The 72089-nt window shown below is 42.3% G+C and overlaps 1 long non-coding RNA gene across 1 annotated transcript; it reads right to left on the reverse strand.

The window, feature by feature from the left end:
* Positions 1-14432: 14432 nt before the first annotated feature.
* On the reverse strand, positions 14433-44181 carry LOC117088639. Its single transcript, XR_004439256.1, has 2 exons — positions 44018-44181; positions 14433-15202 (listed from the first exon to the last, which is right to left on the reverse strand). It is a non-coding gene; the product is annotated as an uncharacterized LOC117088639 (long non-coding RNA).
* Between the last annotated feature and the right edge of the window lie 27908 nt (positions 44182-72089).

A 72089-nucleotide genomic window follows, 5' to 3' on the forward strand; every position in this document is an offset into this window, starting at 1 on the left:
TTTTGGAAAAGGACAAACATAAAGAAAGACTGCATGAAAGAAAAACCTGTGTATGTGTGCATGTCCAGGGAGGAAAACACCTGAACATATGTAAACAAACATTAACCACAAGTGTCTCTGGTGAGTGAGATTACAGGTCATTTTCATTTTCTGATGTGTATTTTTCCATATGGACTTATTTTTTATAATGATGTATTATGTTTCTATTCAGAAAAACAAAACTATTTCCATTTGAAAAATTGGCCAGGCATGGTGGCTCACACCTGTAATCCCAGCACTTTAGGAGGACCACAGGGTGGATCACTTGAGGTCAGGAGTTTGAGACCAGCCTGGCCAACATGGCAAAACCCTGTCTCTACTGAAAATACAAAAATTAGCCAGGCATGGTGGTGCATGAGTGTAATTCCAGCTACTTGGTAGGCTGAGGCACAAGCAATCACTTGAACTTGGGAGGTCGAGGCTGCAGTGAGCCGAGATTGTGCCACTCCACTCCAGCCTGGGTGACAGAGAAAGACCCTTTCTCAAAATAAATAAATAAATAAATAAATAAATAAATAAATAAATAATCAATAAAAGGAAGGCAGCAGAGCACAATTTTTCAGCCTGGGCAGTGTGGACATCTGGGGAAGCCTTTCTTCTAGGAGGCTGTTCTGTACTTTGCAGGGTATGCATCCCTGGTCTCCACCCAATACAAGCCAATAGCACCCTCCACCCCAAGTTCTGACAACCAAAAATGTCTCCAGACATTGCTGAATGACCCCTGAGGGGCTGAATTGCCCTGTTTGAGAACCACTGTTGCAGAGGATCAAAAACCCAGGTTTGGACATCCCACTGCCTGGGTTCTAATCCCAGCTGCACCACTCTTAACCTGTGCAAGTAACTGAATAACTGCCTCAGATGTCTTGTCCATATAGTAGACGGTTGTACCTCCTAGGGTTGCTTGAAATTAGAAAATGTACATTTAAATGATTAGCAAGGTTCTTGGCATGTAGTAAAATGTATAATGAATGCAGGCTTCAATTATCAAAAAGAAAAATGTCTCTCCCTAAATTGGGAAAGAAACCCTTATAAATAGATAAATGCTCCCAGTATAGGAAGACGCTGTCCTCTGTCCTCAGGGAACCGGACCCTGTTCCCCCTGGGTCCTGCCAGTCCTGTCTGGGTTAGTTCTTTCCTGGGACCTGGATAAACTCTGTGTGTCTCAAGCCTTTTCTGGCTCTCTAGCCACAGGAATAGTCTCATTTCATAAAACAAAATGTTCAGTCTAATGTATATTACTCCGAACTTAATTTGAAGTGAATGTTACCCCAGCTCCCAAGTCTGCATGAAGACGGAAGATGGGGGATTCCTCCCTCCCTCACCTTGCCCCCAGAGACTACACAAGTAGCAATCCAGGTTCTAGCCCTTGTCGGGAGGGACAGAGTCTTCCAGGCCTGGGCTGCGTGTTCTGCTTTGATGTCCTCTGGGCTTGGCAGCTGTTCAAAGTTGCTCACTCAGGGATCAGGGGCGGGATTGTTTCTCAGTGATTCTTGTATGGCCAGCTGCTGCCCTTCACAAGACTTGAGCAACACGACCCCTCCTTCTGGGGCCCACTTCTGAGATGCCTTTAGACCCCAGCCTTGGGATCCACCCTCTGCAGGTTGCCCCACCTCTGCAGGCAGCCTCTGGGGCCACATCCTGTGGTAGGTGAGACAGGTCCTCCGCTCTGGCCCTTCAGGCTGGTGGGCACCAACACACAGACCATCTCTCTGCATCCTAACACCCGCGGATGCATCCAAAGCCAGCCCTGCCGCCTTGCTACTTAGCCCAGTGCAAAGAGTAGCAGCACAGTCCTTCTCACATACAGCAGTGAGGGCCAGGGGTAGGGGGACTGCCGCACCCCATCATTTCTTCTGGAAGGAATTATTTGCTCTAGGCTGCCCTCTCCTTGCCCTCACGCCCTCACCCCTTCTGCAAGGCATGGCTGATGCTGGTCCAATCTGGCTTACCTCCAGTGGGTGTCGCTCAGCCAACTTACATCACTTAGGGTGTCAGGGGATGTGGTCTTGGAGGGTTCCCACAAAACAGAGAAAGGGAATTTATTTGAGCACCCAAGTGGCCTCACCTCCTGCACCAGCCATATTACAAACGGCCTTCTTCACAGTCCCAGAGGGTCTGGGCCATATTCTTGGACTTCTTCTCAGGTTCCAGCTAACATTCAGGCTCCTGGGGAAGTTTGCATTTTACGGTGATGGGCTCCTTAAATGAGAGGGAGGGTTTCTCTAGAAATTAGGCTGCCTGACCCTGCACCAAATGCTGACAGTGCTGACTCCATGGCTACAAGGCTTCTTAGGAAGCAGCACGCAGTCTCCAAGGCCACAGGCTATACTTACGGGTGAGCTGGGGCTTTCAGTGCCCTGCCAGCCTTGGACTTGTAAATGTATAAAATAAAGGACGCATTCAAGCTGATGAATCAGATCCTGCGGGCCTGAAAGGGTCACTTCAGCTTCCAAGCCACTTAGCTGATAGCCGGGAAAAGCAGAGTAGAGGGTAAGGCATTCAAATGCTCCGAAATAGGATAAATGATTTATAAATGTAGTAGAGTGAACTTGGTGGAGACAGAGCTTGGACTTCAACACAGGGCTTTTGGGGTCAAGTGAGAGCAGGGGTTCTCAAAGTGGGGTTCCTGGACTAGCAGCATCAGCTTTGCACTGCCTGGAAACAGGATAGAAAGGCAAATCCACCAGCCTCACCCCAATCCTGCTGAACCAGAAACTCTGGGGTAAAGCCTCACAATTCGTGTTGTAACAAACCCTCCAGGTGAGGCTGATGCCACTGGAGTCTGAGAGTCTTGCTTCAGAGATACAATCAGCCCTACGTACTCATGGATTTTGCATCCATGGATTCAATCAACCATGGCTCAAAAATATTGGGAAAAAAAAATGAAAGACCAAAGCAACTATAAAAAATAATACAGATAAAAATGACACAATATAGCAACTCTTTACATAGCATTTACATTGTATTAGTACTATAGTAATCTACAGATGATTTAAAGTATATGGAAGGATATACATGGGTTATGTGCAAATACTATGGCATTTTATATCAAGGGCTTGAGTATCTGTGGATTCTGGTATCAGAGGGGGCTCCTAGAATCAATCCTTCCCATTTTCGTCCCTGCCCCCACTGCCCTGACTCTCTCCCCATTTGCCTCCGAAGAAGCCATCATTGTATCTGGCAATTCAGTGCACTTCTCTGGATAAGAACTGTGACCCATCAATGAAAGGCTTAATTACATCCATGCTATTTTATTAATAAGATGGGAAAACATGAAATAAAGCTGAGGTAAATTTACATTTGAAATGGTGAAAGCAGGGGTCTAAGCACGCCCTGTGATTTGCCTTGGGCCCAGGAGCCCTGAGGATGGAAATCTGAGCTTGGTTCATAAGTGGGTGTTAGCAGCCAGGTGTGTAGTGGTATAGCGAGAAACACTGTTTAATTCATGACAACCACCATCCCCTAGAGTCCCTAGAATGCTCAGAGCCTGGGGAAGCAAAGGAGTACGTGACAAAAACGGAAGAAGTACATCATCCTGGAGCCCAAGCAACGCAACTGGAGTGATGTGTGGAACACAGCCCGGAAGCAGCAGTTAGACAGTGAGGGCAATGGCAGCACAGTTGGTCAGGTCCTGACCTGGATGATGCAGCCTGCTCTGGGGGCTCCCATCATTCTATGTTCATTCAACAAATATGAACTAACTACTGATTATAGATCCTGCATAGTGTGCTCAACCTGCGGATACAGTGGTAAATGTCATTCCAGCCCTCCTGGGGCCTACAGTTTAGCTGAGGAGATGGCTTTTAAACAAATTATTACAGACAGTCACAGCTGGAAGAGTCTATGAAGGAGAAGTACACAGGTTCCTGTTAGAGAAACTGGAGGAAGGGCTGCATGGGGAAAGGGGAGACAGTGATAAAGGTCCACACTTGTACCAATAGCTATCTACACCTGGGGCAGACAGGTGATATAGAAATGAGACCTTTGAGTGGCTGGTTTTATTGACATGTGGAAAGCATATGGTGTGCCACACAATCACTATTTGTTGCTTGCCAGTAATTTATGTTTAAGGATAGTCTAAAGATGTAAGAATAAAACAAATGAGGCAGAAATTCAGTAAGGAATGCTCTTTCCCCTATGTGGGAACTCTTCTACTGGGCACTTTTTGAGCTCAGCGTTTGCATTTAGGAGCAAATGCACCACACAGAGTAAGAAGAGAGAATGAGGTCTAGACCCATGCTTAGCTCAAACTGGGAAAATGTAAAATGCAAGCAGCTCTCAGAGCACAGCAGCTCTCAGGCAGGAGAGGGCTCCTCCCAACACACGCACACCAGGAATGTCAAGCGGCCATCTGGTGGTGGTCAGGCGGTTGTTAACTGGCTCTTGAATAATAATTGGTTGCAGCTGGTAGCAGGGAACGGCGGGCTCCCAGTAGATAGAAAACACCTGAAACTGGTGATGGGCCGCTTCCCTGCAAGATCTCCGGAGCTGGGCAAATGGGCTCAAGCAAGAGCACTAAGAGGCAATGGTGGAGTTTAACTAGTACATGACCTTCCTCTAGAAATGCTGGACTGGTAAGCGCAGAATGCCTCGGGCGAGCACACGCACAACTCCAGTAAACACACTGCGCATGCTCCCTCCCGACGCCAGCAGGCCACTGCGCATGCAGAGAGCCCACCCCAAGGAAGGAATCGGGGAGAAGTAACCGGAGACTCCAGTCGTAGGCCAACATACAAAACCTCAAGTCAAAAGGTCAGACCACACACTTGATCTCTCAAGTCACCTGGTTGGCCCTCTTGCAAGTGTATTTTACTTCCTTTCATTCCTGCTCTAAAGCTTTTTAATACATGTTCACTCTTGTTCTAAAACTTGCCTTGTTCTCTCCTTCTACCTTAGGCCCCTTGGCTGAATTCTTTCTTCTGGGGAGGCAAGAACTGAGGTTGCTGCAGATCTGTATGGATTCGCCGCTGGTAACCTACTCTGGTGTCGTGTGACTCAGGTATGTTCCACCGCTAACCAGTACACTTCTCTGGATAAGAACTCTGACCCGTCAACTACAGGCCAAATTATACCCGTGCTATTGTATTAATAAGATGAGAAAATGTGAAATAAAACTGAGGGAAATTCACATTAAAAATGATGAGAGCCATGTATTTGGGACCCTATTCTCCCCTTCTATTTTGAGCCTTCTAATCTCAGATAGTAGTTTATTTATTTATTTTTTTTAACTTGACTGTGAGAAGCTAGAACTAAACAAAAATGGAATGTCTTGATTCAGGTGTCACTGTTTGCATTGTAGCTGCTGTTTTTTTCTCCAAGGGGAAAAATAATTAGACCCCTCTCAATGGTCCCATTTATGCTTAGGTTATAACAGCTCCAGAAATAAAAGAGCATATCAGTGTGTTCCGTCATTATTTTTCCTGCCTCATAATTTCTAGGTCACTTCAAATATCCATTTCACCATCACTACCTTCAATTAAAAAAAATTGTCAAGAGTTTAATAGGGCCTTTAAAATCCATTTAGCGGCCGGGCGCGGTGGCTCAAGCCTGTAATCCCAGCACTTTGGGAGGCCGAGACGGGCGGATCACGAGGTCAGGAGATCGAAACCATCCTGGCTAACACGGTGAAACCCCGTCTCTACTAAAAAAATACAAAAAACTAGCCGGGCGAGGTGGCGGGCGCCTGTAGTCCCAGCTACTCCGGAGGCTGAGGCAAGAGAATGGCGGGAACCCAGGAGGCGGAGCTTACAGTGAGCTGAGATCCGGCCACTGCACTCCAGCCCGGGTAACAGAGCCAGACTCCGTCTCAAAAAAAAAAAAAAAAAAAAAAAAAAAATCCATTTAGCTTAAATAATGCATTATTGAAGGGCCATCCCTCAACCACTAAAGTGGACTCGTAAGACAGTTTCACTGAGTGGCCCCAGGGTAAATGCGTTTCATTTAAGCAGCATTGTGTTTGCCATAGGATTATCATAAATAGTAGGGTATTCCTTGAAATAAGGCTTATTCAGGATTCAAGAGATTCAGGATTCAATCTGTTTTCCATTTCTGTGTTAAAAAAAGTGGGGGCACTATTTGTCAGATAAACTGCTTCTCTTTGCGGATATGGTTTCCTTGATTAGCGATTATTGGTGAGGTCTTGAATATATGTCAGACTTGAGCCCTGGAGGAATGAGGCAGACTTTTGATGTTCAGAACTGCATTGTCCTAGAAATCCCCAGATCCTTGGGCCTGAAGAACAATAGAAATTTAGGGTGAAAAATTTCTATTTATCTTCTCGCCCCACTGCACTGTCCCAGGGCAGGCACCCAAACTGCTCCTCTACACAAATGCTCGTCCTCTTTTTCAAAGTATGAGATTTGGCCCAGCTCTTTGGACCTACTTAATTTTAAAAACTCAGTCTTTCTGTCAGCAAGGGCCTTGGAAGGAAAAGATCCGGATTCGAGTCCTGATTCTGCTACTTACCGTGTAACCATACTGTAGAGCATTTAAATGATACTAAACTCAACAGAAAAATACGAAAGCCCTTTTATATGTGTACTGTTATGCAATAGAAAGAGCAAGAGCATTCTTCCTTGTTACATTTGAGGCTTGCATTCAAGGCCATTCACACACCACCTAAAGATGAAGAAGGAGTCATTTTCTGTTCTTCCTAAACTCTGGATGTCCATCGATTGTGGTTAATTTTAGGTGTTGACTGAACTGAAGAATGCCTGGATGGCTGGTGAAGCATTGTTTCTGTGTGTGTTTGCAAGGGTATTTCCAGAGGAGATTGATGCGTGAGTTAGTGACCGAGAGAGGAAGACCTGCCCTCATTGTGGACGGGCACCATGCAATCTGCTGGCAAACACTTCTTGAACAAAGCAACCAGGAGAAAGGGAAATTCAGCTTGCTTGGTTTTCTTTTTAATGCTCTCTCTCTTTTCCAGAGCAGTAGGTATATTTTCTCCTGCCCTCCTTGGGCATCTGAACCCCAGGTTCTTTGGCCTTTGGACTGTGAGACTTGCACCAGTAGCCTCCTGGGGGGTGTTGAGTCTTTAGCCTTGGACTGGAGGTTGCACTGTCAGCTTCTCTGGCATTGAGGCTTTCCAACTTGGACTGTGGCACACTACTGGCCTCTCTTTCTCTCCTGCTTGCAGATGGCCTACCTGGTGGTGGGACTTCCTTTTTGTGATCATGTGAGCCAATTCTCCCTAGTAAATTCCCTTTCATATATGTGTCTTATTGACTCTGTCCTTCTGAAGAATCCTGACTAACACACTATCTTAACCTGATCTCCCAGGGATAAAGACGTTGGGAGAGGACAGAGGAGGTTGGGTCCTTGGGCTGATTTGCACAGGGCCTTGCACCCAAAAAGGATAGCTTCATGCGCTTAGTAGGATCTAGCTCATTCCCCTTTTGAAAACTACAGGCAGAGTTCTGGAACCAGGATGGGCTCCAGCATGAGCTGTAGTGACAGGGGACTGCAGAAGCAGGGAATCTAAGCTTCTAAGCAATGGTCACATCCCACCAGAGCATGTCCTCATCTAGCTGGAGTCGACACTACAGTGACAGATGTTTGCACTTTCCCGTCCTGGGATTTTAACAAACTAGAATGTGTCAACAGGTTTGGACAGATATTGAAGCCAGGTTATGTAGGATACTTTGGAGAAAACTTGGCCTGGGGTAGAGATGACTTCCCCAACAAACTGTAGGGAACCTCAGTGAATAGAACCTAATACACAGTCGTTGAATTGGTTGAGAAGAATGGAGAGGCAGAAACTCCCTCTGACCACAGGCAGTCACTGTGCTGATCACAGGAGCCCAGGAAGGCCTAGGCCAGACTATGGTGGGGTGTTTGCAGGCCCAAGGAGGCAAACCCAGCCCAGCCTGTCTTCACCATAGCCTTTTGAGGCGTCAGGGCATCCAAAGCCCTTCTTGGGAGGGTTATAACTGTTACCAGCAAGCTGCCAGGAAGAATAACCAACCGTCGCCCACACTCATCAGAAGAGGTGCAATTTTGTGAGCTCTATGCTTCAGTGGTGGTGGAACCCTTTGAATGATCATTTCCTCTGTATTTTTTTTCCAGGCCACTGCATTTTCTTAAACAGAGCTACTCCACGCATTGCCCTTTGTCCTAGAACATCTTGCCTTAATTGCATTAATCATCTGATCTCTTCACTTTTAACATGACTTCTTGGGCTCCCATGATAACACTGATACCGTGTCTGATAAGGTTCAAATTCCACCACAGCCTGTGGCTGGAGGGTCTCGTGAGGGAAACTGCTCACAAGAATAAGGTAGGAGAGGAGATCCAAGAATATTCCTCTTCCAAACAGGGAAGGCTGCATGACTCAATGACACCTCTCATCTCTCCTCGTCATAATGTCCCCCTAGTCCATGTCACGCCTCATGGGTCATTATGGTGTTGGGATGGGGTTAGAACTGGTAAGCACTATTAAAAGGGAACATTTTGGGGGTTTTTCCTCCTGTGACCCTGGTTCAGAAAGCATGTTTTAGAGCAAGTTGGGAGGCACTCTCGTTTAAACAGGTGTCACGGTATCAATGAAGTCTACCAAGATGTTGTCAACCTTTGTCTTTTTTAAAAGTCACTCTGGGATCTTAATAAGTGTTTTTAACACAAAAATAAAATTTTTAAAAATTGAGGTCCTGGAACTGGAAATGTGGGCAAAGGGACACAATGCGGGTGCCCGGAGTGTTTTGCTTTGGGAGGTAGTGCAGACAAGGTGCCAGGGAGAGGCGTGCATTGACCAAGGTGAGAATACTAATCCCACAACTTTGGCTCAAGTGCCCCCTGCCCACTAGCCTCCAGGTCCAGTCACCTGGCCGAGAGGGACAAGGGCTGTATCTGACCCAGGAATCCTCCATTCTCAGAAAGAAAGTGAGCAATGCTTGGCCTGGATGTGACATTGAGCTGTTCAGAGTTTGCCCTGGACAGAGTAGCCCCTGCCCACATTCGCCCATATGGGCTTACTCACTGGTTTCCAGAAGGCCTTTAGCCCACTTGTAACCTTATCTCAACTGAAATAAATCAGCCCCAACCCAGGGACTGGCTTGCTGTACCAAGTCCACTGGTGATGAAGAGGAGGGGGGATCACAGGGACCTTTGCAGGGCGCGTACTGTGCTTCCAAGAGTTATGAATAGCTCAGCTCCCAGAGGAGAGAGTTCTCAAGTTCATTCTTTACAGTTAAGCTCTTGTTTAAGACGGGAAAGTTATTCTGAGTAATAACTATTTCCTTCTCCGTGAGCCCCACAGTGAAAAAGTGTTACTTCCTACTTAGGACTTCATGTTCAGTGAACACAGCTCTCAGTGCCGGAGAGAAAAATAAATTGCTTTCCAAAGGGCAATGAGATTTCTACTGCCTGTATCGATCGTGCAGCTTTTCATTCCTGGGTGGTTTTCCTTGACCTCTGTGAGGACTGTATGTTCCGAAGACATAGCAGGGCCTGAACTTCAAAAACACTAGTGACATTCCAGGCTGGCTGTGAAATGTTGCAGTAAATCTGAAAAAACATTCTCCACTCATATGGTGAGGTGGAGGTCATTTTGAACACATGGGGAAATTGCTACCCAAAGGCTATTGTGTCCACAGTCTTCTCGCAGTCCTAGTGCTTCAAGCTCCATTGAAGTGAGATGCCCCTCTGCCACTGTGTCCCCCCACTGCACCCCCACCTGGGGTGTTCTGGGCCATAAAAGCTTGAGCAGGAACACTTCCTAGGAGCACCTTTTCAAAGCCCACCAATCACCTCTGGCTGGAGACCTGCTGCAACCCCAGCCTTTGGTATTGTAGCCAGCTCCGACAGTCAAGACATTTAATCCCACGGACTGCAGAATGGTGTGGGCAGCAAGCAGCTCTACTGCAGGTCTGTAGGAAGTGTGTCTTTATTTTTATCCTAGCAGACCTCACTGAAAGCTCTGGGTCTGACGGCGATCGCAGAGAAAGGTCCCGGTCAGAGTCAGGCTGTTCCCTGCTTCTCACCAGCTGTGTCATCCCGAGATGTGCCTAATCTTCCCCATCTGTAAGACACAAGGGCCAGGTGAGGCCAGTGGTTCTCAAACCAGAGAGTTTCCCTCTCCCTCTCCCTCTCCCTCTCCCTCTCCCTCTCCCTCTCCCTCTCCCTCTCCCTCTCCCTCCTTTTTAGATAGAGTCTCACTCTGTTGCCCAGGCTGGAGTGCAGTGGTGCAATCTCGGCTCACTGCAAACTCCGCCTCCCAGGTTTAAGCAATTCTCTGCCTCAGCCTCCCGAGTAGCTGGGATTACAGGTTCATGCCACCAAACCTGGCTAGTTTTTGTGTTTTTAGTAGAGATGGGCTTTCACCATTTTGGCCAGGCTGGTCTTGAACTCCTGACCTCATGATCCATCCACCTTGGCCTCCCATAGTGCTGGGATTACAGCCGTGAGCCACTGCTCCTGGCCCAACCCAGAGAGTTTCTAAGAATTATCTGGGCAATGTGTAATCCCCAATGGCAATTTCCAGAAATTCTCATTTTAAAAGCTCCTCGTTGATGTTGACACTGATGTTCTATGGACCACAGTTGGGAAACTACTGGGAGCAGATAGAAAACTTCCAGCCCCAAGCGTCTCTGCTGGACCCTGGCTGTGATGTTAAATTTTATTACCTCTGGTTGGCTTTAGAGTTCTCTTTATTATCATACACATAAACCTTTTTTTAATTATTGGGGAATTTATAATAATTTATCACAATAAGATTTGGAAGCATTTGAGAGCAATAGTTGTAAGTTGAATTTCTTTGGGCAGAGGTAAATATACAAAGAAAACAGGTGAGAAGTTGGCTGTGTATCAGATAGTCTAAAGAAAATATTTTAGAGAAGAACTACATTCCGTTATATTACTCCTTTTGAAATATTTTCTTTTTCCCCTCATTTCCCTCTTATCCTATCTCCTTCATCTCTTCTTTATGTTTAGATTCCCTTGATTAGAAATGGCAAAATCAGTAAGTGAAACATCTGACAAATGTAGAAGTAAATGGGAACCAGGCCGTCAGGGCCACCCCACAGTTGACCTCAAAGCTTGGCCTGGTTGATGTCCACATGCCATGAATTGGGAGCCCCCTCTCTTTGGCTTTTGGGAATTTTTATCAGAAAGGGAGGAGCCATCCCAAGGCAGCTTTTACCTGTCACTGATAGCATCAAACCTTGACTCCAAAAACTTGAGGAAAACCAAAAGCATGTGGTCATCAGGAAAAAAACTGAAGATCCCATCTTTAATCACAATAAAGCTAGAATTCCCAGATAGTACATTTTTGAATCTTTGCATCCATCCGCTAGTTCAAGTACTTCAACAGCAATTGCCCTCATGGTGATTTCACAAATTCCTCACATCCTTCATTCATTTGACAAATATTCATTGAGCATCTACTTGGTGCCATGAACTAGAGATCAGTGTGAACAGATGCCATGAACTCTGCCTTGCAAATGCCACTTGCATCAAGCCCCACAAGCAGAGGGGCTCTGGCACTGTGGTCTGAGAGGTCAGGAGGAGTCCTTTCTGAGGAGATGACAGTGAGCTGAGATTGGAAGAGCAGTAGGAGAGAACTAGATGAACCGAATGAAAAGGTGCTCCACGTATAGAGGTGGGTGCAAGCTACTGAAAGATAGCCCTTCATGGGGGAAATAGCACATCATGTTCCGCTTTGGCCCAAGTCATGACTTGTCTGCATGTCTGCCTCACATGAGGTAGGGGGACTGAAGGATGTTTTTGGAGATGTCTTCTGAACCCTGATCCTTGATATACACTCTGATTCCATACTTGTTATTGAATTTTGCAATAGGAAATTTAAACCACATGCTGTTTATTTAAAAATTTCTATTAAATTTTCATTTGACTTGCACTTCCAAATAATAAACTGAATGTTGCTTAGTTTAATTTTCAAGTTGATGAATCTTTATTTCCTGTTGCTAATTCAAGTCACTTAAAGTGAATTTTGATTAATCTGCGATAGGAAGTTTTGTCTTTCTTAATTGAAAACACTTTTGAACCAATAGCATATTGCACTAAATTACTCAGGAAATGGCAATGCTAGGGCTAAGAAAATCTTTATTTTTGTATTTTTATAAAAAATTATCACAGATTTCAAAGGATTAATTTCTCCAAACTCTTACTGAAAAGAGCTATTGAACTCTCAGTTGACTACAAATGATTTATCTCTGCTAATTAGAAATAAAAATCTTCCTGGCTTCTTGGTGTCAATGTGTGCAATTCCAGTGATGATCATGCTCTATATTTATACAAGGGCTAATATATCACTTGCACATATTTTTATCTTTTTAAGCTTCCCAGCATCACTTAACTGGTGGTTGATGTGGAGGGGATGATCTGGAAGGATGATAAATTAAGACTGTCTCTCATTTTAAACCATAAAATAGGTATGTAATGAATCAGAGCTGAAATGCAATCATCTTGAAAGAAAAGATTGCTGGGTTGAATGTTAGTTCTGCTTTTAGCTCTTTGAGGAAATGTAACACTGCTTTCCACAATAGTTGCACTAATTTACACTCCTACCAACAGTGTGTAAGTATTCCCTTTTCTCTGCAACCTTGCCAGCCTCTGTTGTTTGTTTGTTTTCCACTTTCTAATAGTAGCCATTCTGACTGGTGTAACATGGTATCTCATTGTAGTTTTGATTTGCATTTCTCTAATGATCAGCAATATTGAAGTTTTTCTTCCAGAGGAATATGAATCACTCTACTATAAAGATACGTGCACAAGAATGTTCATTGCAACACCATTTACAATAACAAAGACAGGGAATCAACCTAAATGCCTATCAGTGACGAAATGGATAAAGAAAACGTGGTAATATAAACCATGGACAACTATGCAGTCATAAAAAGAACAGGATCATGTCTTTTGCAGGAACACGGATGGAGCTGGAGGCCACTATCCTTAGCACATTAATTCAGGAGCAGAAAATCAAATACCACATGTTCTCCCTTATAAGTGGGAGCTAAATGATGAGAACTCATGAACACAAAGAAGGGAGCAACAGACAGTGGGGTCCGTTTGAGGAGGAGAGAGAGGAATAGAAGCAGTAACTATTGAGTACTAGGCTTAATACCCGGGTGATAAAATAATCTGTACAACAAACCACCATGACACAAGTTTCCCTGTGTGGCAAACCTGCACATGTACCCCAAACCTAAAACAAAAGTTTTTAAAAAAAGAAAGAAAAGATTGCGCTTTTCTTTCTTAAGGTGTTAAGAAAGAATGTCTGTGCCAATCAGGTGAAGAATGAAATCTAGAGTCCTCACTAATGCCTGCATTTTCACTCCTGAGTGGTCTGGCTCCCACTTACTCCTCCAGTTGATTTTCTGCTACTCTTTCTCTCATGTGCTTGGCCCCAGCTGCACAGACCTTCTTGCTGTTCCTGCAACACACACAAGGCTTGCTCTTGCCTCGAGGTCTTTGCAAGTGCTGTTCCTTCTGCCTGAAGGCTCTTCCCTTGATACTCTCATCATAGCTTATTCGCTGGCTTCCTTTAGCTTTGCTCAAATGCACTTCTTGAGAGAGGGCTTCTGGACCAGCTCAAAAAGCATTCCCAGCACTCGTTATCACTTTCCATGTATAATTTGTTTTCATAACACTGATCATCAACTGATGAATTTTATACATATACAATTATATATATGTTATATATAGTTTACTGTATGTTTTAGATCCATTTTGGGTTCACAGAAAAATTAAGAGGAAGGTACAGAGATTTCCTATATGCCTCCTTCCCTGACACATGCACAGCCTCCTCCATATCAACATCCTCCACCAGAGTGGCACATTTGTTACCATTGATGACCCTACGTTGGCATACCCTCATCACACAAAGTTTTTAGTTTATCTCAGGCTTCATTCTTGGTATTCATTCTATGGGTGTGGATAAATATATAATGACAAGTGTCCATCATTTTGGTATCATACAGAGTGTTTGCACTGCCCTATAAACACTCTGTGCTCTACCTATGCTTCCCTTCTTCCTCCAACCCTTGGCAACCGCAACCACGCATCTTTCTACTGTCTCTATAGCTTTGCCTTTTTGAGTGTCGTGAAGTTGAAATCATCAGGTATGCAGTCTTTTCAGATTGGCTTCATTCACTTAGCAGTACACATTTGAGTTTCCTCAGTGTCTTCACAGCTTTATGAGTCATGTCATTACTTTTCAGTGCTGAATAATATTCCATTGTCTGGACGTACCAGAGTTTATTTGTCCATTCACCTACTGAAGGACATCTTGGTTGCTTCACAAGTTTTGGAGCATAAATGTATTTTTCTCTTTATTTGTTTATTTGGTCTCTCTTTTCCCATCCCTCCAGCATAGTGACTATGCCTATTCGTATACTCTTATATCCCAATGACTAGTATACTGATTGTACATAATATGTGCTCAAAAATATTTTATTGAATAAAGAATTGAGGAAGGAAAGTAAAAAATACAGAAAAGAGATCAAATGAATGAGCACTAGAAGTAACTATAATACACTGTATAGGAAGAGGTATTCCCAGATCAAATAACTCAATCTGTCCAGTCTTGGCAGCAAGGACAGTGAGTGCCTAAAGACATTGCTTCATTAGTGACTAAGTGTGTGGACAGAATTTCTATTTAAAGAAGGATATCATGATCAAAGAAGATGACAGCAGGAGAGAAGATATTTGCAGTTTCTAAAATGAGGAATCAGTGTCTGGAATCACTAGTGCCTTTGAGTCAACAAGTAGAAGATGACAATCGCAAAAAGGAAAGACAGACAAAGGACACAAACAGGCAATTTACACAACAGGAATCCCAAGGGCTAGCAAGTCTAAAACATGTTTAAAACTGTGACTAATCAGAGAAATGCAAATAAATCTTCAATGAGTTGTCAGTTTATAAGAGTAGACTTGAAAAAATTAAGAGGTAGGATGATGGGGCTGTGAAGGCAAAGGGACCTTTGTCTGGTGCCGGTGGCAAGATAGACAGATGTGGCCGTGGGTTTAGGTGTATATCATATCCCAGCAGCGGCAAAGAAAGGAGAATTTATCCTGGTGGAGAGGAGCTGAAACGAGCCGGCCGCCATTGGTAGAAGTGTGAGTAGGGAAAGTGTGGGGGAAGCTCACCACTCACGGTCAGATGTACACATATGGCCCCAGATCAATCTGAAAATCAGTGCTTCCCCTACAAAAAAAGTAGAAAAAAGACTGAGGTCTATATCGCAATACGAGTTTAATAAGAAATAGCATAGCTGGCCCATTTAATACCCAAAGCAGATAATTTTTAACACCTCTTTCTCCAATACAACTAAAATAATTTTCATTAATAATCAAGAAATGAAATGAATAATAATGGCCAGAAAAGAAACATAGACAGTAAAGGTTTTCTTCTACTGAATTTTGTATAATTATGCTGATTAAAAATTAAAATAAAACAAATATTATAGTACAAACAGGAACTAAAAGTAGATTAGCATGTTTAAATTATTTAAACAAAAAAACCCATATACTTGCATATTAGTCTATTACAGTAATAGATAATCACATTACAGTTTCTGTTTCAGAGCCTTAGTTTCTACAAATTTGTCATTAACTTCATCAAAATAGCAGTACCAGAAAAAGTCATCAATCCACCTTCACTCATGAAGGAATAATGTTTATCCACTTTATTTTTGAAAAGTTTATTTCACATGAAACAGCAGGTATATGCATAGATAGAAAAGATTTTAAGCGTGAGAATAAATTTGGCAATGAATCATGAACATTCCATTCCACAATAAATTCCAGAAATTTCAGAGGCAAATGGAAACTCCAAGTGGTTTTATATAATGACAGAATAGAAGTAACCCAATTTGTTTCTCCATTTTTGCAATTACTGTGCTATTCTTGGTTAATTTGAATCTAGTGTCCATACCTTAATGAATTTACTTTCAAGAGGAATGTGTGTAGCTAAATCTGTGTCTGCTGGGGGCTGATTATAATAATCAAGAATCCTCCAAATCGACTTCAATGTGCAATAAAATGTCTATTCAAGGATAAGTAATAGAAATGTGCTAATTTAAAGCTCATATGTACATTACTAAACTCAACAGAAGTGATTAGAACTTAGACTCCCATAAAAAGATATTCTTGAGAGAGGTGTATATCATCAGTGGCATTGCTTAGAGTTGCTGTGACAGTGATTTAAAAAGCATATTATCTCTTAATGTCATTATTATTTTTAAATTCTGCAGACAAGGTACTCCCTTATTGGCTGCTTATGAGGCAGGTTGCTACCATTGCTCCTCTCTAGGGACATGCTGTTTATAAGCAAAAAACAATTTATGTGGGACCTGCAAAGAGGCTTGAGGGAGAGGTGTGGTAAGAAAAAAAGGGATTTCCAAAAAAAGTGGATGTTCAATTGTTTCAAACACATTTGTGGAGAAACTATCCTTCCTCCATTTCTTTGCCTTTGGACCTTTGTCAAAATCAGTGGACCACTGTGCCCCTGGCTAGAGAAACAGCCAAATTGACCTGCCCCTTGAGAAAATGTCCCCAAGTCATGGAACCACCACATGTCCATCCCTGCAGCTGGAGACATAGCCTGGTGGCCCTGCCCCCAGGGAGCCAGTTCTCAAGTCAGCCAACACACCATGCACTGCACCCCTAGCCAGAAAAACAACCCAGCAGTCCTGCCACCATGTACACATGCATGCCCCTTGCCTATGAACCAATTTAGTAAGCCTACCACTGGCTAAGCCACAACACTGCCACCACAGACTCCTATAGCCTAGGTTACTGAGGCACTCGCAAGCATCACTAACATAAATTATAGCTGAAGAAACTGCATGAACATTGCACTGCCCTGTCTTTCCAGAACCAAAACCAGTGTACCTTACCCAGCCAATACCCTAGGACCCATCTACAGGAATAAGTCTTTACGAAAGCTCTTTTATAAAACTGAAAGACGTAACTATTCCATTAGATGAGTGGATATCAACATAGGGATACAATAAACACGAAAAAGCGAAGAAACAGGATACCTCAAAGAAGCATAATTATTATTTAGGAACAGAGGCCTAAAGAAATGAAAATGTAGAAAATGCCAGGGAAGTATTAATAATCGAAAATAATAATCTTAAGAGAACTCAGTGAGATACAGGAAAATACAGATAGACAATTCAAGGAAATCAGGAAAAGTAATGAAATAAGAAATTCAACAAAGGTAGATATAAAATACCGAACAGAAATCTTGGAGCTGAAGAATTTCATGAAGGAAATAAACAATGAAATTAAGAGCTAAGACTAGATAAAGCAGAAAAAAAGAATTTCTAAATGTGAAGACAGATCTTTTGAAGTAACCAAGGCAGACAAAGAAGAAAAAAAAAGTCTACAGGACTTATGGGACACCATAAATTAAACAAATATTCACATTTTGATAGTTTAAGAAGGAGAAGAGATAAGAAAGGACATAGAAAGCCTATTTGATAAAACAATATCTGAAAAGAATCTCAAATCTTGGGAGTTAAATGAGCATCCAGGTTCATGAAGTTTAAAAGTTTCTAAATATATTCAATTCAAAAACTTGCACCCTGGGGCACATTATAGTAAAACTGTCAAAAGTTAAAGACAAAGAAAAATTCTAAAAACAGAAAGAGAAATGCATCAAGTCACATATAAAGAAATACCCATTAAACTAACAGATTTCTCAGCAGAAACGTTACAGGCAGAGAGAGAATGGCATGATATAGTCAAAGTGCTGAAAGAGAAAAAGACTTACAACCAATAATTCCACACCCAGAAAAACTATCCTCCAAAAATGAAGGGAGAAATAAAGGCTTTTCCAGGAAACAAAAATGGAATTCATTACCACTATACTGGCCTTACAAGAAACACTAGGGAGACCTACATCTGGAAGCAAAAGAATGGTATCTACCATCATGAAAACACACGAGTGTGTAAAACTCACTAGCAGAACAGACACATAAAGAAGAAAGAAAAAGTAGTTAAAATGCATCACTACAGAAAACCACCAAACCGCAAAAATAAACAATAACAGAGGAAGAAAGAAACAAAAAATATGCAAAGGCATCAAAATACAAATAACAAACAGAGTAAGTTCTCACCTATCAGTAATAACCTTTAATCTAAATAGAACACATTCTTCAATTAAAATATATAGACTGGCTAAAGAAATTTTTAGAAAATCAAGACCCACCTCTCTGCTGCAAATCAGTAGTGATTCTATACATCAACAGTGAACTAGCTGAAAAAGAAATCAAGAAAGCAATCCAATTTACAATAGCAAAGAAAAAAATACTGAGAAATAAATGTAACCACAGTAGTGAAAGATCTCCATAAGAGAAACAATAAAATATTGATGAGCAAATTGAACACAATAAAACAAAACAGAAGGACATTCCATGTTCATGGATTGAAATAATTAATATTGCTATAATGACCAGGCTACCCAAAACAATGTACAGATTCAATTCAATCCCTATCAAAATGCCAATGACATTCATCACAGAAACAGAAAAAACAACCCTAAAATTTGTTTGGAATCACAAAATACTCCAGGTAACCAAAGCAATCTGAGCAAAAAGAGCAAAGCTGGAGGTATCACACTACCTGACTTCAAAATACACTACAAAGTTATACTGAAACAGCACAGTAATGAAATAAAAACAGACATGTAGACCAATGGTAAAGAATAGAGGACCCAGAAATAAATGCAAAACAATTGTTTGGTAGTCTTTTGGTTTATCTAAGTATAAGATCATATTATCTGTGAATGGGATGATTTTACTTCTTTTTTCTCCAACTTGAATGCACTTTACTTTTTTCCTCTTGCGTAATTGCACTGGTCAAGACTTTTAGTATTGTGTTTAATAAAAGTGGTGAAAGTGGGCTTTCTTATCTTTTTCCAGATCTTTAAGAAAAGTCTTTTGATGTTTTCCCCATTCAGTACAATGTTGGCTACAGGCTTGTCATCTACAACCTTTATTATTTTGAGATATGTTTCTTCTATAACCAGTTTGTTGACAGGGTTTTTATTATAAAATAATGATGAACTTTATCCAATGCTTTTTCAGCACCTATTGAAATTGGCATATGATTTTTCTTGGTTCCATTAATGTGATATATTTCAATAATTGATTTGCATATGTTGGGCCATCCTTGCATTCCTGGGATGAATTCCTGCTTGATTAAGGTGAATGATCTCTTTAATGTGTTGTTGGATTTGTTTTGCTAGTATTTTGTTGCGAATCTTTGCATCTATGCTTATCAGTGATATTGGATAATAGTTTTATTTTTCATTGTGTCCTTGTCTAGTTTTGGTATCAAGGTAATGCTGGTTTTATAAAATGAGTTTTGAAAAAAAAAAAACCCTCCTCTTCAACTTTTTGGAATAGTTTGGGAAGAATTGGAATTAGTTCTTCTTTAAAAGTTTGGAAGATGCTTTGTGTTTCTGTGGTATCAGTTGGATCTGTGGTATCAATTGTGGTATCAGTTTTAATTTCTGATTTGATGTGGACATTTTCTCCTGTTTCTCAGTTAGTCTAGCTAACACTTTGTTAATTCTGTTTACCTTTTCAAAAAACCAACTTTTTGTTTTATCTTTTATGTTTTTTTCTCCCGATTTTATTTCTTCCCTGATCTTTACTACTTCTTTTCTCTTCTTTTTTCTTACCCCTGAGATGGAGTCTCACTCGGTAACCCAGGCTGGAGTGCAGTGCCATGATCTCAGCTCATTGCAACCTCCACCTCCTGGGTTCAAACAGTTCTCCTGCCTCAGCCTCCCAAGCAGCTGGGACTACAGGCACACATCACCACCCAGCTAATTTTTGTATTTTTAGTAGAGACAGGGTTTCACCATGTTGGCCAGGATGGTCTCAAACTCCTGACTTTAGTTGATTCAGCCACCTCGGACTCCCAAAGTGCTGGGATTACAGGCATAAGCCACTGTGCCCAGCCACTATTTCTTTTCTTCTACTAATTTTGTGTTTGGTTTGCTCTTGCCTTTCTAGTTCCTTGAGTGCATTGTTAGGTTGTTTATTTGAAATTTTTCTGCTTTTTTGAGGTAGGCATTTATTTATTTATTGGAGTTTCACTCTTGTTGCCCAGGCTGGAGTGCAATGGTGCAATCTTGCTTCACCACAACCTCTGCCTCTCAAGGTAGGCATTTATTACTGTAAACTTCCCTGTTAATACTGCTTTGGCTGGGCCCCATAGGTTTTGGTATGTTGTGTTTTAATTTTCATTTGTTTAAAGAAATTTTTAAATTTTCTTCTTAACTTTTTCATTGACCCATTGTTCATTCAGGAGCCTATTGTTTAATTTCCACATGTTTGTGTAGTTTCCAAGTTTCCTTTTGTTATAGATTTCTAGTCTTATTCCTTTTGGTCAGAAAAAATACTTGACATGATTTGAATTAAAAAAAAATTGTTGAGACTTCTTTTGTGACTGAAGGTATGGTCAGTTCTGGAGAATGTTACATATGCTAATGAAAAGAACGTGCATTCAGTAGAAGTTGGGCAAAATGTTTTATAAATGTCAGCTAGGACTATTTGGTTTAGTATGTAGTTTAAATTCAATATTTCTTTATTGATTTTCTGTCTAGATCATCTGTCCAATGCTGGGAGTTAGATGTTGAAGTTTCCTCTCTTTATTGTATTACAGTCTATCCTTCCCTTTAGATCTAATAATATTTGCTTTGTATTTTTGAAAGCTCCAGTGTTGGATGCATAAATACTTAGAATTGTTAAGTTCTCTTGCTTAATTGACTCCTTTGTTATTATATAGCGCCTTTCTTTGTCCTTTTTTTTTTTTTTTTACAGTCTTTGATTTGTAATCTATTTTATTTGCTGTAAGGATAGCTATTCCTGCTCTTTTTTGGTTTCCATTTACGTAAGATATATTTTCCCACCCTTTCACTTTCAGTGTATGCTTGTGTTTCTAAGTGAAGTGGGTTTCTTGCAGGTGGCATATATTTGGGTCTTGTTTCTTTATTCATTCAGTCACTATATGCCTTCTGATTTGAGGCTTGAGTCTATTTATATCCAGAATTCTTACTGATAAGTAAGCTTACTACTGCCATTTTGTTGCTATTGTTTTGTAACTCTTCCCTTCCTTTTTTTCTGTCTTACCATCTTCCTTTGTGGTTAAGTGAATTTCTCTGGTTGTGTACTTTAATTTGTTTTTTATTTTTAGTGAATCAGTTACAAGTTTTTGCTTTGTAGTTACCAGGAGGCTTACAAAGAAACATTTTATAGATATAACAAATTATTTTGAAGAGATAACAACTTATATTAGATCACAAGGGGAAGAAAAGAAATAACAAATTTTAAAAATATTCTATACTTTAACCCCATCTTCTCCACATTTAATTGTATACTGTCCTATTTACATATTTTTGTATTGCCTTTTAGTGGGTTGATGTAGGTATTAGTGTTTTTAATAGATTTCTTACTAAAGTTATGAGTAGATTGCACAACACAATTATAGTTTTAGAATATCCTGGGTTTGTTATGTACTTAATTTTACCAGTGGATTTTATACCTTTACATGTTTTGTTTTTGTTTTTGTTTTGTTTTTGCATGTTAGTATTTTTTTCTTTCAGTTTGAAGAGCTCTCTTTAGCATTTTTTGTCAGATGGGTCTGGTGACAAATTCTCACAGCTTTTGTTGTTTGGGAAAGACTTCTCCTTCATATTGGAAGGATAGTTCTGCTGGATATAGTATTCTTGGATGACAGTCTTTTTTTTCTTTTAGAAGTTTGAAAATGTCATTCCACTCCTTCCTGGCCTGTAGGATTTCCTTTGAAAAGTCTGTTGGCTGATCAATTGGAGCTCCTTTATATGTTATTTGCTTATTTTCTCTTGTTGCTTTTTAAGAGTCTCTACTTCTCTTTTATTCTTGAACATTTGGTGACTTTATTCTAGGGTTAGTCTCATTTGAGTTGAATCTGTTTGGTGTTTTCTGACCTTTCTGTACCTGGATATTTATTCTTTCCTTAAGTGTTAAAAGTTTTCTGTTATTATGCCTTTGAATAAACCTATCCCTTGTTCTTACTCAATTCTCTTTTGATCACCAGTAGTTCTTAGATTTGGTTTTTTTAAGGTAATTTTTTATATCTTGTAGATGATCTTTGTTTCTTTTCATTTTTTTGTTTTCTTTGTATTTTCAAATAGCCTATCTTCAGCCTCACTGATTCTTTCCTCTGCTTGATCCATTCTGCTATTGAGAACCTCTGTTGCATATTTTAGTTCAGCAAATGTATTTCTCAGTTCCATGGTTTCTGTTTGATTCTTTAGTTTTTTCAATCTTTTTGTTAGATTTCTCTGATAAATTTCTCAATTGCTTTTCTGTGTTATCTTAGACATTTCTGAGTATTCTTAAAACTGCTATTTTCATTTTTTGGTCCGAGAGCATACATATTGCAGTTTCATTAGGGTCAGTTACTGGTTTATTGTTTTGTTCATTTGGGGAGGTCATGGTTCCCCATTTGCTGTTGTTTTTTATAGATGTACATTTACATCTTTGCATTGAAGGGTTGTTTATTTCAGTCTTCTCTGCCTGGGTTATTTTGGGTTTTATTGGATAAGTTTTCCTAGAAATTCTCTGTAATTTAATTGTAGATTGTCTTTTATCCCCCCAATTATGTTGTTGCCTCTTTTTTGGCACTAGATGGTGCCTTAAGCCCAGGGTTGCCTCAGTTGTAGTAAACAACCAGAGTGCTGCCCATTCCAAATGGGAGAAATCTCAAAGGGGACATCCTGGTAGTGTGGGAAGGTTGGCTAGGAGTTTATGCCCAAGGAACCTGGGGAACAAACCTTCCACAGTGTAGTGCTGCTGGACAGCCACTCTAATTTGGCATCTCCTTTGGCCTAGTTACATAGTAGAGCTTCCAGGCCTCGGAATGGTAATACCCCCACCTTTGTCACTGGCTGTAATCAGGGTTATTTCTCCTTTCAGGCACCCCGATGCTTGCCATGGGTTAAGACAGGGACTGTTGTCCTAGGGAGCCCAAGTTGATAAAGAAGCTTGTTGTCCACGTCGGTCTCACTTTTTCCATTGTAGAAATGGTGAGTCAGGGAGAAATTTTTCTCATGTTTGGTGCTGTGCCAGGCAGACTTGGAGGGAGGGGTGTCATGGATACGGAAGTCCTTTTACTATCTGCTCTGAGTGATTTCACTGCTCTGTTGCCCTGGGAACGGTCTCATTCTGATATTTGAGTTTTGGGATATTGCTGGCAATTATCTCAGTACTGTGTATTTGTTTTTGTTTTTTGAGGAGAGAGTGAAACCAGCTTGCTTTTACTCTGTCATTTTGAAATCAAAAGTCCTGTTATACTATCTTGATTACTTTAGTAGTGTTATTAATCCAACTTTATTCTTTTTTTTCAAAAATTGTTTTACCTATCCTAATTCATTTTCCTTTTCACCTGAAATTTAGAATCATCTTGTGTACATATATGGCTGAACTTTTTATTGGAATTGCAGTAAATTTATAGATGTATTTGGGGAAAATTTTCATCCTGATTGTGTTGAGTTTTCCAATCAATGAACATTGTGTATCTCTGCTTTTGTCTAGATCTTTGGTTTCTTTCATCTGTGTTTCATAGTTTTCAGCATATAGATCCTGTGAACAATCATAAGGGATGTTTTTTAACATTCAGTTTCAAATTATAATTGCTAGTGCTAGTGTATAGAAATGATTGATTTTTGTGCACAATTATTTTTAAATAAAAATATCTTAAGTGACTTTTCTTTATAGACTTTCCGAAGGATTCTACTTTATGTTCATGGAAATTACACTCTTTTCACCCTGAGATTTTATGGGTTGGTGAAGCATATAATTAAATTGTGTAATCATTATAATATGTACAGGTGGCAGAAACAGGTTGGGAACAAACCCAATCAACTCTTGGTAAGCATATAAATCGAATAGGAGGAGCAAAAGTATGTCGGTGTGTCACAGTAGACTACTGGACTATAGGGATTCAGCATGGTCATGAACAAATAGAGTAAATAGAAGGTCAGTCAATTAATCTGGGGAGTCAGCTAAGCGAAGGTCATTTAAGAGGGCTTCTGCTGAAAGATCTACATAAAAGAGACAAGAAGGCAATAGAAAGGCCCAGTTCCTATGATTGCATTTAAACATAAAACTAATGCTATATCCTGAGAATGTAAGAAACATATTTTATACTCATCACAATATATCTACTGAAGGAGCACTTATAAGGAAGGAAAAATGGCTATTATAATCATGTTTTTGAAAAATATTTAATGATGGTAGGAAAGATCTTAATTATAATACTAAGTGAAAAAAATCTTAGGGAACAAAAATGTTATATACAATATAATATTACTGTAATTATACAAAATGTATTTTTATAAGAAAGATGAAAAACACATCAAAATGTTTATAATAATTATGTATGGCTGTTGGGATATGGTTGGCATTTATTTACTTGTTTTTGCTGTTTTTACATTTTTACAGCTGTTACAATGGCTATGGGTTATTTTTACAATCAGAAAAAGTGTTATTTTTAAAAGAAGAGGGATTCTTCTTTCTATACTTTATTTGCCTCATTGAGATATCTGACAACAATATCCTCATTGTTCTCTTGAGTTGTAATGAAAAACCATTTCAGGATTTTGGCATTTCCCACAAATTTCCTATGCCTTTTAAGTAACCAAGCAAGCTGCAGTAGTTTCTGCCATTTGATAAATTTACATTAATGATTATGACAACAATAATTGTACAGGCTTTGCAAAGCTATTTATTTAATAAAATCATCACTATAAAGACTTTAAGGAACTATAAGCAGGGGTCAGGGTCAACTTCATGTTTGTCCTCTTCACAGTCATCCAAGTTTTTAATTTAGCTAAGGTCACAAGCCCCATGTGGAGCATCAAACCAGAAAACATTAAACACAGTTATTTCACTCTTTCTCCCCATTTCCTTGCATAGGCTAACCTTAGAGTTTGTTGGCAGGTGCTAGAGTTATACACAAAGCTCCAGATCACTAGCTGGGGAATTTAAAAAGAAGGTGCAGAACATCACACAGATTCTAAGGCTATTCTCTCTGCCAGTTAGTGGTTCTTTTCTGTGTCAGTTTTCTTAGAGGAGTGGTTCTTAACCTTTCCTGGATCATAATATTCTCAGTCATTTTATGTAGACACTCAAATTTCCCTAAATTCTTACATCAACAAATCCATTCCCTCCCCCAAATCTATTACCAATGCACTGGGTTTATTACAGGCAAGTGTTTCACGTCAGTCCCCCATGGGTGGCCTTAGCTCAGGCTCCATCTTCTCTCACCTTCTGTGCCACTAACCTCCAAAGTGGGCTTCCTAACTGTAGTCTCCTGAGGGGCATCCATCTTCCACACCAACACACTCCAGCCATTTTCCCGAAAGCAAACCTGGTCATGCCCTCCCTCACTTGAAGCTATTCTTGATGAAGCCCCTTCCTTTATTTTCTGTGGCTAAGGGGAATGCGGTGGTATTCTACCAACTTATAATATCACAACCAGGCAGAGGAGGTCAGGGATAGAGGACAATTTCACATGCTAAGTGAGCGTGCCTTTCTTTTTATTCTCCCCTGTAGAGCAATAATAGTTGGCTTGAGCTGTGTTTCAAATAGGAGAATAATTTGCAGGGAGTCATTATGTGTCTCTCCAAGGATCACTCTTCCTGAGACAGATCCATCGATCTACTCAGGGATCAGGCTCAGAAAAGTGAGCCACAGTGATGTGGGCCACATCTGTGAACGCACCAGGGAGCCCCAGGAGCCAGGTGGTAAGAAATGTCATAAATGGGTTGGAGGAGGATAAGCTCCGGGAGGAGACAAGTGGAGAAATGCTCACGTTTTAACAACGGTTCTCAAACTTGGCTGCACATCAGAATCACCTGGGGAACTCTGAGAAATCCCCATACCCAGGCCCACCCAACCCTGTCAAATCAAAGTCTCTGAGGTGGGACCAGGGGCCTGAATTGTTTTAAATCTCCAAGGTGATGGCACTGTGTGGAAGGTTTGAGAGTCAGTGTCTTAGACGATTTGGGTTTGCCAGAAGGTTTCTGGATGGAGCCTGGGTGCTGACCCTTTTACTCTAACTGGTTAGAGTGGTAGATGAAGCTCCACTCATCTAGTGCTAGATCTTTTGGAGATTTATTTTTAAAAGCCACTCATTATTCCTCTCCCCATTTGGCAAAAGCATTTTCATTCATTTCCTTTTTGACATCCATTACATTTTAAAAAATTATTTAGTCCTATACTGGACAGTCTGTGGCAAGTCCAGCCTGCTCTGCCACTAGTCAGTTGGATGCCAGGCCTCAGTTCTTTTCCAGGGAAGCAGGAAAAGTTAGAATAGGCCATCTTTAAGTTCCCTTCATCTCTTTAGTTTTAGAATTTAGTCCTCTACAACTCTGTCTCCATTTTTCTGAGGCTGTTCCGAGCCGCCTCTGCCCACATCCTTCTGACTGATCTCCAGCCACAGCTGCTTGCCTCATGGCCACTACTTCCTGCTGGATGTCCACAGGGCTGGGCTGGTGGGCAGGGAGGGACAGTGGTGATGGAAAACCAGGATGACCAACAGCTCTAAATCCCCTAAGGTGGCATTCCTTTTTGAGGAACCGACCACTCCTCTACCCAGCAGCTGAGATGCAGGAGTTCCTGTTTCAACTCCCCACCCTGCTGGAGGCTGTAAGGCAGGGTGTGGTCAGCTTTTACTGGAGAACATGAAATAGCAGGAAGCGTCACCTACAAGGCACATTAATCACATTAGCTTGGAAAGCTATCCTCTGGGATTCACGTGTGAGCACAGCACTTCTAGGCAGCCCGTTTCCACAGCCCTGCTGCCCATGCCTTTTGTTTTAGAAGACCAGTCTCTGCAGCTCACTGCTGCTGGAAGGACAACTCATGTGATCACATGTTGTGTACACAAGCATTCACATGCATAGTCAAACCAGGTGAGCTTAAGTCCTTTTGGCCAGACTGAAGTCAAGCTTCTGAAAACATAAAATGGTTGTATTTCTGGGCCAATGCTGACCCTGGAGGTGGCATGTCGATGAGGCCAGGTTTTCTATTTTCTGGGGGGGGAATACTTGTCTTGTTCTTTTTTCTTTTCCTACAGAAAATGCGGCCATTACACATATTTAAAAAATTACATTTGGGCTTTGTGGCTTAATAAGAAATATATAGATATTGGTCACTGCTCCTGATTCCTGACACAGAGCCATTAAAACCCTTGTAATTTCCCGAGTGATAGGGGTGCTAGGAGAATATTTTGTCCTAATATTTGGTCTCTGACCCAGTTCCCAGCACAGAGCTCTTAAATCCCTTGGACTTTCCTGGGTGACAGGAGCATCTTTCATTCTAACAAGGTGACTCTTGGTGGACTCCTGTGTAGAGTTTGTCACCAGAAAGAACAAGCCATGATGAGAAGCTTGGAACATTCAGCCTCACTCTCCATCCTCTGGGTAGAGGAGTGGGACTGGAGATTTAGCCAAAAATTGATCATGCCTATGTCATAAAAGATCCACATCATAGATTTTTCTATGTCTATAAAAATCCCTAAAGTGGAGGTTTGAGAACTTCCAGATTGATGAACGCATCTATGTGCCGGGGGTGGTGCATCTCAACTCCACGGAGACAGAAGTGCTTGTGCTTGGGGCCCTTTCAGACCTTGCCCTCTGCATCTCTTTATCTGGCTGTGTGTGTGCATCCTTTGTAATGTTCTTTATAATAAACTGGTAGGTGAATATAAGTGAGTATTTCCCTGACTTCTGCAAGCTGTTCTAGTAAATGGTCAAAACTGAGGAGGAGGTTATGGGAACCTCCTATTTGTAACCAAGTCAGACAGGAGTTGTGGGTAACCTAGAGACCATCACTTGTGATTGGCATCTGAAGTAGGGTGAGGAGTCAGGAGGAACTGAACACTTAACCTGTGGGACAAAATGTCCATGTGCTAATCCCAAGTAGATGGTGTCAGAATTGAAGTGAATTATTGAACACCTAGTTGGTGTCTGAAGAGAACTGGGGAACTAGTTGGTGTGGGAAAACCCCACACACATTTGGTCACAGAAGTGTTCTGTGTTAAGTGTGAGTATAAGGAAGGAAACAGGAGTTTTTCTTACAGGCTTACATTTAAGGAATTATCTTTCTTGAAAATGATATTGAAGTCAGCAGTGTCTGGGAAAGTCTGGAACATAAAGTGCTTCTGAGTCAGGATCTTTTTGTGTCATTAAAATGAGGCACTCTTTAGGGAGGAAACAACCTACTTTTAGGTGAGGGTCTTGGGGAGACTTTATTTTGGAGCCATTTGTGGGCACATGAACTTGACTTTCAGATCTCTGGTTGGGCAGGAACAGCTCCTTGCTAGGGGCTACTGAATGAACCTCAAGGATAAGTGAAGTTGAGAGATCTTAGGCCACATCAAAGAAGCGGGAAGGACACAGAGCCTTCTTCCCTTCTGGGAGACAAGGGCACCGGAGGCCTTCCTTGCTTTTATAACAATGCATATCTATTGCGTGAGGATTCAAAGGGCATTTTGTCCATGGTTATGCTAAAAATATACTTGTAGGAAGAAAGGAAAAGGGGGAAAGGGAAGATGTGATAAAAGGAAAAAGAGAAAAAGGGATAATTCAAAGTACTTGAAATAAAAATTTTGGTTTGCTCAAAAAAGAAGTAAAAAGCAGTATCTAGAGAGCAACAGCACAAAAGAGAAAACAAGCAAATATTTCCGGATGTTTCTTTCTCACCGTATCACCTTGAGTACGTTATTTAACCACTCTGAGTCCCAGTTTCCTCGTCTGTATAATGAGTCTCTCTTTACAGGAATTTTGTGAGGATCAACAAACAAAAAAGCTCTGCTGATTCGTGATGATGCTGATGCCAAACACCATGCACACTCACCACAACCTAAAACCTTTTCTATGAGCTTCCCATGTATGATCTCATCTAGTCTTCAAAACAGAACTGTGAAGGAAGTTCCTTCCTCATTTGAAAGAGAAGACTGAGGCACAGCCCCTCAGCTAAACCAACGGGTGGCGTGCTTGGATTTGAACCTTGCTAGTTGCTCTTGCTCCTCAGTCTGTGTTAAGTCCCTCCCTTCCTCACCATCCTATGTTGCAGTAGCTCCTCTTTCTTTTCTTTTCTTCTTCTTCTTCTTCTTTTTTTTTTTTTTTTTTTTTTGATTTTTGAGACCGAGTCTTGCTCTGTCACCCAGGCTGAAGTGCAGTGGTGCCATGTAGACTTGCTGCAACTCCACCTCCAGGGTTCAATTGATTCTCCTGCCTCAGTCTCCTGGGTAGCTGGGATTACAGGTACAGGCCACCATGCCTGGCTAATTTTTGTATTTTTAGTAGAGATGGGGTTTCACCATGTTGGCCAGGCTGGTCTTGAACTCCTGACCTCAAGTGATCCACCTGCCTCAGCCTCCCAAAGTAGCTCCTCTTTTGACTATTTCACAGGTGAGATGCTAATTCTAACAATTCAAAAGAACGTTGGTTGGCTAAATTGGGCTCTATGCAATTGGGAAGTATCACTGGATTTGACTTATCTAGGCTCAGTTCATTGTTAGCAAACATAATTGAGACACACTGAGATCTTGTGATCCAAGCCTGAGAACTACAAACATTAAATCCACAAATGTATTTCAAAGTTCAAATTTTACATTAGTAAAACAAGGAAATGTAAGTGTCATAACACAATGGCAGCTTTCCAAGAATGAATACTTTTATTGGTGGGGAAAATTGGCCTTTTGGGTCACCTTACTTTAGCTCTTCAAGGAAGTACAACTATATAAAGTTGACCTTATGTTATGATATTGAACAGCTGGGCTATGGAATATTTTAAACCAACGTTTAAAAATAATCCCATACAGTGGGAATTGATGCAATCCTAAGGGGAAACAGAGCTTTGGAGGAGTGTCTGGCTTCCTCTTGGCTTGAAACAGACAGGCAGATCTTGTCTACTCTGGTTGGTTTTCTAGCATTAGGACATTATGCAAATGGATCGGGGCCATGTATCCTGAGAGAGAAAGTGGTTCACTGGAAATGTTTTGGCAATCACAGATTCTTCCAGGTGCCTGCCTGAGAATCATTTTCTTACTTTGAGAATTTTCTTCCAAGTGGGCACAGATGACAGAAGTCTGGACTTGTTTGGAAATATGATCCTGTCAGTTCTCAGACATTTTAAAAATATCTACCCAACCCCAGCCTTTTAGCACCCCTGTAATAATCATATTGATTTCATACTTCTAAGTTTGGGGATGTTAAAACAGGAATGACTTGAAACCCTTATTGTAGAATTTACTGTTTATTCCTGGTATCTCCTAACTTGGGTTAACATGGATTCTGATGAGAATAATTAAAAGTGAATAATTTAACCATGTTTAGAAGAGTATTCATTTATTAGACATGCTGCTAACTGTGTCTAATCTCACAGAGATTATTACTCTTTCTTAGTATTTCTCTTTCTCACGCACACATTCACTTACAAGTTCAGGCTGTCTTTTTTTTTTTTTTTTTTGCCATTTTCTTACTGTTGTTTTGCAATCGTAATAAAATAGTTTACTAGGTAGCATTTCTCTGGAATCAGTGGTTGAGCTGAGAACTGACTTGAACATGAATCATGATAATGTATCTTACTGTTTACATAGCAATGAAGATTATCAAGATGAATGGAGAGGAGCCAACCACCCTCTTTATTCATCACAAAGTCATTCAGCCCTGCTATTTCTCATGCTGAGAGATTTATTGGTAATTTTGCTGCAGATAAGTTGTCTTGAAGGGAGCAAAAACTTTCAGGAATTGAGGTGCTTCTGAATCAGAGAAAACTATGATACATCATTAACTCTGATACTGAATTATATAGAAGAAATGCAAAAGGCTCATAAGCACTTAGAAAAACAGTAATCAGTGTGTGTTGATTATCTCAGCCACAGATTACCTTCTTTTTCCACCACACATTTCCAGGGGGATTTGCAGTATATTTTCATATTTAACATTGGGGAAAAGTGTGTTGTAGGTGGTGTGGACATGTATTAGCATATTTTAAGATGGTTTATTTGGGCTTTTTTTTAAAACCTAATAAATCCAGTTCATGTGCACACAACACCACACGTTTGCTGTTTTTGAATTAAATTTCATTTTAATTCTTCCAATCAGTCAAAACATTTGGAAAAAAAAAAACATGAAAGTTTTGAGCTCAGGAGAGGTTTTGGTTATCATTTTTTTACATGGATCTTAGGTCATTGAGTAGATCATAGGAAGACATTTGCTAATGAAGATGAGAGGTCAACTGTCCGATATAGTCATCAATCAAATGTCTGGCTCAGAATCAAGACACAGACCCTTCCCTCTCCCTACCTGTTTCCCCAGCAGACCTGCAGCACCCCAGATGGTGTTCTTGGACTATTTTATAAATGTTTAATTCATAGAAGTCTACTAATGATCTATTATTTGATACTAGTGGCCAACCTTAGAATTTGGTGTGTAATTTCTGCAGGCCACAATGAATGATTTCTGACAAGAGGTTGTTGTGCTGAAAGAGAAAGAGCAAAGAAAATCTTTCAGAACAATTAGTAGGTTAAGTTACTTGGCTCCCAGTTTGAGATTGAGAAATAATTTTTTAAGTTTTTTCTCTGTCCCATTCCCTCTTTGTGACCTAAAAAACCCCCCAATAGCCAGAGAATAAAGGCAAAGAGCAAGAGAACTCCTTGAAAGTGCTTCCCCAGAGCAATTTATCAATTGCTAACTTGGTAGGAGGCATGGGTGCTTTGCACAATCCACTCAACCTGACATCGAGAAACAGGGACCAGATGTTGAGCCAGGGTTTGGGCTCAAGTGCTTAGGTGGCTGGTTGTGCACTTTCCGTTGAGTCCAAAAGCAGCCTGCTTGAGGAAGTGACCAAGTTGACTGCTCAATCTTGATGTCTATTTGAGAATTTATTGGAAAGACTATGGGCAAATACACTTTGAGAAGCTGCTCTTGTACAGCGGGTTGGAAAGACCCAACTGGAGTGTCATTTTCCATGATCTGATCATTTTATATGCCTTCCTCCATGAATAGGAATTTTCAAAAATCACTGGCTACTTCCAACTGCACAACCAGGTGTGCCACTAACTCACCTTGACACTTGGCCAGTCTGATTGTCTTTGGCCTCCTTTCCTCAGCTGTAAAATTCAGAGGCTGGACTAGAAAATTCTGCTCTTGCTCTGTGCTTCCAGCATTTCCTACCTTCTATTACACCAGCCAATAATTCTTGACAAAAGCCCAGTGCTCTGGCTCACCTATCCCCAGCAGCTTCTTTGCCTTTCCATTGAGAAGCTTTGGCTTTTAAGCCTGAAACAACATACCAGATGGTAATGCTGCTGGATCATCCGAATTATCCATGGCTCCTTACTGCGTGCAGAAAACAAATTTCCTCCATTGTCATGTAAAGTCCCATGAACTGACACCCCACCCCCAGCTTTCCAACCTTATCTTTATTCTTCTTCCTCCAGACTGGTCTGCTCTTGTTGCCCTAAGCACATTACAACATCTCTGTCTCTGCCTCTTTGATTTCAGTAATCTCTGATCCTGGAATCTTCCTTTCCCGACCTGGTAGGGTAGCACTATGTGACCCAGCCCCACCTTGGCTTCAGTAGAGCTGCTGTTGACTCTTGCATTTATTTATAACCCAATTCCAACTTTTATTCAAGCGAAAAGATTCTAGACAAAAGTTAGTTTGGAATTCAGTAAATATAATGATTATGGACAAGCACCAGCTGTTGGCTCTTTCCCAGAATCTCTACCTAAGAAGCCAGAAGATGTTGATGGTTCCCAGAATCTAGTGCAAAAATCATGAGAAGGCTTTAGGAAGGTGAAATAGAGTGGTTCCAGGTGCAGTGGAAAACACAGAGTGAGAGAGAGCCCGGTATTGAGGAATGGATTTTGAGAAAACTTTCTAGTTATATCTCTCCACCTCCGGCCCTCCCCCTCACCCACATTACTACTCATACTTTTATGGGGAAATGGATGGTAAGGAAAACCGCAGCAGCTGCAGCTTAGAGCCAGCCAAAGGCAAGAGGCGAAAATTAGGGAAGGCCCAGAGACTGGCTGAGTAAGGAGTGAAAGAGTAACAACAGTGACAGGATCAGGAGGATCCTGAGAATTCTTTTTTTCTTCATCCTGAATGCCACTCCTGTGTTATCAGTTGCATTCCGTGTAGCAGATCTTGGAAGACAGATCTACCTAGCAGCAAGTTTACCTGTAGCAAATAAGTGGGGAGGAGTTGCTGAACCCAGATTGTAAAGCCAGAAGATCCTTCCAAGTCCACATCCCTTTTACTCATTCTGAAATCCAGAATGTATTTAGAATTATAAGTATTTACTTAGGGGTATGGGCTTTTTTTTTTTAAACTCAGGGGCTGGCTGGGCACAGTGGCTCATGCCTGTAATCCCAGCACTTTGGGAGGCTGAGGCAGGTGGATTGCCTGAGGTCAGGAGTTCAAGACCAGCCTGGCCAGCATAGTGAAACCTCGTCTCTACTAAAAATACAAAAAATTAGCTGGGTGTGGTGGCAGGTGCCTGTAATCCCAGCTACTCAGGAGGCTGAGGCAGGAGAATCGCTTGAACCTGGGAGGCAGAATTTGTGGTGAGCTGAGATCGTGCCATTGCACTCCAACCTTGGCCACAAGAGCGAAACTCCGTCTCAAAAAAAAAAAAAAAAAAAAAGATTTATTGAGCTATAATGTGTATAAAATCTACTTGTTTTCAGTGTTCAGTTGAGTTTTGACAACTGGGTGTATTAGTATAACTACGCTCACAATCAAGACACAACAATTTTTTCAGTTCAAAAAGTTCACTAATGACCCTTTACAGAATTCCCCTACCAATACCCCACCCTAGTACCTTTCCCCAGAAAGATAGATCTGTTCTCTATCACCATCGTTTTGCCTTTACTACAATTTTATATAAATAGAATCATATGGTAGTGAAAGAAGTAGTCTAGTCATACTTTCACTAAGTATGACGCATTTGAGATTCATCATTGCATTGAATGTATCAGTCGTTTGTTCTTTCATGTTGCTGAGGGGTATTACATTCCATGAATATCCCAAAAATTGCTTAGTCATTCACTGGTTGATGGACACTGGAGCTGCTTGTAGTTTTTGGCTATTACAAATAAAGCTGCTATACACACTCATGTACAGTATTTTCTTTTTCTTGGGTAAATGCCTAGAAGTAGGATTGCTGGGTCATATGGAAAATGTAGGTTTAATTGTATTAGAAAGTGCTAAACTGTTTTTCTAAAGTGACTGTACCACTTTGCAGTCCCAACAGCAATGTTTGAGAGTTTCAGTTGCTCCATATCCTAGTCAACACTTGGTATGGTCAGTTTTATTTTATTTTTTAACTTTAGACATTTTGGTAGTATGTATTAGTAACATATGGTTTCAACTTGCATTCTTTTTAATAACTAATGATATTGTGGATCTTTTTGTGTATTTTTTTGCCATCACATATTTTATTTTGTAAAATTCCTGTTCAAATTTTTTTTTAATATTTTTAATTGGGTTCTTTGTCTTCTTATTCTGAGTTCCAAGAATTATTTCTATATTCTAAACATAAATACCTCATAATGTATATGTTATTCAAGTATTTTCTCCCAGTCTGTGGCATGCATTTTTATTTTCTTAACAATATCTTTCAAAGTTTTCAAGTTTTTTATTTTGATGAAGTTCAATTTCTGTTTTTTCTTCTATGTTTATACTTTTTTGGGCCATATCTAAGAAATATCTGCCTAACTTCAGGTTACAAAGATTTTCCCCTATATTTTTTTTCCAGAAAGTTTATAGTTTTAGATTTTACATTTAGGTATTTGACCTATTTTGAATTAATATTTTTATATGGTGTGAGATAAGTGTCAAAGCTCATATTTTTCTATATGAATAGCTAGTTATTACAGCACTATTTGTTGAAAAAAAAATCCTGTTGTTTCCCTATTGAAATACCTTGGCAGTTTTGTGTATGGTCTATTTCTAGACTTTCTATTTTGTTCCACTAGTCCATATGTTTATCCTTACACAATGACCAAATTGTCTTGATTATTGTAGCTTTGTATTAAGTCTTAAAATTAGGCAGTGTAAGTCTCCCAACTTTGTTCTTTTTCAAAATCGCTTTGACTATCCAAGCTAGATTTTTTACCTTTCACATAAATTTTAGAAGCAGTTTGTTAATTTATATCTTAAAAAATTTGAAATTTTGATAGAAATTATATTCAATCTGTAGGTCAATTTTGGGGGAAATTGATATCATAACATTAAAGTCTTCCAATGCACGAACATGGTGTAGCTCTCCATTTAAATTAGGTCTTTAATTTCTTCAGTGACTTTTCATAGTTTTCAGTGTACAGGCTTTTTGACCTCTTTTCTCAAATATCTCATGTTTTGGATGCCACTGGAAATGCATTTTGAAAATTTTGACTTCTAATTTTTTTGTTGCTAGAAGATAGGACATGCAGGCAGATAAGTATAAAGGACTGACATTTTTAATGTTTGAAATAACTGACTGCAGAGGGTCTAGAGCATGCATTTTCAATGGGAATAATATTGTTCCCAAGGGGATGGAAAAATCTTACTCTTTTAATGTCTAAAGCATAGACATACATTTACATGAGCCAATGCATAAAAGTGTATACATTATATCTGCCATATTAAAATCTTATGCAATGGAGTAATTATTAAAAAATTGTTTATAATACTCCTTAGGGGAGCAATAATTTAAAAACCATGGGGAAACACTGGTCTGAGTGTTGTTCATAGCTCTTGGTATATGATACTAAAAGAATACAAGTACTTTGTGTACTTGGGCACTTAATCTCTCTGAATTTCTTATATATTGATCACATTCAGGCTTAATAAATAGATTTAAATAAGACCTAAGTCAAGACCACATGACTCCAGAAAAGATTAGTTAATACAAATTATAAACAAATTTTAAATGTTGAGCAGTAAGAATTTTAGGTCGGTGAATGCTGGGTTTTGTTGTATTCCTTTAAAGAGTGTTGGACTGTGTTCTTCGTGCAGTTACATTACTTGCAGATCAGATTGATCCCTTTGAGGCTTGCTTTTCAGACTTATAAGGGTAAATCCAGAGCAGCCCTTACTCTAAGGCTAATAGTCTCACTACTAAGGTGTGGCCCTTCTAAGGACTCTCTCTATCAAATGCCCTCTGTATTATGAGGTCTCTCATAATTGGTGGGATTGTAAATTCTCCCCAGCCCCTTGAGAACTCCAGGAATTTTTCAACCTATTGCTTCTCAGTGATTCTTTCCCTGGTGTTGTGGATTTTCCTTCCATGCATTCTCAGATCACAATTTGGCCAAAGACCCCAGGGGACTCCTCTGTTCTCTTAAACCCTCACTCCACGTAGCTGCCCCTGCTCCAGGTATCCACCCAGCCAATTCTAGGTGCTTCTGCTTTCTCAGGCTCTGATCTCTATCTCCTCACTAGGTAAGACTGCTGGGATTTACTGGGTTTTCCTCCCTGCACTGTAGTCCAGAAACTGCTGCCAGGTAGTAAGCTGGTACAATTGCAGGGCTCACTTCATTTGTCTTTGTTCTCACTGGAGTCATAGTCTTGTGATGCCTGTGGTTCAATATCTGAAAACAGTTGTTTAATAGATTTTGTTTTCCAATTTTCTAATTATTTACGGTAGGAGGGCAATTACCAGCTTTGACAGAACCAAGGAAATATGAGCTCAGAGGAAAAGATAATGACATATTTGAAGAGCGCAAATACCATAAAGAAACATGACACACTGAACAAATTATACCAGGCAAATAAGAATTAATTGACCAAAAAGATAAAACAATTAAATAAGCTTTTACATAGCTTCAAGAAGCCAAGAAAGGATATTCAAACCGTAAAGGCAGAATAATAATTTGAGAAGAACCAACTAAAGTTATTGGGTTTGAGAAAAAGAATTTGGCGGTTTCTGAAAGTATTTCAGACCAGATATGCTGAAAAACTCCCCGTGGAAAGCATCTATATGCTTGATATATTTTTAAATGTTTTAAAATACAATACCGAATCCATAAGTCAGTCAGTCTAGCCTGTACTTTCTGCCTCCCTCAACAAATAGAGAGTTGAAACAAGTATAGTCAATGAAGCTGGAAATGAAGGCTGCCCTCATTAGAATGTAAGCTCTGTGAGGCAGGGGTTTCTGATTATTTTATTTCTTTTTTCTTTTTTTTTTTTGAGGCGGAGTCTCGCTCTGTCGCCCGGACTGGAGTGCAGTGGCCGGATGTCAGCTCACTGCAAGCTCCGCCTCCCGGGTTCCCGCCATTCTCCTGCCTCAGCCTCCCGAGTAGCTGGGACTACAGGCGCCCGCCACCTCGCCCGGCTAGTTTTTGTATTTTTAGTAGAGACGGGGTTTCACCGTGTTAGCCAGGATGGTCTCGATCTCCTGACCTCGTGATCCGCCCGTCTCGGCCTCCCAAAGTGCTGAGATTACAGGCTTGAGCCACCGCACCCGGCCTATTTTATTTCTTGATAAAGCACAGCCCCTAGAGCAAAGCCTGGGACTGAGTAAGTGCTGAGTACATATATGTTGAATGAATGGATGAGTGAATGAAGGAATGTCCTGGAACAAATGGTTATTCAAGATCTTAGAACTTTGAGTCTGAATAGCTTGTCAAATAAGGAGTAGAAACTAGGCCTGGGAACTTGGAAATGTTGTAGGAGCTGCCCACTGCACCTCTTCCTATGAAGCCATCTCTCAAAGTGTCCATGTTCTTAGTGAATTGTTGGCTTTAAAAAAAATAAAAGAATCCACTTGCCTGAGACAAAAGAGTCATTTAGGAAACATATTTGTCTCCAGCATGAAGCCAGAAGGGATAAAACCAAGTCATAATCCCCGGAGAATTTGCAACCACGGGCCTTTCCTCTTGCATCTGGTGTTGAATTTATACTTCCTGAATGGTCAGAGAAACATTAATCTAAAATTAAATTAAAATGACTCCAGTCTAAGACATCCAGTAGAATCAAATACAGATCCTCTTTGGTGGAAACCTTCCTAGATTCAGGTCCTTCAGGTCTCCTACAGATTAAATTCAGCCAAATAACAGCTCAACATTTAAAAATATATAGATATACAAAAATCATGAGGAAGCAGGTTTCCCTGAATAAGAGTCAGAGGGAACAGTCCAAAATAGATTTAGACTCCAAAAGCTTCAGATCCTGGGATTATCTGAAATGAAGTAGAAAATAACTATGAATAATTTAATTAAAAATAAAAGATCAGATCAAAAATGAACAAGAAAAAATAGTTACATATAGTCAGATAGATTTGAGAAAGAAGCAAATAAAGATTCTAAACATGAAGGCAAAGAACTTCAAATTTAGTATTTTATATGCAGCTAAACAATTTTACTATAAGGATGAAATAGATATTCTCAATTACACAAGTCTTCATAATTTGTAACATAACAATGAAAGTATTCTGTAAACAAGAACTGCAGCAAAGTAAAGAGATAAATCTATGAGGAAGCAATGAGATATAGAAAGGGTGAGTAAATAACTTAGAAAAATCATATTGTTTTGGATCTATTGGATTAAATGAAATGTATTATTAGAATTAATTTTATCTGAAATTCTTGTTTTATTGTCTGCTTTACATTTTAATGTAAAACAAATGCTGCTACTAGAAAATGTAATAGGATAAAAGCAAAAAGAAATGTGAGGATTAAAATGGAAGAGATAAAACTATCACTATTTCCAGATGATCTTTATAGAAAATCTACCAGGCTCGATAAACAAACTATCAGCATATTTAGAGAATTCAACAAGGTAGCTGAATACAAGGTCAATTTACACATACACTTTATCAGAAATAATCACCTAAAATATTTACTAGGAAACAAGACACATTTACAATAGCAACAAGATGATAAAATATCCAGGAATTAATCTAGAAGAAGGTAACACAAAAACTTCATGCGAAATAGATTTTAAACTTTATTAAAGAACATGCTATAAGACCTATAAACTGAGAGAGTTTCAGCAAATCCAGGCAACAGATTATGATGGCTGTGACTTGGGTGGTACTGAAAATTAGTTCGATTCTGGACACATTTTGACAGTAGAGCCTACAGAATTTCCTGATGGATAGGATGCGAAGCTTGAGAGAACAACAACAACAACAAAAGAGTTAAGAAAGGATCCCAGATTTTTATTCTGAGCAACAGAAAGAATGCACTTGTCTTTTAGGGGGAAGACTGTGCAGAGCCGGTTTGAAAGGAAACATTGGAAGTTTTCTCGTGGACATGTTACGGTTGAGATATCTGTTGAACATCAAAATGAGGTGAAAATGCAGTGTAATATATGAGCCTAGAATTCAGGAGACAGGCACAAGCTAGAGATGCATACCAGAAAAGCATGAATGAATAAATGGTGTTGGACCCATGAGACTGGCTGGCCTTCCAAAGGGAGTGAATACAGACAGAAAAGGCGACTAAGGATTGTGCCTTTAACTCTCCAACATGGCCAGAGAGCGAGGAGAAAAATGAGAGCGTGAAACATTGAATGAACGTGTTTCATGGAAGAGAGGGAGAACAATCATTTTAAATGACAGGTTAAGGAAAGTAAAGACTGAACATTGACCACTGGATATAAGAATGTGGAGGTCATTGATGAACTGAAAAGGAACAATGTACATTAGCAAATTCTGTCCACTTTACTTTCAAAGTGTACTTGTTTGGGGCAAAACCATAATTCAAGGGAGAATAAAAGGATAGAAGTTGGATACGGTGACTATAGACAACGCTTGGAGAACTTTTGATGCAGAAAAAGAAGAGAAGTGAGGTACCAGGAGGGAGAAGGAGGGTCAACATGGGTTGTTGCTGATTTTAAAGAAGAACTGATAATGTTCTTGTGGTAATGAGTTAAATTTAGCAGAGGGAAAGGCTGATAATGGAGGAGAGGGGGAGCATTGGGTAGACAAGGAAGGTGGGATTGAGGGCTCAGCTGGAGAGGTTGCCCTTGGTGGGAACATGGAAAACTCACTTGTATGAATAGGAGAGAGTTCAAGGACACAGACACAGATGCAGGTAGGCAGGCGGATGCAGGGTTGCAGTTTGTGGACATTCTCACAATATTGCTTCCCTTTTCTCTGTGAGGTAGAAATCACAGCATGAGGAAGAAATGGGGGAGGAAGTTTTGAGGAGAGAGCAGAAGGTATAAAAATCTTCTAGATGAGTGGAAAAGTGTCTTGCCTCATATCATACACACAAATTAACTGGATTAAACGTTTAGCTGTGAAAACCATTCTCACAGCTAGTGCAAGAAAATGTAAGACAAAACTTGTGTCACTTTGGGGCAAGTATAAATTTCTTAAATAAGGTCTAAAAAGTACCAGTGTTAAGGGGGAAAATGAGTAGATTGGACACAAAACTCCTTCGAAGACTTATACAGGTTGAGTAGCTTTATCCAAAATCCTTGGGACCAGATGAGTTTCAGGTTTTGAATTTTTTTTTGAATTTTGTAATATTTGTTTATAATGATATATTGGGAATGGGATCCAAGTTTAAACATGAAATTCATATATATTTTGCATATTTATTATACCTATAGCCTGAAAGTAATTTTATGCATGATTTTAAATAATTTTGTGCATAAAACAAAGTGTATCTACATTGACCTATCAGAAAGCAAAGGCGTGACTATCTCGGCCATCTCTGTGGACAGTCTGTAGTTGTTTGGCATCATCATCATTCCTGACTCTGAATTTATATAATGCCTATAAGCAGTCATTCTCTTACACTTATTGACATACCATTATTACAGTGAGAGAATAAAGTGTAAGCAGCACAGTAGCATCGCCAGACACCTGGAACAACTGTTAAACAACAGCAACAGCAAGCAGCTTTTCAGTCTCCACCCATGATGCCTTGCTTGGATTAAAAGTTTATTGTAACTGTATTTTTTTTTTTAGATGAGGGAAACATTAGAGGCATTGAGGGACCAGGAAGTGTTCTCTAGGGATGAGGAGGCATTCTGCTGGGTGGCGTTTCTAAATGTTTCCTCCAGAGTCATCTGCCTCATTATCTGTGGGTTTTGTCTTAGAAATCTCTTTTTGATTTTATAAACTGACATGACTTCACGTTCTATTATGAATGCATACTGCCCTAGTCCTTCAATAAGCCCCTCACACCACTTCACCATGTTGTCTCTAGGCACTTTTTCTGCAGCATTAACATCATCCTCACTGTCCCTATTACCACAATCATCTTGATTCAGAACCATTTTTACTACTTCGTCATTGGTCGGTGAAAGAATAACTGGAGCTTCCTTATCAATGTTAAACTCTTCTTCGATATCCACTTCTTCCAGCTTACTAATGGACTCTGAAGGAATATTTTTAATATATGTAAGGAAGTCAGACATCTTTTTTCTCACTTGACATACAGAATCTTTCAAAGACACCACCTTGTTCATCCTTATCATTAAACGTAGTTACAGATCAGAGATGGTGGCAGGCATGCACGACTCTGTCTTAGTCACTGTGTTTCACACACTGGCAATGGCATATATGGCATTCTTCATGTTACACTCCTCTCAAAAACCCTCCACAACCATGCCTCCATTCACTGCTGCTAGCATGCTGTTCAAGAAAGTGTTTTTGTAGTCACTTTTGATTGATCTAAGGATTCTCTGGTCACATGGCTGAATTAATGATGTCACATTTGGAGGAAACGGCACAGCATAAGTGTGGTTTTGTTGAGAATTTCAGCTGGAGGATGAGCAGAACAGTTGTTGAAGGAAAAACAAAATCTTGCAGTCAATCATCCAGTCCAGCTTCCCTGCAGTGAGCACAAGTCACTGGTACAAAATGTTTGTGAAATGAATCAAAAACTATGCCCCAGGTGATCCATGTATTTTTGTTAGCATAACAATTGGACTCGTAAGAAATTCACTTCTTGAAAACAGCATGAATGCAAGTCTGCCCATCACAGCAAGTTTACACTTATGCATGCCTGCTGCATTAGCACATCCCAGACCTGTTATTCTGTCCTTGGCATCATTCGTTCCTATCTTATCAGCTGGAGTCAATGTCTTTCTGGGGCAGTAACACCACAACAAGGATGTTTCGTCAGTGTTAGAGACTGTTTTTGGCATCAGATTTTCATCAGTGATGATTCTGGCAAATTTGTCAATGAATTTCTCTACTACTTTGTGATCAGCAGATGCTTTATCACCACAAATCTTTCAACATATAATGCCACATCTTTCCTTAAATTTCTGTAGCCAGCCTGTTGAATATTCACACTTCCCTTCAATTTTCAGTTTATTGTGATAGATCTTGGCTTGTTTCATAATCAGCATACCATTAAGTGGCATGTGTTCACTGGGATGCTGACAGATCAACTCTTTCAATACGTGATCAAGACCTTCATGTTCAGCTTTACCCAGTGTTTTTCTACTTTTCATTAACTTCTGCTTATCACTTTTAGCAGAGAATGGCACTAGCTTTATCCTTCTATTTCTTCAGATCACATATTGTGGTCATTCCAACACCGTACACCTCTGTAAGATGTTTCACGCACCATTGTCCAGTTTCTCCAACAGCTTGACTTCCTGTGCTATAAACATAAATACTTTCTCTTTTTCTTATCACTGTTACCCACAGGGTTATCTGCAGGCCTTTTTGACATTTTCAACAGTATCTTTATCCCACAGAGTAGAGAATACACACACACACACACACACACACACAGAGTAAGTAATGCACAGAGGTCTTGGCTTCCTGTGGAGCATTGAGGGGAACCTGCATTCAGTGTGTTTGGCCTGGATCAGTGCTATTTTATTACTGTTTGCGAGTGTGCTTGCGTGGGGGAATCCGGGTGTCTGCCAAAAAGATAGATGGCAGTTGAAGGGGCCTGGAAGATCTTTTTTCCCTTGGGGACATGGAATAAACTGGGTGTCGTGTGCCTGCATTTCAACTGTGACCCATCACATGAGGTCGGGCGTAGAATTTTTCACTTATGGTATCATGTTGGTGCTCAAAAAGTTTCAGAGTTTGGATCATTTCAGATTTCAGATTTTTGGACTAGAGATGCTCCACCTATTTACCGTCAGTCTTTCCTCATCATTTGTTTTCTTTCCAGTACACACTCCAAATAATCTCCTGTCCTGCCACTTCCTCAAGCCTGACATCTTGAAGGTCAGCGATGTTCCCACAGGGACAAATCTCAAGGGCAATTCTCTGCCCTGATTTACCTCCACCTGATAAGAGCTTCCAGCACGATGGGGCAGGCGCTTCTATGCAGACACTCCCTCCACCTGGCTCATGGAATCCCACCGCCTCTTGGCTTTTCCTTTACATCCTCAACTTCCTTGGCTGGGTCCTCCTCCCATGCTTCGAACCTCAGAATAGTGAAGCCTCCCTGGTGCAGCGTCCACAGACTTTTCCTCCAGGGTCACTCACTTTGTAAGTAATGTCTTAGTTCTGTGATTTCCCAAATATTATCTGCACACTAATGACTCCCAAACTTCTGATTCTGATCACAGCCTCCCCGCTGGATTCCAGGCTTCTATACACAATCGCCTCTTAAACGTCTCCATTTCTATCACCAGCAGGCCTCCCAAACTCAAACTCTTTCAAATCAAACTTGTTATTCCTCCCTCAAACCTGTCCCTTCCTGAATGTGCCACATTTTATTATTGTTACCCTTGAGTCCTCATCTTCCCCCTCCACTTCATATTTAATCCATCAGCTCTACTTTCAAAGTCTATCAGGATATGACCACTTCTGTATGTATCCACTACTCTCACCCTGGCCCAGGCCACATCATATCACCCTGCTCATGGCAATTCCTGCCTTACTTGCCCTCCCATGTCCATTCTCCTCACCCCCTTCTTCTCTGTTTCCAAATACTTTAAGTACACAAATGATATCGTATCACTCTCCCGCTCAAAACTCTCTAGCAGATTCCCAGCATTCTTAAAACAAAATCCAGCGTCCTTACCTTGGCCTCTCGGGTTGTACGTGATGTGGTCCTTGGCCTCTTTTCTTGCCCTTCACCCCTTTATCTGCCATCCTTTGGGCTCTCTACCCTTTTAACTCTTCTGGAAGCAATTGCTCAACTCAAGACTGAACGAGCCCAAGGCTCTCTGCTCCAATGTCAGGACCAGGAGCAAGGCTTCCTGACCCATTGCCCTATTTAAATAGCACCTCCCATTAAACCTCTTCCTGTTTGTCTTGCTTTATTTCTCTTTATAGCTCTTATCATTACCTGGGTGTGTGTATATAATTTTTTGGCCAATATCTCTCACTAGATTATAAATTTCATGAGAATAAAGCCGTGTTCTGTTTTCTTCACCACTGCAGATTTATGGAATGATAAAATGAATGAGTGAATTCAAATGACTGAATATAGCATTGCAGATAGATCATATAAACATTGTGTTAAGTGAAAAATTAAGAAATATAATGGAAATTGTAACACAATACTCGTTATGTAAGTTATGAGCACAAGCTTCAAGGAAATTCAATGAAGGAAGGAAAGTGTTTTCAACACATGGTGCTGGAATAACTGGATAAGTATATGTAAAGAAAAATGAACTTCAATCCTTATTTGTACTATACATAATTATACATGGGTGATAGGCTTAAACATAAAAGTTTGAATTATAAATCTCCTAGAAACAAATATAGAAAAATATATTCATGAGCTTAGGAGAACGTAGGCAAAGATTTCTTGACTAGTACCAAAAAAAGTACTAACCATAAATGAACAAACAAAAACAACCCCCGATACAATAGGCTTTGTGAAAATTTAAAATGTCTGGCTTATCAAAAGATACCGTTAAGAAAAGGCAAAGGCAAGACATGGACTGGGAGAAAATATTTACTGTACATAAATCTAAAATATGTAAAGAACTTCTAAGAATCAACAGTAAACACAGAAGCAATGTAATTTTAAATGGGAAAAGGATCTAGACTCTTCTTTAAGAAGAAATAATAACCAATAAGCATATGAAAAGATACTCAATATCAAAAGTCATCAGAGAACTTCCAATTAAAACTGCAGTAAGATATTCTAGACCCTGAGAACGAAACATTCACATGGCACTGGGGGCAATGTGAAATAGCATGAACACTGTGGAGTACAGTTCTCCAGCTTCTTATGAAGTTAAACATATAACTTCCTAATGAATCAGCAATTCCATTCCTGGGCATTTACCCAAAAGAAATGGAAATGCATGTCCACAATAAAGACTTGTGCAGAAACATCCAGAGCAGCATTACCCATGATAGCCAAAAAGTACCGCCAACCCAACTTCATCAACTGTTGATGGATAAAGTACGTTCATTCACACAGTAGAATACTGCTCTGCAACAAAAAAGAGTGAGCTACATGGATGACTTAAAAACATTATCTTAAGTGAAAGAAGCGAGATGTAAAAGGCTGTAAGGTTCCAGTTCAGCATCAGGCAAAATGCATGTAGAAATCTGAACAGTGGGTGCCTCTGGAGGCTGGGAGTTGACTGGAAGGTGGCACAAGGGGACTTTCCGGAGAGATGAAAGTGTTCTGTACCTTGGTTGGAGTGGTGGTTATACTAGTATATACCTTGGTCAAAACACATCAAACTGTACAATTAAGATCTGTATATTTAATGAAGGAAAAGTGTACTTACAAAAACACTTACATATAGAACAAGCCTATATGTATTTCAGAGATCATTGCCTGTCTAAGGATGTATAGTAAGTGCTTTTGAATGGGCCTTTTCTGGGGGAGGGGAGTATATGAGGATGGCATGTAAAATATATTATCAAATAACAAAAGAACTCAGAAACTGATGAAGACAGCATGTCATGAAATGAGGAGAGCGACTATATGCAGAATTTGCACCAGAGATGACAAAGGAAAGTAGATGCGCAGGCAGGAAGAAAGGGAGCGAGATGGGAAGTCAAGAAAGAAGGTGGGGAGGCAGGGGAGGGAAAATGGAAAACGAGTTGTGTGGAGAGGAGAAGTCATAGAAAGGAGGGAGGAAGAGAGAGAGAGAGAGGGAACAAGAGAGAGAGAATTAACTGAATACTATCCCGCGATTGCCTTTTCTTTCAGTCTGTTTGTCCTTTCCACTTAACCAGGTCATAAGCCCTTGGGAGGGAGGCACTATTTTTTATAAGTCCTTGCACCTGGCAGTGGGCAGCACTTGTTGGCTAGTGGGTTGGTTAACAGGCAGCAAGAGACTGCATATCGACGCCAGGTGTGCATTTTGTAGCACAGCCAGCCCTTTCATCCAGATTCAAGGGAGGAAAATCCTGGTAGCATTTTACTGGAAACACTTTAAAGGCTGAGGCCTGCATGATTTCATCAGCTAGGGCTCCCACAGGCCCCAGGGGCCCTTTTAATTATTGGGAGGGGCCTCCAGGGTGTCTCAGTCTCTTCCTACAGGTGCGTGGGGTGCTGATTTTAACACACACGGTGTGCCTATTTCTTCAGCAGGACACAGTGTGAACTGAGAAACCACCTGGCTCTTGCCTTCAGTGGCTCTCACTGTGGCCTGAAGCCACCTGTGCTAGGACAGTTACAGCTGTCTCTGGATTCTGGCAGCTCTGTGCTCTCATTCTGCACCCATGATTTAGCTTTGCTCACTCCTACAGTTCAGTTTGGCTCAATAATCACTTAGTGAGCTCCTTCCAGATGCAGACCCAGGCTGGGGGCTAGGATACAGGATGACTGAGTCATGCCCTTCCCTCAAGGGGCTTGGGTGTAGAGTGGAAGACATAAGGAGACAGAATTGTGAAAGGAGGCAGCAAATGCAAAAAGAGCCACAGAGGCTGGGAATCAGGTACAGGGCCCAGGCTGTGGTTCCAGGAGACTTTCCAGAGATGATGCCTGAGCTGTATCTCAAAGCTCCTGCAGCTCTACATTTGGCTGCTCTTTCTCCTTAGACATTCCAAGTCTCACAGGAGCAAGATCCCAACAAGGGTCAGCCATGCTTCTGGAAGCCCCTGCTCCTGGCTGCCAACTCTGCACAGGTATCATAAGGACTTTCAGGATAGGGAGAGTGTTGTTTCCAACATACTCTGGATCTCACTTCAAGCCCAGCATGCGCTACCAGGAGCCACAGAAATAAGAGACCCGAGTTCAAGTTATAGCTCCAGTTCCTACTAGCTGTGTGACCATGGCAATTTAGTCAGCCTCTGTCTGCATGAATTTCCTCATGTCTAAAGTGAGATCATTGACAGCCTCCTCAGAAGATGGTCATGAGGACCAAGTGGGTAGCGTTTGCACAGCTCATAGCCCCGAGGTTGGTGCCTGGTGTGCAGTAACCACCCTCTTCCCGTCTTCCTCCATGGCGGCAGCAGCTTTCCAGCTGTGCTTCATGGAAACCACAATTGCAGCTGGTTTGCTTGCTGGAAATCACAGGGTATCTGCAAAAGAAAACAGGCTTCCACATGTTGCTGAAAGTAGTAGAATTTTCATCTTTTAAGCATCTGTGGAGACACTATTTATGAATCCAATTTCTCTTTTTATTCTATCTGCAAATTACATTCTTATCATCATCCTGTAGAGGCAAATTTATTCCCAAACATAATCACAGATTACCAAAAATAAAAAAGTATAAGTATTGTCATCCATGGATAGGGAATTTATTACATTTGCCTTACAATGATCCAGATAAATGTAATGAGAATGAGAGAGAGGGGACAGATGATATATGTCTCCCAAACCTCTGTCTCAGCTGCTACTACTTTGATACTTACTCATATCAACCTGACCTTAACCTCTCTCAATTGAAATGCTTTCCAAAACCCTGGCTCTATGATTCAAAAATATAAAAACACTCTAGATATTCCAGCTCTAGGTTACTCACAGAAAACTAATTCACTGAAAGTCAATTCATCTAAGGATCTATTTCCATAATGACCAATTCATCAAATTTTCCAACTTATAAAATATGTATTCCTTCCAGCTGCTTATAAAACTTACAGCAATTCATTCAGATGCATAGGCAGGGCCCAAGAGAGCCATGGAAAGTCAGGACTCCAGGGATCTGGGTCTCTCAAATCCTGCTTTGCTTTTCAGAGTCCTCCTCTGTCTGCCTACAGAACCAATTATCCCCAAATGTAATGGCTTAAAAGAACAATACATATTTATTATCTCCCATGATTTCTGTGAGTCAGGAGTTCGGGGCAGATTAGCTGGATGGTTCTGGCTTGAAGTCTCTTATAAGGTCACAGTTTAGGTGATTTGTCATTTGAGACTGGAGCTGGAATGTCTACCCCCATATGGCTACTCATCGGCTGTGGGCAGGAGGCCTCGGCTCCTTGTCGTGTGCTCCTCTCCCTAGGACTGCTTGAGTGTCCTCCCAACATGGCATCTTGCTATCCCAGTGCAAGCAGTCCAAGAGAGAGCAAGGGGGAAACTGCTCTATTATTTCTGCACTGGCCTCTTGGTTACACAAGTCATTCCTATCCAGCATGGAAGAGGATGACACAAGGAAGGGGAGATCCAAAGGTAGAACTCACTGGAGGCCGGTGACCAAACTGCCCCTCTTTGACCCTCAGACTCCTCCTTCTCTGTCTCTTAGTCTTCCCTTCCCTCTGCCATTCCAAATCTATTGCTAGGAATTTTATAAAAAATGAAAACAAACTTTTTTGGGGGTTAAATCAGTCACTTCAGTAAAACTGGAGAAAGCATTTTAAAAAGCTAAAATGTAGGCAAGACAGAAAATGGTTTTACCAAGGACTAGAAAGAAATCAGTTAAAAATTAAAAACTTCCCATGCCAAGCATTGAAATATTGCACAAGGTGGATATATATATTTATTTATATTTTATTTATGTTTTGAGACTGAGTCTTGCTCTGTCACCCAGGCTGGAGTGCAGTTCAGCGATCTCAGCTCACTGCAACCTCTGCCTCCTGGGTTCAAGTGATTCTCCTGCTCAGCCTCCTGAATAGCTGGGACTACAGGCATGCACCACCATGCCTGGCTAATTTTTTATATTTTTAGTAGAGACAGGGTTTCATCGTGTTAGCTAGGATGGTTTCAATCTCATGACCTTGTGATCTGCCCACCTCGGCCTCCCAAAGTGCTCAGATTAAAGGCTTGCGCCTCTGCGCCCGGTCTGGCAAATATATTTAAATTCACCAAGTATGGCCAGAAAGTCTCTTCCTTCAAACAGGCTTTTCATAAGTAGGTAGAGTGGGTATCCAAGAACGTATTCTTTCGCAAGTGGGCTTTCAGAGAACTGGCCTGCTGCATAAAATCCTCCACTTATGGCTGTGAAACCTATGTGACTGCCGCTTACCTTTTTCAGGCTCCTGTTGGGGAAGGTAGGGGTGCCTTGTGCGCACCACCTCTCCAGTCAGGCTTCAGCTCCTGACGTCCCTAATCCTCAGATCTGCTGCTTCCGGTGCCCTTGGATGAAGCAGTCTGCCCTGGTGGGTGGGTTCTATGATAATGTCAAAGCTGCCTCCACTCCTTCAGCAACTTTATTACAGAGGCATCAGATGATCCTTCTTCCCACAGAGGCTGGAGAGGCTCTGGGACCTGTCACACAGGCCACACAACAAAAAGGACAGAGTGAGGATTCCAACCTCACTGTGTCTGATTGCAATCACATCTGGCTGTCTCATCCCCTCTGCTTCTGACTGGGAGTGGGAGCACTGCCTCCTCAGACCTTCAGTCACCTGTTGCACCTCAGCCATGGAATTCCAGATGCTCCATCCCCTGAGAGGGGCTGCGCTACTCCCATGGGGGCTCCTGGTGGGCCTGCCTTGGAGAGAACCTTCCCTACCTTCCTCACTGTGCCTGCAGTCCCCAGGCCTGTCTAAATGTAGTTATCAGGGGTGCCCCGGAGCCCTCAGGGGCCAGCCAATGGCCCAGAGAGCGACAAAGAGCACATTCCTCCCCTGAGCCAGGAAGGCTTCCTCCAGGTTGCACATGAGCATGGGCTGGTTGCTGTTCTCTGAAGAGGACAGAGAATGAATTATTTCAAAGAACTTTCAAGCCACCAGAGAGAAAAAAGAAAGAAAATGCTTTTCAATCTGCTCTTTTTCCTCCCTCTCCTTATTTTACCTGTCTTCCTCTCTTCGCCTCTCTCTTTCTACCTTTCTTCCTCTGGCTCTCTGTCTTGCCATCTTGCAGTCTCCTGTATGTCTTTCTGTGTGGCTCTGTCTCTTTTGCTGTTTCTCCTGTGTCTCTGTCCCTCTTGTCTAGGTTTTCCTTTGAGGTTGGGGATTAGGCTTCCTCTCCCTCCGGGTCCCTGACTCATTACCTGGCATCAGGGACCACCAACAGGTGATAGCTGGAGAAAGGAGAGGTCACAGGAGTGACAGAAAACTGCCCAGAGTTGTTTCAGGGGGCAGACCCACTTCAGCCATCAACAGAATTGGGTGACATCCTTGGATGTTTGCACCATTGCTGGGCTGACACTTAGGGTTATCTGGAGCGGAGAGAAGGGACGTGAGCGTAATGCTGAAAGGCAGGAAGAACTCACCTGCTGTCTTACCTGTTTTGCAGAAAACCATAAGTACTGGCTCTGATTTTCTAACAGGCTTGGTTGCCCTACAGAATGGGACAGGGCTTCACTAACACCACTGCTTGGTGGCATGGATGGCCATGGTTGTGGGTAGGTGGCCACCCAGTGACCACTCTTGGTTTACTGCATGGAGAAATGGGCAAGGGAAACCCAGATGTCCCAGGGGCATGTCTCAGGCGGCCGGTGCCACCGCCCAGGGCTCTGTAGCCACGGGGCGCTGGAGGGCACTTGCCCCGTGCTCCTCTTGAACATTGCTTATGGAGGGGTGCAGCCCCCAGGTGTCCTCGGAAAGCACAGGTGTATCACAGGAGCAAATAAGAGCAGCTAGATCAAACCAGTGCCCACGTCTCAAGGACAAATCATGAGCACTACAGTTTTATGAAAAAATAGATCATTTAAAAATATTTTTCCTATTCGTGAAGCCTTATTTTTTCCCTCAAAGTACAACTGTCTTTTCTATAATACCCTGACAGTGTATTTTAAGTTACAGAAAGTATTTTGAATAAGGCAGTCATCAAATTTCCACTCTGGAGGTTATTTCTAGAATTTGTCCCCTGCTTTTATAAAGATAGCTCATTTCCTCCTGAAGTGACTCTGGCTCTTTTTCATCTCTCTCTTCCTCTCCCTTTTAAAAGGGAGAGCAACTCGCTAGCTCATTATCCCTATTTCTGCACAATTAGGAAGGGCCCACTGCACTTTCATTTAACTTTAGAGTGATGCATTTCGTGGTGATGATTGATGCTGGGGTTGACCAGAGAGAGATGAAGTGCTGTGAGAAATCTCGGCAGAGGAGGAAGTGATCTGCAGAAGACGAGACAGAATTAGCTGAACATTACTTTCAAACTCAGTGGCCTGGGATCCATCATGGGGCCAAAGCTGGCTCAGGCCAAAACAGTAGAGCAGCACATTTTGTTCTGAGTCTTGCCAGCCACCTTCCCCACCACAGCCTCTAATTTTGGCATTCCTTGCTCGCTTTATTCCTGAAGAGATATTGAATACCTACCATTTATATATTGTTAGGGCTTTACAAAGTTGTTGTTGTTGTTTTTTGAGACAGAGGCTTGCTCTGTCACCCAGGCTGGAGTGCAGTGGCATAATCTTGGCTCACTGCAAGCTCTGCCTCCCAGGTTCATGCCTTTCTCCTGCCTCACCCTCCCGAGTAGCTGGGACTACAGGTGCCCACCACTATGCCCGGCTAATTTTTTTGTATTTTTAGTAGAGATGGGGTTTCACCATGTTAGCCAGGATGATCTCGATCTCCTGACCTCGTGATCCACCCACCGCAGCCTCCCAAAGTGCTGGGATTACAGGTGTGAGCCACCGTGCCCGGTCTAAAAAGTATTTTTTAAAAATAAGGTGCTGGTCCTTATATGGTGATAAGTTATAAAATGCCTCTGCCGAGGTCTGTTCTTACAGAAACACAGGGCTCTTTGCTGTAGAAAGCTCCTGTTTGAGCGGAAGGACAGGCCGACAGGCAGGGGTGAAGGAAAGCCTCACCTTTTACGGCATGGTAGCAGGAACACATGATCAAACCCTCTGCGTTCTTGGAGGGAGGAGGCCCCGGCATCAGCCCCCGAGTTGGTATTGAATTCAGTGTTCCCATGTGATGAGTCCATTGAGAGGAGAAAGTTAATTTAACTTGACTGGACTGTACATCAATGCCATTGATGTGACAGAATATGCCATTAGGAAAACCACACGGCAGGAGGGAATGAGGCATCATGCCACCCCCCAGGAGTTGTCCAGGCAAGGAGATAAAGCTTGTGTATGGGGTAGATACAAGCTATACAATAGTAGATGCCATAAGTAAGGCTCAGAGGGCTGCGGGGGCTTAGAGCAAAGGCGGAGGGCAAAGGGAAGGATTTAAGGAGGAGGCGGTTTTTTCCTTTGAGAGCTCCACAGCATTCGATGGCCAGAGGGACAGGTTATGGATGACCTTGAACACCAGACTATGGAATTTGACTCTATTTAACAGAGTAAGAGAAGGGATGCCAAATGCACTGGTCATGCGTCACAACTATCCTATCCCTGTACCCACCCACCCAGACAAAGCCAAGAAACACCAGTGATCCTTTGTGGCACTTTTTCCTGGCCTGACTATGGCCTCAGAATCCAGATGTTTCTCAGTATATAAAAGCAAAAGGAGCAAGTATCTTGCAGTAGCCACAGAGGAACCTGCCTGCAAACAAACCTTTTGCAGAGATCACAGCTGATGGAAACCTCCTGGAAGCTGCACCTCTGGATCCATCAGGGTGTTCGCACCTGGCTGCATTTCTGCCAGCTGCCTCCAGCCAACACGGGGCCTGGCAGTGGCGCTAGAAGTGGGCCGTTCTTGCCCTCTGGGTGATTCCCTTTATAGGCAGCTTTGGCTCAAGGACTTGCCATCTGTCTGACTGGCACTCGCTCAGGACCGCCGTGACATCCGGGGCTCTTCCTGTCCAGTGCTCCTTCCCTCTCAGCTTCTCCTGCTCCCACCTCCTTACCCTTCACCAGTGTCTATCCCCTAGAATCTCTTGCACCTTGAATTTTATTTTGGTGTCTGCTTCTTGGAGGACACATGCCCATTACCAATTAACTGTGTCACATTTAAGTCTAAAACTTTTTCTATTTCTGTTCTTGAAAATGGGAAACCATGGACGTTTGGGAGGCAGGGGGGTGAAATGCTTAGTCTATCCATCAGTAGGGCGAGCAAAACGCATTTGACCAGAGTCAGGAAGGCAAATTAGGGTTACTGCTGTAATTCAGGCTGTGCAGACCTGGACAAGGGTGGTGGCAGTGGGACTGGAAAAGAGGAGTGGCCACAAGTGACGTAGCCACATCTGCCTCATCTGACTGCCGTCTCTCCGATCAGCATGGAAAAAAATGATAAACAGTGGGTTTTTTTTCAAGGAAAGAACACTGACGTGGAGGTCAGGAAGCCTGGGCTCAGCTCCAGCACTAACCAGCCGTGCACCCCAGGAAATGACAGCAGCTCTCTGAACTCAGCTTCCACCACCAGGAAATGGACAGGGAGGGGTGGGATGAGGTGATCTGGCAATTCACACCTGTTCTCATACGCAGCCCCCTCTTTTAACATAACACAATGTTTGCCATTTCGGTCATTTTTAGGGGTACAGTTTAGTGGCATTAGGAAAATTATACTGCCAGAGTGAACGAGGCATCCCCCACCCCCCAGGAGCTGTCCAGAGAAAGAGGTAAAGTCTGTGTATGCTGAACATACAAGACACAGAATAGTAAGTGGTATTGGATGCCGCAATATCCACTAGAAGGATGTTATGCAACCATCACCAACATCCATCTTCAGGATTTTTTCATTTACCCAAATGAAAACTCTGTCCCCATGCAACACCAGCTCCCCACTTCCCCTCCTTCTCCAGCAGCTCCTGGCCCTTCTCATGCTGCTTTCTGTTTTTATGATTGTGACCACTCTAGTACTGCATGTACATGGAATCATACAGTATTTGTCCTTTGGTGTCTGGCTGATTTCACTGAGCATGATGTTCCTCCGTGTTGTAGCATGTCAGAATGTCCTTACTTTTTGAGGCTCAATAATATTTCATTGTATAGATGACCATATTCTGTGTATCCACTCATCATTAATAGACACTTGGATTTCTTCCACCATTTGGCTACTGGGAATAATGCTGTCATAAACATGGAGCTATAAATATCTCTTCCAGCTCCTGCTTTTGATTCTTTGGGGTGTATACCCAGAAGTGGGGTTGCTGGGTCATATGGTAGCTTGCTGTTGTTTATGCAGCGCCTTCCCAAACCTCCCAACAGAGCAGCCACACAGCTGCTGTAAATGAGTCCAGGAACCAGTAACTGTCCAGTAGTGGTCAACATATCAAGCTCTATTTTATAAATTCACCCAGATTCAGCATTCTGCATCATGTCATATACTCGTTTGTTTATAAAAAGTGATGCCTTACACTACATTCCAGTGTAAGGAACATTTTGCTCTGCAGAGTCCAAAAAGCCCTGCTTCTCCTGCGGCTTCCCCAGGCTGGGCTGCGATGGCAATGCCCAGTTGGACCAGTACCCAGAACAGGGTTGCCATTAAGATCCTGTCCAGCTCTGACACACTCTGACTGAAAGCAACACCCTCCCAGTGGCTTCTTCATTTTAAACAAAGACGAAGCAAGCGCAGGACTCTTGCTGCTGAGCCAGGAGGCGTGAGTCACTAGCCATGGGAATTTCAGGCATCTGCGTGTGTGCGATGGCGGCTGGAAATGGAGAGGAAGCATTTCTAGAGCTGAAATGTCGCAGAGGCACAGCCCCCGGTGGGTCTGGCACAAAAGCAGTGTTATATCGAGAGGCCCGGCAGCGCTGCCTGGGCTGGTTTCCCAGCTCCTGCAGCTCTCGGGGGTTCTAGAAGATCGTCCAGACGATGACTCATTCATGTGTTACTGTAATAGAGAAAGAAGTAGGTGGCAGTGTGACATGGATTTCATGGAGAATTAGTGAGGAATCTGTGTCCACTCAAGCAGATTTTATGTTGTCTGAATGTGAGGATTCTCCTTTGGGCTGTTTATGCACAGGGGCGCAGTCATGGGCCTCCAGAGGCTTTTTATGATTCTGTAGTGGCCATGCTGGGAAGATGCCCTGAGAAGACACTGCGACTGTCCATGTGACAACTGCGGGAATGAAAGCCATTGGAAATTCCTGCAAACCCATTTAGCTAAAGCTGCAGCTGCCATGTCCCCTCCAGGTGAGCCTCTGGCCAGAGCTGGCTACGGACTGGTTTGCATTTCCCTGCTTTTGATTTCCCTGACAGTCTGCGGTGGAAATGCCCATGGGGAGTGAGGAGACGGAAGAGAACACAAAGGCAGACAGGAAAGGCTGAGAAGGTTCTCTCATGGGACACATAGTCCTCAGAGCATGAACTGTCCCTTCAACATAAACATATTCCCTTGAGAGAGGGGAGTGGGACTGTAGGTCTAAATTCACATCACTGTCAATTCCCTTTATGTCTTCACTGGATGTGACGAGGACCATAATGTCGATGCTCTTGAGACATCTTCTGCCCACAGGTGCCCTCATACTGAAGCTTTCCCCCCCAGCTCCCACTTCCCGAATGAAGGGTTTCTTCCCCTCGCTGCAGCAAATATCACCAGTGGACAGTCTTCAGTGGACATCTCTCTTCTGGAAACACCCTAGCTGAAGACAGCAGGTCTGACTAAGCTGCACAGCCCTTCCTGATGCAGACTGTACACCCGCCATGATGCAGAAATTAACTTGCAAGTGGAGACAGAAGGAATTCAGACCAGAAATGGACTAGGGTTCATAGCTGACAAATACCAGTAGTGGCTGTGAGGTGGGTGGTATGAGCCACAGACCTGAGAGACGCTGTGGACAGCAGCAGGAGAGGCGGTGGTGACAGAGGCCAGCACCCCAGGCCCCTGGTCTGCAAACACCTCCAGTGAAGCCAGGGCAGGGTGATGGCCAGGCGCCATCCTCCTCCACTGTCATGACAGCAGGTGAGACCTGAAAAGTGTGTGCAACCCCACAGGGAGCCAGGATCAGGAACACTTGAATTCACTAAAGTAACCCCAAACTGACAGAGAAGGCTTGAACTGAAAGAGAAATTACTTAATTGCCTCAGAAATTGCTAAATTTATTTTTGCACACCTGAGGCTTGCGAACAATCTGAACTTCATTCCCGCTCCACAGTGTTTGCAGTTTGATCAATTCTTTCCTGCTTTTCATTGCAATGGGGGGGGGGGGTGGGGGGGTGGGGAACAGAATAGGGTGCCAGGACAAGGCCCACAGACACAGCTCAGTAAGCTCTCCAGCTGTCCAGCAAAATCCTACCTGCAAGGGTGTGGCAGCCATGGAAACGCCTTGCTCAAATCTCCCTGCAAGAGAAGCTTCTGTGGAGAACACTGCTGACTACAGCCTCCAGCTGCTAAGCCTTCGATCCATCATGGCAGCCAAGCCAAGTCCCACCTCCCCAGGCTTCCCAGAGAGGGTGCCAGAGCCAGGACTCTGGAGGATTTTTCTTCCTGGCAACTTTGGCCCAGGGACTCCCAATGGGCCAGTTGGGACTCTCAGGGCTTCTGTGACATCTGAGGCTCCTGCTGACCATCCTGCTTCCCTCTCTCCCCGCACAGGGGTCAGACCTGCACTGCAGTCTGAGGGTCCTCCCTGCCTTCCTATGCTCCCTCCCCTTTGTCACCAAATGTCTCTTCCAATAAACCTCTGGCATGTCTACTCTAGTCCTAACATCTGCTTCTCAGAGTACCTGAACTGACAAGGGAGAAGGAAGACATTCCCTGGAAAGAACTCAACTTAAAAAAACAAGAGATGGCCTGAGGATCTTGACTCAGGAACAGACTTTACTAGAGAGAGGCAGGGATCAGAGTGTAGCATGCCATCTTGTGTTTGAAGCCAGCGTTGGCTCAGCTCCCTGGACTCCTGTTTGGGTTTTAAACAGGATGTGACAAAAATGTTCATCAAACTTTGTGACACCCTAGGGGGTGCCCCTCCACCACAGTGTAACCCAAAGCAGAGGCGTTCTCTCCAGTTTGGACATGAGTCCAGCTTGGAATCCCTAAGATCTCCAGATGTTTCCAGTGGGGGCTCCCTCCCAGGCCTGCAGCAGCCTTGGTGGGCAGAGCAGCTGCCTGCAGGAGGGATGTGTGTGGAACAGTATTGGAGCTGCACCTGTGACATCAGAACCAACTGACTGCTTGCTTGTTTGGTGGTTGCTGTTTTATTTTCTCTAATGACACCCCTCCAACTTCAAAATACCATGTTTTTATTCAGTATAGGTCTTGCCTCCCTGACCAGACTGTAAGCTCCTTATATCAGGGATCATATTTTCTGTGTTTTCATCCATTTCTAGGGACATCATAGAAATCCAGGATATACTGGTTGGCCACTAGTAGTTACATAATTGTCCAAATTTTATTTTTTATTTTTATTTATTTTTTTTGAGACGGAGTCTTACTCTGTCACCCAGGCTAGAGTGCAGTGGCATGATCTTGGCTCATTGCAACCTCCACTGAGTTCAAGCGATTTTCCTGCCTCAGCTTCCCAAGTAGCTGGGTGAACGTCACCACGTCTCGCTCATTTTTGTATTTTCAGTAGAGACGGTATTTCATCATGTTGGTCAGGCTGGTCTTGAACTCCTGACCTTAAGTGATTTGCCCACCTTGGCCTCACAGAGTGCTGGGATTACAGGTGTGAGCCACTGTGCCTAGCCTCAAATTTTATTTTAGACCTCCAATCCTTTTGTAGTTTCATGTGCAAGGGCACTATATCAATACTGCTTGAGGATGGTTAGTTTCCAATCGCTATTCCTCTTGATATGAAAGCTATGACGAGCAAGGAATTCAGAGATATAAAAAGAAATTGTTTTTTCAAAGGATGAATTTATCAAGTCATGATGACATACAGGCATAGTGATGGGCTTTGCAGGGGAAATGATGACACAAAGATGAGCCAGACACAACCCCTGTTGTGCACTCATGTGGCCTGATGGGCGGGACAGGCATGAATCAATAGGTCTTATACAATAGGATAAGAGCTACAGAGTCTGGGGACCTGGAGGTTCTGATGGCACAGCAAAGAGGGTGACTAACTTTATCTTGAAATCCTCAGGAACACTCTGGAGAAGATTAGTAATTGAACTGGCTCTTCCAGGCTGAGTAGGTGTTTGCCAGTTGACAACAGAATGTAGCGGGAGGATGTCCAAGAAGAGGAGAGGAGGGCTTTACAAGTGCAGACAGGCCAGGAAATCACAGCCTTCCCAGAATGTGCTGGAAAGTGAGAGGCTTAGGAGCATGGCCAGCCATGGGCAGTGAAGCAGCTTAGCCCTAGGCTTTCTAGGCCCTTAAACACCACCCTTGAGACCCCAAACTTTGCCCTGGAGTTTGTTACTGTGGAGCCCTCTAAAGTTCTGGAGGGTAGCCATATTTTGCATTTCAGTTATTGAAATATTACTGCTTTATTAAATAGAAAAGCATCAATTGTTGGTTTTTTGCATACCTCACCAGTATTCACTCAAAGACATGTTTCCTTATTTATTTATTTATTGCTGTTGCATTTTTAAAAACTTTTATTTTAGATTCAAAGGTACATGTGCAGTTTTATTATATAGGTAAACTGTGTGTCAAAGGGGTTTGGTGTACAGGTTGTTTTGTCACCCAGGTAATAAGCATAGTACCTGATAGGTAGTTTTTTAATCCTCTCCCTCCTCCAACAATAGATATGGGCCCCCTGTCTGTTGTTTCCTTCTTTGTGTCCACTTGTACTCAACGTTTAGGTCCCATTTTTAAGTGAGAACATGTGGTATTTGGCTTTCTGTTCTTGTGTTAGTTTGCTTGGGATAATGGCCTCCAGCTTCATCCATGTTGCTGCAAAGGACATGATGTCACTCTTTTTTATGGCTGCATAGTATTCCATTGTGTGTGTATATATATGTATACATATATGTATATGCATGTGTGTGTGTGTGTGTGTATATATATATATAACATTTTTTAAATCCAGTCTACCATTGATGGGCATTTAGGTTGATTGCATGTCTTTGCTCTTGTGAATAGTGCTTCACTGAACATACTTGTGCGTGTGTCTTTATGGTAGAAAGATTTATAGTCCTTTGGGTTTATATCCAGTAGTGGGATTACTGGGTTGAATGGTAATTCTATTTTAAGTTCTTTGAGGAATCGCCACACTGCTTTTCACACTGGTTGAATTAATTTACACTCCCACCAGCAGTGTATAAGCGTTCCCTTTTCTCCACAGCCTCGCTGGCATCTATTATTTTATTATTTGTTTACTTTTTAATAATACAATTTCTGACTGGTGTGAGATGGTATCTCATTGTGGTTTCAGTTTGCATTTCTCTAATGCTTAGTGATTTTGAGCATTTTTCATATGTTTGTTGGCTGAATGTATGTCTTCTTTTGAAAAGTGTCTGTTCATGTCCTTTGCCCACTTTTTAATGGGGTTTTTTTTTTCTGTTTATAACTTTGTTTCAATTCCTAATAGATTCTGGATATTAGACCTTTGTCAGATGAAAGTTTGCAAACATTTTCTCCCATTAAGGACGTTAAGTTTATAGAGATGGCCAATCACCCTCTGACTTTCAACTTAGAGATGAGATCATTAGTTTGTTCCTCTTAAAAACATATTAAATGGAACAAGGGATATTTTTTTTCACAGAAAGAAAGAGGTCATTTTTCTTTTTTTCAAGTTTACGGAGAGCATTGTATTTAAACTGTCTTCTGAGTTTCCTGGCTGCATATCTAGGGAACAAGAGCAGTTTCCCAAGGATAGAAACGCAACAGTACTTCATTTGTTCTACTTCTACCTGCATCGGGGACACCCAGGGACTTCAGATGCTTTCAGTGGACCTGGTAAGTCCCCATGGGGAACCTGTTATGTGCCTGGCAGCCCTGTCCTCATCCCCTGTTGTCCTCAGTTCCTGTTGGGAATCACTCTGTGGTGTGTCAGGTACTGCCAACACTGCAGTGCTGGGCTCAGCTATGGAGGCACCTGTAGACATCAGCACGCTGGCCACCACCCCCATCTCAGTATGCTCCCCACTCTGGGAGCATTACAGGTCTGTAATCAGCACAGTAGAGTGTTAGAAAGGGATCTGGCTAGGGACATAAAAGAGGATTGCCAGACTAGGGACAGTTGTGACCAGAAGCAATAAACCTCCAGTGCCAGCAATTAGTTCATGGTTTTCTTCCACCCCACTTGCTGCATGGGAGCAAATGTGAGAAAAGGCAGATGGCTCCAGCATTGGAGGTCGACTGGACAAGCACAGCTGGACCAGGGAGGGAGGGAAGTTGCAGTGTTGTGTTGAAAAGGCCAAAGAACCCAGATGCAGAAGGAAGGAAGGAAGGAAGGGAGGGAGGGAGAGAGGAAGGGAGGGAGAGAGGGAGGGAGAAAGGAAGGGAGGGAGGGAGAAAGGAAGGAAAGAAGGAAAGCCAGGAGTGTTGTGTCAGAATGAAACCATCTGCAAGGAATGAGCCTGGAGTTGAAGAACTGGTTTAGTGAGAAGGAGGGCATGGGAGAGGTGGAGAGGCCCTTGGGGTGAGAGATTTTATTTGTCATGGTTTAGATGCCCCAGATCAGAGAGGTGAATTTCACAAATGAAGTATTGAGGTTTTAAGATGAAAAGTCAGCACATCAATAAATACTTTGCATCTCCTTAGAATGTTTACTCTTTTGAGGTGTGCTCCAAAAACCACCCCCAGCATCTTAGGCTCTGGCTGAGTGCTGCTCACCTGTGACCATCTCTAAGTCTGAATCCACATGGCTACATCGTCATGTTATCTTCAGTGCTGTTACTAAAAATGAGATCCTTTTCCTAATGCCCAAATCAGGGCTTCATCTGAATGGGGTCCCAGCTCTGGCACAGGCCAGTGGCAGGAGAGTTCAGGGATGGGCACACCTGGCCGGCAAAGGGGAGCCTGCAGCCAGGCTGGTCTCCCCAGCCTCTTCAAGTGCAGGGCCTGGCGAAGGCCTGCCCTCTTGGCATCTGTCCTGTTGATCCTGGGACAGAGCCCACAGCCAGGGATAGTCCTGTGGGATGGGGAAGTTGAGTCACTTTGCATCACATTCATGTCACTGTAAATGTTGAGTCACCCTCGACGCAGGGCGAGAGGATGCAGTGGCTGCCTGCCGGGAACATCTGAACTGGGCAGCCCTTTGCCATTGAGAGGAATGAGTGGGTGTGATGCATTCTCTCCAGTTCTGTGCGTTAGTCACCAAGGTCACTAGATTATGTGTGTCATGACAGGGAGGCACATAAAGGGCTGGGAAAGGTGGCAGGCTGGGGAGAGAGAAGGGCACGAGCAGGCTTGTGTTTCAGATCTCAGCTTTCCTTAGCAAAGGGGACTTCAGGTTTTCCATGCCCTTTCTATGTATTCTTTAAGTTTTCAGTCTCCCCTTAAGATGACTTTGGAGTTAATCAGGCTTGAATCTTCACGGTCTCTCATTGCTACAGGATAAAGTTTCAGTTCTTAGCCTGGCATTTAAGGGCCTACAATCTGGAGGTCCAACCATCATGTCCTGGGAACAGCTCTGGCCCTGGAGAGGAGGCCTCTCGAGGCTGTCAGATTTGGTTCTTCTTTCCCAAGACAATCCTCCACTGCTCTCCTGGCCAGCTGCCTCCTCCAGCCAGCCGGCCCTCTCCCTCCCGCCTCCTCCCAAGTCCCAGGCTCCAAGTGTGGCTCCCATCCCTCCTGTCCCTGAGCCTTCCCAGAGAGCCAGCTCCACAGTGGCCTCTTTCCATTCTCTCTTTTTTTATTTTTTATTTTTTATTATACTTTAAGTTCTAGGGTACATGTGCATAACGTGCAGGTTTGTTACATACGTATATTTGTGCCATGTTGGTGTGCTGCACCCATCAACTCATCAGCACCCATCAATTCATCATTTATATCTTGTATAACTCCCAATGCAATCCCTCCCCCCTCCCCCCTCCCCATGATAGGCCCCAGTGTGTGATGTTCCCCTTCCCGAGTCCAAGTGATCTCATTGTTCAGTTCCCACCTATGAGTGAGAACATGCGGTGTTTGGTTTCTCTTCTTGTGATAGTTTGCTAAGAATGATGGTTTCCAGCTGCATCCATGTCCCTACAAAGGATGCAAACTCATCCTTTTTAATGGCTGCATAGTATTCCATGGTGTATATGTGCCACATTTTCTTAATCCAGTCTGTCACAGATGGACATTTGGGTTGATTCCAAGTCTTTGCTATTGTGAATAGTGCTGCAGTAAACATACGTGTGCATGTGTCTTTGTAGTAGAATATTTATAATCCTTTGGGTATATACCCAGTAGTGGGATGGCTGGGTCATATGGTACATCTAGTTCTAGATCCTTGAGGAATTGCCATACTGTTTTCCATAATGGTTGAACTAGTTTACAATCCCACCAACAGTGTAAAAGTGTTCCTATTTCTCCACATCCTCTCCAACAACTGTTGTTTCCTGATTTTTTAATGATTGCCATTCTAACTGGTGTGAGATGGTATCTCATTGTGGTTTTGATTTGCATTTCTCTGATGGCGAGTGATGATGAGCATTTTTTCATGTGTCTGTTGGCTGTATGTATGTCTTCTTTTGAGAAATGTCTGTTCATATCCTTCCCCACTTTTTGATGGGGTTGTTTGTTTTTTTCTTGTATATTTGTTTGAGTTCTTTGTAGATTCTGGATATTAGCCCTTTGTCAGATGAGTAGATTGCAAAAATGTTCTCCCATTCTGTAGGTTGCCTGTTCACTCTGATGGTAGTTTCTTTTGCTGTGCAAAAGCTCTTTAGTTTAATGAGATCCCATTTGTCAATTTTTGCTTTTGCTGCCGTTGCTTTTGGTGTTTTAGACATGAAGTCCTTGCCCATGCCTATGTCCTGAATGGTACTACCTAGATTTTCTTCTAGGATTTTTATGGTATTAGGTCTAACATTTAAGTCTCTAATCCATCTTGAATTAATCTTCGTATAAGGAGTAAGGAAAGGATCCAGTTTCAGCTTTCTACTTATGGCTAGCAATTTTCCCAGCACCATTTATTAAATAGGGAATCCTTTCCCCATTTCTTGTTTCTCTCAGGTTTGTCAAAGATCAGATGGCTGTAGATGTGTGGTATTATTTCTGAGGACTCTGTTCTGTTCCATTGGTCTATATCTCTGTTTTGGTACCAGTACCATGCTGTTTTGGTTACTGTAGCCTTGTAGTATAGTTTGAAGTCAGGTAGCGTGACGCCTCCAGCTTTGTCCTTTTGACTTAGGATTGTCTTGGCAATGTGGGCTCTTTTTTGGTTCCATATGAACTTTAAAGCAGTTTTTTCCAATTCTGTGAAGAAAGTCATTGGTAGCTTGATGGGGATGGCATTGAATCTATAAATAACCTTGGGGAGTATGGCCATTTTCACGATATTGATTCTTCCTATCCATGAGCATGGTATGTTCTTCCATTTGTTTGTGTCCTCTTTTATTTCACTGAGCAGTGGTTTGTAGTTCTCCTGGAAGAGGTCCTTTACATCCCTTGTAAGTTGGATTCCTAGGTATTTTATTCTCTTTGAAGCAATTGTGAATGGAAATTCATTCCTGATTTGGCTCTCTGCTTGTCTGTTACTGGTGTATAAGAATGCTTGTGATTTTTGCACATTAATTTTGTATCCTGAGACTTTGCTGAAGTTGCTTATCAGCTTCAGGAGATTTTGGGCTGAGACGATGGGGTTTTCTAAATATACAATCATGTCATCTGCAAACAGGGACAATTTGACTTCTTCTTTTCCTAACTGAATACCCTTGATTTCTTTCTCTTGCCTGATTGCCCTAGCCAGAACTTCCAACACTATGTTGAATAGGAGTGGTGAGAGAGGGCATCCCTGTCTTGTAGCAGTTTTCAAAGGGAATTTTTCCAGTTTTTGCCCATTCAGTATGATATTAGCTGTGGGTTTGTCATAAATAGCTCTTATTATTTTGAGGTACGTTCCATCAATACCGAATTTATTGAGCGTTTTTAGCATGAAGGGCTGTTGAATTTTGTCAAAGGCCTTTTCTGCATCTATTGAGATAATCATGTGGTTCTTGACTTTGGTTCTGTTTATATGCTGGATTATGTTTATTGATTTGCGAATGTTGAACCAGCCTTGCATCCCAGGGATGAAGCCCACTTGATCATGGTGGATAAGCTTTTTGATGTGCTGCTGAATCCGGTTTGCCAGTATTTTATTGAGGATTTTTGCATCGATGTTCATCAGGGATATTGGTCTAAAATTCTCTTTTTTTGTTGTGTCTCTGCCAGGCTTTGGTATCAGGATGATGTTGGCCTCATAAAATGAGTTAGGGAGGATTCCCTCTTTTTCTATTGATTGGAATAGTTTCAGAAGGAATGGTACCAGCTCCTCTTTGTACCTCTGGTAGAATTCAGCTGTGAATCCATCTGGTCCTGGACTTTTTTTGGTGGGTAGGCTATTAATTGTTGCCTCAATTTCAGAGCCTGCTATTGGTCTATTCAGGGATTCAACTTCTTTCTGGTTTAGTCTTGGGAGAGTGTAAGTGTCCAGGAAATTATCCATTTCTTCTAGATTTTCTAGTTGATTTGCGTAGAGGTGTTTATAGTATTCTCTGATGGTAGTTTGTATTTCTGTGGGGTTGGTGGTGATATCCCCTTTATCATTTTTTATTGCATCTATTTGATTCCTCTCTCTTTTTTTCTTTATTTGTCTTGCTAGCGGTCTGTCAATTTTGTTGATCTTTTCAAAAAACCAACTCCTGGATTCATTGATTTTTTGGAGGGTTTTTTGTGTCTCTATCTCCTTCAGTTCTGCTCTGATCTTAGCTATTTCTTGCCTTCTGCTAGCTTTTGAATGTGTTTGCTCTTGCCTCTCTAGTTCTTTTAATTATGATGTTAGAGTGTCAATTTTAGATCTTTCCTGCTTTCTCTTGTGGGCATTTAGTACTATAAATTTCCCTCTACACACTGCTTTAAATGTGTCCCAGAGATTCTGGTATATTGTATCTTTGTTCTCATTGGTTTCAAAGAACATCTTTATTTCTGCCTTCATTTCATGATGTACCCAGTAGTCATTCAGGAGCAGGTTATTCAGTTTCCATGTAGTTGAGTGGTTTTGATTGAGTTTCTTAGTCCTGAGTTCTAGTTTGATTGCACTGTGGTCTGAGAGACAGTTTGTTATAATTTCTGTTCTTTGACATTTGCTGAGGAGTGCTTTACTTCCAATTATGTGGTCAATTTTGGAATAAGTGCGATGTGGTGTTGAGAAGAATGTATATTCTGTTGATTTGGGGTGGAGAGTTCTATAGATGTCTATTAGGTCCGCTTGGTGCAGAGATGAGTTCAATTCCTGGATATCCTTGTTAACTTTCTGTCTCATTGATCTGTCTAATGTTGACAGTGGAGTGTTGAAGTCTCCCATTATTATTGTATGGGAGTCTAAGTCTCTTTGTAAGTCTCTAAGGACTTGCTTTATGAATCTGGGTGCTCCTGTATTGGGTGCATATATATTTAGGAGAGTTAGCTCTTCCTGTTGAATTGATCTCTTTACCATTATGTAATGGCCTTCTTTGTCTCTTTTGATGTTTGATGGTTTCAAGTCTGTTTTATCAGAGACTAGGATTGCAACCCCTGCTTTTTTTTGTTCTCCATTTGCTTGGTAGATCTTCCTCCATCCCTTTATTTTGAGCCTATGTATGTCTCTGCATGTGAGATGGGTCTCCTGAATACAGCAAACTGATGGGTCTTGACTCTTTATCCAGTTTGCCAGTCTGTGTCTTTTAATTGGAGCATTTAGTCCATTTACATTTAGGGTTAATATTGTTATGTGTGAACTTGATCCTGCCATTATGATATTAACTGGTTATTTTGCTCGTTAGTTGATGCAGTTTCTTCCTAGCCTCGATGGTCTTTACATTTTGGCATGTTTTTGCAATGGCTGGTACCGGTTGTTCCTTTCCATGTTTAGGGCTTCCTTCAGGGTCTCTTGTAAGGCAGGCCTGGTGGTGAGAAAATCTCTAAGCATTTGCTTATCTGTAAAGGATTTTATTTCTCCTTCACTTATGAAACTTAGTTTGGCTGGATATGAAATTCTGGGTTTAAAATTCTTTTCTTTAAGAACGTTGAATATTGGCCCCCACTCTCTTCTGGCTTGTAGAGTTTCTGCCGAGAGGTCTGCTGTTAGTCTGATGGGCTTCCCTATGTGGGTAACCCGACCTTTCTCTCTGGCTGCCCTTAAGATTTTTTCCTTCATTTCAACTTTGGTGAATCTGGCAATTATGTGTCTTGGAGTTGCTCTTCTGGAGGAGTATCTTTGTGGCGTTCTCTGTATTTCCTGAATTTGAATGTTGGCCTGCCCTACTAGGTTGGGGAAGTTCTCCTGGATGATATCCTGAAGAGTGTTTTCCAACTTGGTTCCATTTTCCCCCTCACTTTCAGGCACCCCAATCAGACGTAGATTTGGTCTTTTTACATAATCCCATACTTCTTGCAGGCTTTGTTCATTTCTTTTTCTTCTTTTTTCTTTTGGTTTCTCTTCTCGCTTCATTTCATTTATTTGATCCTCAATCGCTGATACTCTTTCTTCCAGTTGATCGAGTCGGTTACTGAAGCTTGTGGATTTGTCACGTATTTCTCGTGTCATGGTTTTCATCTCTGTCATTTCGTTTATGATCTTCTCTGCATTAATTAGTCTAGCTGTCAATTCTTCCACTCTTTTTTCAAGATTTTTAGTTTCTTTGCGCTGGGTACGTAATTCCTCCTTTAGCTCTGAGAGGTTTGATGGACTGAAGCCTTCTTCTCTCATCTCGTCAAAGTCATTCTCTGACCAGCTTCGATCCGTTGCTGGCGATGGGCTGCGCTCCTTTGCAGGGGGAGATGCGCTCTGATTTTTTGAATTTCCAGCTTTTCTGCCCTGCTTTTTCCCCATCTTTGTGGTTTTATCTGTCTCTGGGCTTTGATGATGGTGACGTACTGATGGGGTTTTGGTATAGGTGTTCTTCCTGTTTGATAGTTTTCCTTCTGACAGTCAGGACCTTCAGCTATAGGTCTGTTGGAGATTGCTTGAGGTCCCCTGCAGACCCTGTTTGCCTGGGTATCAGCAGCAGAGGTTGCAGAAGATAGAATATTGCTGAACAGCGAGTGTATCTGTCTGATTCTTACTTTGGAAGCTTCCTCTCAGGGATGTACTCCACCCTGTGAGGTGTGGGGTGTCAGACTGCCCCTAGTGGGGGATGTCTCCCAGTTAGGCTACTCAGGGGTCAGTGACCCACTTGAGCAGGCAGTCTGTCCGTTCTCAGATCTCAACCTCCGTGTTGGGAGATCCACTGCTCTCTTCAAAGCTGTCAGACAGAGTCGTTCGAGTCTGCTCAGGCCTCTGCTGCTTCCCCTGTTGTTTTTTTTTTTTTTTTTTAGCTGAGCCCTGCCCCCAGAGGTGGAGTCTATAGAGACAGGCAGGTTTCCTTGAGCTGCTGTGAGCTCCACCCAGTTCGAGCTTCCCAGCGGCTTTGTTTACCTACTTAAGCCTCAGCAATGGCGGGTGCCCCTCCCCCAGCCTCGCTGCTGCCCTGCGGCTAGATCGCCGCAGACTGCTGTGCTAGCAATGAGGGAGGCTCCGTGGGTGTGGGACCCTCCCGGCCAGGTGAGGGATATATCCTTCTGGTGTGCCCGTTTGCTTAAAGCACGGTATTGGGGTGGGAGTTACCCGATTCTCCAGGTGCTGTGTGTCTCAGTTCCCCTGGCTAGGAAAAGGGACTCCCTTCCCCCTTGTGCCTCCCAGGTGAGGCGATGCCTTGCCCTGCTTCAGCTCTCGCTGGTCAGGCTGCAGCAGCTGACCAGCACCGACTGTCCGGCACTCCCCAGTGAGACGACCCCAGTACCTCAGTTGAAAACGCAGAAATCACTGGTCCTCTGTGTCGCTCGCGCTGGGAGTTGGAGACTGGAGCTGTTCCTATTCGGCCATCTTGCTCCCCCTCTTTCCATTCTCGAAGGCTTTGGTGGCACTTCACGGCAGAGCCAGGGGAGAAAACAGGGACGATGAGACTTACAAATCTGAGCTCAAATTCCAGATCCTTCTCTGCCTTGTGGTGTGATCTTGTGCAAGACACAAAACCTCTTTGCCCTTAGATTTCTTCTTCTGCTACAAATGATGACAGGTTCATGAGGGAAATGCAACTTCGTGTCTGAGTGTTGGGCACACGGTAAGGACTCCATCAATGCTGTCCCCACCTCTTTTGCTCTCACCCCCTCTTACTTTTTTATGACTTCTTTAGCATCCATTATATCCATATATGCTTACATATATTTAAAGTTATTTTATTATGTGTGTATACTGATTCCCTAATTGAATTGATTGTGTATTTTCATTCATTTTTTAAAAGAATTTTTTATGGAGAGTCTATTATATTCCACAGCTTGTGCCAGACACTAGGGAGTCACAGGGGAAAAGATACTGTTCCCAACAGAAAGCCTGGTCTTATACTTCTTTGAAAAGTCACCATAAATATTCTTTAGAGACAGGTAGAGTGAAAATAAACAAAATATTTTCCACATAGCAATAAGTACAATAGATGCCAAATAAATATTTGTTGAGTTCTTAGCTTTGGAGTTTTAGATGAAAAGTGTGAAATGCCTTCATATTATTTTATTTCTGAGCTTAACATATTTCAGTTGCGACCAAATTGAAAAATCTGAACCTTCAAAACTGAAATGCTAGGAAATGACTGCTCATGACCTAGAAGGATTTGTCAAGGGCTTTCTTTAAAAGCCATCAGCCTCACAGGGCTCTGGGTGTGTACGCACGTGTGTGCATGTGTTCTGAGGGTTACCAAGAGAAGCAAGGGCTGCAGGGAAGGCTTTAACAACTCCCTGGAAGGGAAAAGTCAATCAGAAACAAATTGCCTACAACCCCCGAGATTCTAATGTATGTCAGTGAAGAGATAAGATTCAATCTACAAATACTTGAATTATACGCAAAAGTAAGTCACAAATCTCACACCTAAAGTCAGGATTACCTTCCAATACTCCAGCCTTGTTGTGCAAGTGGGGGCTTACACCGTCGCAGGGTAGAACTGCTCCCCTAATGAGTGTAGGAACTATTCAACCCACCATTTCTGAATAAATGTCAGAGCATAACACATTTCTAGTCTTCAAAATGTCTAACTGCTTTCTGCATGAGTTCCCATAGCCAAAACAACACCCTTCTTCCCTCCTTCCTCCTCAGGTCTCACATTTGTTACTGCTCCCTCAACAGAGTCCCATGCTTTCTTTTCTGTGTAGATTTTTGCAGAGCTTCCTTCAAATGGAACAGCCTCATCACTAAGCCACCCTGCACTGCCAGCTCTATTAAGTAACCGAGTCTCTGTTGGGCAGAATTTGTGGGTCTGGATTTGTGACTGTATTCCAGGTGTCTCCTGGTGGCTCTCACAATCTTTGGTCCATATTTATGGCCCCTTGTTTCTTACGTCTTCTGAGGAGCTGTCCAAGCTCCTTGAGGGGCCCTGCAGCTGAGATAACACTCCCTGCAGCCCTAGGTTCCATTGTTCCACCAGATGCTCTATGCCACTTGCAGCCGTCATCACTAGCAATAACCACAGGAGTTTACAGCCTACAAAAGGCTTTCACATACATCACCTCACTCAACCATGACCACCCATCGTGCTGCCCTGCCCAACAGCCTTCAGTGGCTGGAAGTCCAGTCTCCTTCCCAGGGTGTTCATTGCCCCCATCTCCTCGCTGTGCAGGCCAGTTCTCACCTCTTTGCTGCCTCCCCATCCCACCTCCCACTGCAAGCTCCTGGAAGTTCAAACTGCCTGTGGCTCTCAACACACATATCTCCCTCCTGTCACCTTCTGTATCTCGGCTTTGTCTGCCCTTCAGCCTATGTGGTTCCCCATCTGCCCTGCTCTTTCTTCCACCCCTACCCCCCTGCCATGCCCCTCCCCAGCTGTGCCAGGCCCCCTTCTCAAGGCTCGTAATGTCCTGTGCATATCTCCCTGATGGCCTCTGTGGGTGTGTGACTTTATTTGAATAGAACATACCAAACATAAAATGTGCCATTGTAACCATTTTTAAGTACACAGTTCAGTAGCATTAAGCACATTCACCTTGTTGTGTAACCATCACCACCACCCATCTCCAGAAATTTTCATCTTCCCAAACTGATGAAAACTGAAACTCTCTACCCATTTATATCATTTTGCTTGGGCTTCCATGGCAAAGTACCAGACTGTACGGCTTAAACAGTGGACATTTATTTTCTCACGGACTGGAGGCTGGAAGTGCAAGATGGAGGCGTTGGCAGGGTTGGTGTCTGGTGAGACCTATTCTCCTGGCTGTGGCTGGCCAGCTTCTCCCCATGTCCTCACGTGACCTTTCTTCTGTGTGCTCGTGGAGAGAGGGGGCTCTGCATCTATTCCTTTTCTTATAGAGACACCAGTCCCATTGGACTCGGGCTCGGCCTTCATTCAACTCTAATTACCTCCCTAAAGCCCAGTCTTCAAATACAGGCACACTGGGGATTAGGGCTTCAACATATGAATTTAGGGGGGCACAATTCAGTCTCAAACATCATTAAGGAATAACTCCCACTCTCCCCCAGACCCTGGCAACCACCATTTTGCTTTCTGTTTCTATGACTTTCACTACTGTAGGTAGCTTGGATAGGTAGAATCACAATCACACAGTGTTTGTCCTTTTGTGACTGGCTTATTTCACTCAGCATCATGTCCTCAAGGTTCATCTGTGTTGTAGCATATTGGAATTTCCTTCCTGTTTAAGGCTGAATGATATTCCGCTGTCTGCATACACCGCATTTTGTTGATCCACACATTCACCAGTGAAACCGCTGTGTTAGAGAGGTGTTTGTGTCTGTCTCTACTCTGAGGTCTGACCCTTTGTGTAATACTTCTCTGTATCCCACGTGCCAAACACAGTGCCTGGCATGTCATTCTCTTGATGAGTGTTGAATGAACAAATGAGTCAATCACTTAACGTGCTGACCATCATGACAGCCCTGAGTTAGGCAAGCTTCCCATTCCTACTTCCATTTCACAAGTGAAGAACTCAGACTTGGAAACGTAAAGGGACTTTCCATCGTATCAATTGCCTTTCTCATCCCGCTGGTAATTATATGAAGCAGAAATCATCCTGCTCTCTCTGGCCCCCAGACGTCATGCCCTGTGTTAGACATCGATCATATAGCTTGATTTCTATAAAGGCAACTAGACTTCCTGGGAAAGAGCTAGTACAGCTCTTAGAACGATGCAGAAGTAAAGCCAGGATATTCTGGGGCTGTAGGGAGGAAACTGTCAGAGCCCAGAACCCGTGATGGTGAAAGATCCTCACAGTGGCCCTCAACCGAGGGCGATTCAGCCCCCAGGGGACATTTGGCAATGTCTGAAGACATTCTTGGTTGTCATGACTTGGGGTTAGGTGGTCCTGGCATTGACTGGGTGGAGGTCAGGCATGCAGCTGAACACCATACACAGGACGGCACCCAGAACAAAGACTTGTGTGGCCCAAATGTCAATGATGCAGAGATTGAGAAACCTGCTCTGAGAAGAGTCAGGAATTAAGTGGTCCCAGCAAGGGGAGTGGCAAACAGAGGAGAACGTGGGACCTCCTTAGGGGAACCAGTGTGCAGACTTCTGCAAGACCAAGCTGCGCTGACTGATGGAGATACTGAGTGACTTGCTAACAGCTTTGGCCTAATGATTTTGTGCATCCTGGAGCCCTGGGGTTTTTTGGAGGCAAATGTTCATGTAATGCGTTAGTTCTACCTCCAACTTCTGTGATACTTATGTGTTGGATTCATAGATGAAATATAAAAATGGCATATATAGACTATGCCAAGCAACCATAGATATGTGTATGCAAAGTAATACCGAATGAAAAAAAGCAGAATGTAAAATGCCATGGGTATACTAGTACATCTGTGTCCAACATAAAAGAATGTACACAGACAAGATCAGAAGAGTCTGAAATAACACAGAGCTTATATTCAGTTGTAATCTTTGTTAGTTACTTTTTAACTTTTAAGGTGTTTTACATAAACATCCACTTGAAG

Source organism: Trachypithecus francoisi, unplaced genomic scaffold, assembly GCF_009764315.1.
Source record: "Trachypithecus francoisi isolate TF-2019V2 unplaced genomic scaffold, Tfra_2.0 Lachesis_group10, whole genome shotgun sequence".
NCBI classification, from domain to species: domain Eukaryota; kingdom Metazoa; phylum Chordata; class Mammalia; order Primates; family Cercopithecidae; genus Trachypithecus; species Trachypithecus francoisi.